Here is a 72,089-nt window from a genome sequence, read left to right on the forward strand (position 1 = left end):
CTTAATGATGAAGAGATGGCTCTCATCATCAAGAGATTCAAGACGGCGCTAAAAGGTCGCAAGGGGCAGCCAAGCAAGACCAAGACAAAGGGGAAGCGCTCATGCTTCAAATGTGGTAAGCTTGGTCATTTTATTGCTAACTGTCCCGACAATGATAGTGATCAGGATCAAGGGAACAAGAGGGAGAAGAAGAAGAACTATAAGAAGGCAAAAGGCGAGGAGTGGGATTCGGATTGCTCCTCTTCCGACTCCGACAATGAAGGACTCGCCGCCACCGCCTTCAACAAGTCATCCCTCTTCCCCAACGAGCGTCACACATGCCTTATGGCAAGGGAGAAGAAGGTATGTACTCGAAACTCTACTTATGCTTCTTCAAGTGAGGACGAATCTAGTGATGAGGATGAAATAGATTATTCATGTTTATTTAAGGGCCTAGATAGAACCAAGGTAGATAAAATTAATGAATTGATTGATGCCTTGAATGATAAGAATAGGCTTTTAGAAAAGCAAGAGGATTTGTTGTATGAAGAACAGACAAATTTGTAGAAGCACAAAAATCTCATGCTCTAGAAGTTAAAAGAAATGAAATGCTTTCTTGTGAATTATCTTCTTGCCATGAGACAATTTCTAACTTAAGGAGCATTAATGATGATTTGAATGCTAAGTTAGAAGTAGCTAGTAAATCAACATCTTGTGTAGAAATTGTTGCATCTTGTAATAGGTGTAAAGATATTGACATTGATGCTTGTAGTGAACACCTAGTTTCAATTTCCAAACTTAATGATGAACTGGCTAGTCTTAATGCTCAACTTAAGACTAGCAAGAGCGAATTTGATAAGCTAAAATTTGCGAGGGATGCCTACACGATTGGTAGACACCCCTCAATTAAGGATGGACTTGGCTTCAAGAGGGAAGCCAAGAACTTAACAAGCCATAAGGTTCCCATCTCCGCCAAGGAGAAAGGGAAGGCTCCTATGGCAGGTAGTACTAAAAAGAACCATGCTTTTATGTATCATAATAGGAGACATGCTAGAAATGACTATAGAAGTTATGATTCACATGCTTATGATTTACATGCTATGTTTGCTTCTAGTTCTTCTTATATGCATGATAGAGATATGTCTAGGAGATATGTTCATCATGTGCCTAGAAAGAATATTGTTCATGTTTCTAGGAAAGTTATGGATGGTCCTTCTACAATATATCATGCTTTAAATGCTTCCTTTACTATTTGTAGAAAGGATAGGAAGATAGTTGCTAGGAAATTAGGGGCAAAATGCAAGGATGATAAAACTTGCATTTGGGTCCCTAAGACAATTGTGACTAACCTTGTAGGACCCAACAAGAGTTGGGTACCTAAGTCCCAAGCCTAAATTTGTCTTGCAGGTTTATGCATCCGGGGGTTCAAGCTGGATTATTGACAGCGGATGCACAAACCATATGACGGAGGAGAAGAAGATGTTCACCTCCTACGTCAAAAACAAGGATTCCCAAGATTCAATCATATTTGGTGATGGGAACCAAGGCAAGGTGAAAGGCTTAGGCAAGATTGCAATTTCAAATGAGCACTCTATCTCTAATGTGTTTTTAGTTGAGTCCCTTGGATATAATTTGCTATCTGTTAGTCAATTATGTAATATGGGATATAATTATCTATTTACAAATGTAGATGTGTCTGTCATTAGAAGAAGTGATGGTTCATTAGCTTTTAAGGGTGTATTAGACGGCAAACTTTATTGAGTTGATTTTGCAAAGGAGGAGGCCGGTCTAGATGCATGCTTAATAGCTAAGACTAGCATGGGCTGGCTGTGGCATCGCCGCTTAGCACATGTAGGGATGAAGAACCTGCACAAGCTTCTAAAGGGAGAACACGTGATAGGTTTGACTAACGTACAATTCGAAAAAGATAGACCTTGTGCAGCTTGTCAAGCAGGTAAACAAGTGGGAGGAGCGCATCACAGCAAGAATGTGATGACCACATCAAGACCCCTGGAGCTGGTACATATGGACCTCTTCGGACCCGTCGCCTATCTAAGCATAGGAGGAAGTAAGTATGGTCTAGTTATTGTTGATGACTTTTCCCACTTCACTTGGGTATTCTTTTTGCAGGATAAGTCTGAAACCCAAGGGACCCTCAAGCGCTTCCTAAGGAGAGCTCAAAATGAGTTTGAGCTCAAAGTGAAAAAGATAAGAAGCGACAACGGGTCCGAGTTCAAGAACCTTCAAGTGGAGGAGTTTCTTGAGGAGGAAGGGATCAAGCACGAGTTCTCCGCTCCCTACACACCACAACAAAATGGTGTGGTAGAGAGGAAGAACAGGACGCTCATCGATATGGCAAGGACGATGCTTGGAGAGTTCAAGACCCCCGAGTGCTTTTGGTCGGAAGCCGTGAACACGGCTTGCCACGCCATCAACCGGGTATACCTTCATCGTCTCCTCAAGAAGACGTCATATGAGCTTCTAACTGGTAACAAACCCAATGTATCTTACTTTCGTGTATTTGGGAGCAAATGCTACATTCTAGTGAAGAAAGGTAGAAATTCTAAGTTTGCTCCCAAAGCTTAGAAGGATTTTTGTTAGGTTATGACTCAAATACAAAGGCATATAGAGTCTTCAACAAATCATCGGGTTTGGTTGAAGTCTCTAGCGATGTTGTATTTGATGAAACTAATGGCTCTCCAAGAGAGCAAGTTGTTGATCTTGATGATGTAGATGAAGAAGACGTTCCAACGGCTGCAATACACACCATGGCGGTTGGAGATGTGCGGCCACAGGAACAACATGAGCAAGATCAACCTTCCTCCTCAACTATGGTGCATCCCCCAACTCAAGACGATGAACAGGTTCATCAAAAGGAGGCATGTGATCAAGGGGGAGCACAAGATGATCATGTGATGGAGGAAGAAGCGCAACCGGCACCTCCAACCCAAGTTCGAGCGATGATTCAAAGGGATCATCCCGTCGACCAAATTCTGGGTGATATTAGCAAGGGAGTAACTACTCGATCTCGATTGGTTAATTTTTGTGAGCATTACTCCTTTGTCTCTTCTATTGAGCCTTTCAGGGTAGAAGAGGCCTTGCTAGATTCGGACTGGGTGTTGGACATGCAAGAGGAGCTCAACAACTTCAAGCGCAATGAAGTTTGGACACTGGTGCCTCATCCCAAGCAAAACGTTGTGGGAACCAAGTGGGTGTTCCGCAACAAATAGGACGAGCACGGGGTGGTGACAAGGAACAAGGCTCGACTTGTGGCAAAAGGTTATGCCCATGTCGCAGGTTTGGACTTTGAGGAGACTTTTGCTCCTGTGGCTAGGCTAGAATCTATTCGTATATTGCTAGCATATGCCGCTCACCATTCTTTTAAGTTGTTCCAAATGGATGTGAAGAGCGCTTTCCTCAACGGGCCGATCAAGGAGGAGGTGTACGTGGAGCAACCCCCTGGCTTCGAGGATGAACGGTACCCCGACCACGTGTGTAAGCTCTCTAAGGCGCTCTATGGACTTAAGCAAGCCCCAAGAGCATGGTATGAATGCCTTAGAGACTTTCTAATTGCTAATGCTTTCAAGGTTGGGAAAGTCGATCCAACTCTTTTCACTAAGACTTGCGATGGCGATCTTTTTGTGTGTCAAATTTATGTCGATGACATAATATTTGGTTCTACTAACCAAAAGTCTTGTGAAGAGTTTAGCAGGGTGATGACGCAGAAATTCGAGATGTCGATGATGGGCGAGTTAAGCTACTTCCTTGGGTTCCAAGTGAGGCAACTCAAGGATGGAACCTTCATCTCTCAAACCAAGTACACGCAAGACTTGATCAAGCGGTTTGGGATGAAGGACGCCAAGCCCGCAAAGACTCCGATGGGAACCGACGGACACACCGACCTCAACAAAGGAGGTAAGTCCGTTGATCAAAAAGCATACCGGTCTATGATAGGGTCTTTACTTTATTTATGTGCTAGTAGATCGGATATCATGCTTAGTGTATGCATGTGTGCTAGATTTCAATCTGATCCAAGGGAGTGTCACTTAGTGGCTGTGAAGCGAATTCTTAGATATTTAGTCGCTACGCCTTGCTTCAGGCTCTGGTATCCAAAGGGGTCTACCTTTGACTTGATTGGATACTCAGACTCCGACTATGCTGGATGTAAGGTCGATAGGAAGAGTACATCGGGGACGTGCCAATTCGTAGGAAGGTCCCTGGTGTTATGGAATTCTAAGAAACAAACTTCTGTTGCCCTATCCACCGCTGAGGCCGAGTACGTTGCCGCAGGACAGTGTTGCGCGCAACTACTTTGGATGAGGCAAACCCTCCGGGACTTTGGCTACAATCTGAGCAAAGTCCCACTCCTATGTGATAATGAGAGTGCTATCCGAATAGCGGAAAATCCTGTTGAGCACAGCCGCACAAAGCACATTGACATCCGGCATCACTTTTTGAGAGACCACCAGCAAAAGGGAGATATCGAAGTGTTTCATGTTAGCACCGAGAACCAGCTAGCTGATATCTTTACCAAGCCTTTAGATGAGAAGACCTTTTGCAGGCTGCGTAGTGAGCTAAATGTCCTAGATTCGCGGAACTTGGATTGATTTATAGCATACATGTATTTATGCCTTTGATCATGTTCCTTATGCATTTTGTTGCTTACTTGTGGTGCTCAAGTTGTACAAACACTCCCCGGACCTCACAAGTCCTTTTTGCAAGTGATGCACACATTTAGGGGGAGCTGTGCTACAACTTGACCCTTTGAGACTAACCGGGTGCTTGAGTTTGCTTGTTTTAGTCTCAAAGGAGGTTTGAAAGGAAAAAGGTGGACTTGGACCATGAAAGACTTCCACTGCACTCCGATGAGAGGGTAACTTATTCCAAGTTCATCTCACGTACTCTTATTGCCTTTGTATTCTTATTTGAAGATTTTGGTGAGGCAATGGGATTCTAGGGCCAAGATTGATCCCGTTTTGGTGCTTGATGCCAAAGGGGGAGAAAATAAAGGCCAAAGCAATAAATGGATCAGCTACCACTTGAGAGTTTTTGAAAATAGTAGAATAGAGCTAGAATAGAGCTTTTGGTTTGTCAAAACTCTTTTATTGTCTCTCTTGTCAAAAGTTGGCTTCTGGTGGGGAGAAGTGTTGATTATGAGAAAAAGGGGGGAGTTGTTGAAATCTTGAATCAATTTCTCTTGGAATGACTCTCTTTATGTCTTAACAAGTGTGGTTGACTTAGAGATAGGAAATTGAGTTTGATTTGCAAAAAACAAACCAAGTGGTGGCAAAGAATGATCCATATATGCCAAATTTGATTCAAAACAAATTTGAGTTCTTATTTGAATTGATTTTGTAGTTGTTCTACTTGCTTTATGTTATGTTGGCATTAATCACCAAAAAGGGGGAGATTGAAAGGGAAATGTGCCCTTGGGCCATTTCTAAGTGTTTTGGTGATTTAGTGTCCAACACAAGTGCCTAAGTGTCAAATGGTGGACAAAGTACAAATCAAGTAAAAAGGTATGTTTCTCAGACTTAGTACATTGTTTAAGAGACTAATGTATTGTGTCTAAGTGCTGGAAACAGGAAAAGAACAATTGGAAATGTCTTGGCTCGAGCAGCCAAGACTCTGCTCAGTCTGGGAGCACCGGACTGTCCGGTGGTGCACCGGACAGTGTCCGGTGCGCCAGGCTGTCTCAAGCGAACTGGCCGCTCTCGGGAAGAATTTAACGGCGTACGACTATAATTCACCGGACTGTCCGGTGTGCACCGGACTGTCCAGTGAGCCAACGGTCGGCCGGGCCAACGGTCGGCTGCGCGATCTGCGCGAGAAACGTGGCCGAGCCACTACAAAATGACCCCCCTTTAGCAATGCATATATGTGTTGGTACAAGCCTATATAAGCGTTGCTAGGGTCTATACCAACGCATAATTATGTGTTGCCTATACTGCCGTTGCTAGGGGCTACTGCAACGCTTGTACATACGTTGGTAAGTCATATAAATAAGCGTTGGTAAACTGCAACAGATTTTTATAAGATACAACAACACTTACATGTGTTGGTGCCGCCCAAGACCAGCTCGTTATCATAGGATGCCACAACGTTTAGTTTCGAGTTGTAGCAACATTTTTATCCGTTGCAAGCAATAAACCAATAAAAATATTAGAATATTTTATTTTGAGGTTAAGATTTCAACAAGCTGAACAATGCATATTTGATATTTCTGGAATCATCCACACACACATGGCAAATAAGCAAAATATATATATTTAAAATCAATAGTTGCATTACAAAAAGTTGATCCATAGTTACATATATAATTGCACACAACATGGAGACTGAGACTAAGTTGCTAATTAGAGGGTGCAGACGAGAAAAAAAGGTTGTTCAACTGTGGACATTTTTTCTAGAAATCTGACCAGAGGCAATTATCCCTAGCGCTGGCGATGACAATCCTTTGAATGGAGGGGATAGCTAGGGGCATAGCAAAGCTCCACCTCCACAGTAAGTGCCGCAACATGGGAGCGCCAGGTTTATTACAAAGAAAGTTCGAAGTACATATTCATGCATCCATAAATCTTTCGTTGCCACTGTGTTTTGCGCTGAGGATGGGCACAAGCACGTCTAAAGTTCATCAGCTCTGCAAAAGCAAAAGCAAGCAAGGAAAAAGGTAAAACAACTGTTCAATTAAAAAGAAAATATCCAACCTTCTTTCTGAGACCGTTACATGTCTAGCCCTATCTGGAGTTGACTGTCCAGTGGAGTGTCACCTGGTGCATCATAGTCATCAATTTAGACTTTAAAATACATATTCTATCAATTATGTTGTCACGAAACAAATCATATTCCTTACAAAGCATGCATCTCATAGAATGCAAGAAAACAAAGACTAGTAAAAAATACAGATGAGTACACCACCTAACTTTTTAAATTATATTTCCTATTAAGTGTCAAAATTTCTATCAAATCACTTGGTGAACCCTTAGAAGATACTCGTGTTGTCAATAAGTTTCTAAGAGTTGTGCCACCCTAGTTCAATCAAGTTGCTGTCTCAATCGAGATGTTCTGTGATGTCAAGACACTTTCAGTTGAAGACCTAGTTGGAAGGCTTCGGGCAGCTGAAGATCGGTTTGAAGACAAACTGGAGCAAGTCACAGACAAAGCAGGAAGACTGCTACTAGCTGAAGAGGAATGGTTGGAGAGACACAAGCAAAGGTTTTAGTCCAATTCACACAAGAACAGTAATATATAGTGGAGGGACAAACCAGTGACAGGCAAAGGTTTCTAACAAATCTGAAGGTGCTAGCTCCAGTACTCCTCACAAGGTCAAATTGACATCACAAGGAACACCTAGAAGAAAAGGGAGATGCAGAAACTGTGGCATCTATGGTCATTGGGCAGAAGACAGTAAAAGACCAAAAAGAGATAAGCAGGATCACAAACAGCAGGAGGCAAATGTTGCAGTTGGAGATGTGGAGAATGCAGCACTACTCTTCGCTGAGGTGCAAGACTCATTAGGTGGAACTTCTCAGGAAATACTCCTGTCTGAAGAAAAAGTAGTGACTGCAGTCTGTTCAGATGAAGTCTGGGTATTAGACACTGGAGCTAGTAACCACATGACACTTCTCAACTTGATGACACTGTCAGTGGGTCAGTGAAGTTTGGTGATGGGTCTACTGTCAAAATCTGTGGACTAGGTTCGGTGGTGATGAAAACCAGACAAGGTGACCACAAGGTACTCACTAGTGTGTACTACATTCCACAATTGAAAAGCAACATAATTAGTCTTGGACAACTAGAGGAAGCAGGCTGTGACATCAGACTATTTGCTGGTAGACTGAAAGTATTTGATCCAGAGTATAACCTGTTGGTCAGTGCACCTCGCACTGGGAACAGACTGTACACAGTACAGTTGAGTGTGATACCTCCAGTTTGTTTGCTGTCAAAGCTAGATGATGCTGCTTGGCTATGGAATTCAAGATTTGGTCACACAAACCCCCCTACTATGGTTTTATTAGTGTCATATATCAGTGAGGGCTTCCCAAATGAATGGCCCTGCCAAAATTTATATATGTACATCTAACACACTGATGTCTCCTAACCTATTAGCTCAAACTTGATGTCTCTATTCATGGGAGATATAGAGTATTTATGGGACCAATTAAATACCTTAGCAATCCCGGCGCTATTATTCATCCCATGTTATCAGTTAACCTTTTCAATCTACAAAAGGAATGAATTAGAATACTTTAACCAAATGCAATAATGAGGAGAATAATGTCTTGTTAAGTGAAGTGATGAACTTACACAACTTGAAGGCCATGCAATTGGATTATTGCCTACTTGTCCAAGAACCTTGAAGTTGTTATATGGCCTTATTAGTGGTTCATCGCGCACAGATACCAGACTAACACGCACCATCCAAAATTCTTTGCCTAAAGCAACATCTCCAACTTTGGTTTTGGGGTCCTGGCTAAGTACTCTGCCTAAGGCAACCTTCCTGTTTGGATATCTTGTGCTCTTTAAGAAAATATCTGTGGAAACCTACAAGTGAATTTTGGATGTTAGTGGTTAGCAAGTAGCTATAAATATGCAGGATGCATAAGAATTTTTACTAATAAATAGTTACTTGTTAGTGGTTAGCAAGTAGCTATAAATATGCAAGTAGCTATAAATTAGCAAGTGACTGTGGTGGCTTGCTCTACATTTAAAGAACACACATCAGTGAACTACTATGGAACGTTGTATAGGAAATCTGATGCTTGCTGCTACTTTCAGCATGTATACACTATCATATAAACTAGATTTCTAACATGGACAAAAATATGATTGCTTCAGTATGGCCTTAGGGTGGAGTAAATCTATGATTGCAGTTCCTCGTACTCATAATGTACTAACCTTATCCTGAATTTTAGAACATTTGTAGTGTGAGTGCAGTTCCTCGTACTCATCATCTTCGTTTTCATCCTCCTGTAGAGTTATTGGATAAATGACAGCTTGAAAATTTTAAAACTAGGATGGAATTCATGGTAATGCATTCATACCATTGTGTTATTCCGTTCACCAAACATACTAGAATCTTCACTACGCAGTTGATAATAAATTGGCTGTTATAGGGAAATATATATATATATATATATATATATATATATATATATATATATAAGATTCGGATATATGTGCAAAAAATCAGTAAACTTATATATTTTCATAGAGATACATATTTGTCGTTTCATAGCAGGACGAACATCTGTTGGTGGCGATAAAGGAGCATCTAGATAGCCCTGTAATAGCATAAAAACATTAGGACATAAAAAAATCTTATGTCCTAAACCCTAAATATTGAAGATTTCAATAGAAGTGACACTCTGCAAAAGAGTAAATATGTTTATCTGTGCCTATGCAGTTAGATGGTATGAACTGTATTTGCTAGAGGTCTAATGCTGTTAATATGTTTATCTGTGCTGGTAAATGTGACTAGGACCCATCATCTATTATGTGCAGCACTAAGTTCATGAGTAGACCTATACCATCGTAGTGTGTGTTGCTGGCATTGGAATTGTTTTAGACAATTCAGACTAGTTCTTGTCACAACAGACACATATACTGGATCCTTTAGAGCTAGTGTGATTAACCCTGCCAAGGTGACCAGGTGTGCGCTCCAGAATGCGGCCTCTGTAGCTGGAATGGTCCTAACCACACAAGCCATTGTTGTTGAGAAGCCAAAGCCGAAGCCTCAAGTGGCAGAGCCACCGGAGGGAGCCCTTACCATTTAAAACTTAACGTTATTGAGGCTGCTGTCCAGACGGTGCAGATCAGTTGAGAGGGTAGAACTTTGGTTTGAGAATTTTGGTTCAGATCCACTAGGAGTTGTAGAGTAGGATTGCTATTTTGCAGACGAAGAGTAATTTTACTATGGTATGAACTTATCCGAATCAAAGACATTTGCATCACCATTTTTTTTTAAAATAAGCTCATGGCGATGCTGGATTGTACGAGCAAGTACAATAGTAAACTTATATATTTTCATAGAGATAGAGATACATACTTGTCGTTTCATAGCAGGACGAACATCTGTTGGTGGCGATAAAGGAGCATCTAGATAGCCCTGTAATAGCATAAAAACATTAGGACATAAAAATGCTAAGTCCATGCAATCTTTAGTGAGTTAGAAATAAGGTTATTTGGATTTACATGTTGCCTTTTCTGTCGCTCCACGGTATGTTGCAAATCTAGTATAGTATCATCTTGCTTCTGGACATGCTTTTGAAGTTTTTCCAATTCAAGTCTAAGTGATACTACATCTTCACTGGATGTTTCATCCAAACTGGTTACATTTAGATGCTTCATACGGCTTGATGTCGAGGCATGAAAAACTTGTTTTGGATTTGGAACAAGGCCCAGACCATGGATATGGCCAGGCTTTTCCTTTCCTAATATTCTGTTTAGTGCATCTCCTTCCCATGCATCCTTTCCATTACTAGAGTCCGCTAAATCAGGTTGTTGTGCTAAAAGTTCCTTCAATTCACCCTTGCAAGAGAACAACAATACTCAATAAACACCATGGAAGAACAATTGGATTTGAAAAAAAGTAAATGAAACATTTTTTTGCAATTATTGTACCACATGTGCATTTCTGTTATTGCCGATGTTAGACTTGTGTGTATGGATATACAAAACAGCCCTATGAGGGTATTTCTTTTCAGGATCTTGTTCCCTCTGTAAACATGTTAATAAAAATATAACTAAGGTAATGTAATTAACATGGATTTTTGACATTTGTAAAGAACATGCTGTGAATTATAATTGCAAAAATAATACCAATTCTTCTCTATTCCGAGCAAAGCTTTTTGTTCCAGATGTATGCATTGACTTTCTTCTTGTACAATTTATCCTATTGGCCTCACTTAAATCCTACGAAACAAAGAGTATATAGGAACAAAAGTAAATTAGATGGTTCATTAGATAAATAACAAAATGATTATCATGACTATAGTAATGTACCTGTGCTTTAGGGGTCATCCAATTATTGACAAGCGCAACCCACTGATCAGCTAATACACCATCAGGAGCATTACTATTATTAGCATCCTGACTCTTATGTGGGTCAAAATAAATGGATTTCAAATTGGACTTGTGTTGCCTCCATCTCTCTCCAATTGTTCGCAGCACCCATGTTTCCATGCGGGCAGGGTAAAGAAATCTCTTCTGCATAACAATTGGAAAAGAATTGTGAAAGTGTACTGTTACTACATGGCAACTGAAAAAATGTGAAAGTTTACCTTTACTTGATTAAGAATGGCCTCCTTATTGATTTGTTTATGGTTCCTATCTTTCTTTCCTATAAGTAGTCTCCAATCCTTGAAGCTTAAGCTACACAAGGAGCCATTCCTAGCAACCATGCCAAGGAATTTTGCAAGGACTCCTGCCTCTTCTCCGATAGGCTGATTCAGCTCATTACAGTTAACTACAACCCTATGGCCTCTTGGAATGTTCCAAACATTAATAAGTTTTGTCTTCCCACGCCTTTTAACCTCTTTAACCTCATCAGCGCCATCAAGTTGGTCCTCTCCATTTATGTTATTTGACATAGTTATGTCTCCAAAAAACAATTTTCAGTAGTGAGAATGACATATGCAAGTATCCATAAAGACAAGGTGCGGTATTACAAGTAATGTGTGCATACCTTGGGACTCATTATCGCTTCTGCTATCTAAATGGTCTTCTTTATTACTTATGTTTTGTTCAGATGATGTAGCATTTGTTTGGGGACTTTTCTCTCCAATATGGTCCTCAGACAAGTACTCATCATGGCTACGAGTAATGCGTTGTTTCCCACCCCGTGCCATTACCAGTTACCACTGCACAATGACCTAAATTAAAAACAAGTAGGGAAGGAAAATACTAACAGTCCATATGTATTTGCAGACCAATCAATGACAATAATTTGGTCGTCTAAGAATCATATGATGCAAGTACATTTGGATGAACCGAGGTAAGATTCTGACGTCGACTCTTGCTGAATAAAAAAGGCAGATTAGCACCTGTTGGCTGATGATGATGATTTGTAGGCAGAGGCTGACCTCCGTCTCTAGCTCGACTTGGCAGATATCCAACCTCCGGCTCAGCGTGCGCCAACAGCGGAGGACGACGACCACGAAAGTAGGCCGTGTACGTGTCGGTGGTGGCCAAGGGCAGGGCCGTGGCGCCGGTGGACGAGGCAGTGGTGATGGCCGTGGAGGCGGCGATGGCGGTGGGAGGCAAGGGCGCGGTTGGAGGCAAGGTCGGGGTGGCAAAGCAGAGAGGGTTAACGACCTAGACGAGCGACTACGGCGCGGATGGAGCCCCCTGGACGATGGATGGAGAGCCCTCTGTTGTGCCCCTCGCGGATGAAGGAAAAGTGGTGGGGAGGTCTGCAGAAGATGAAAGAAGTTTGCTATGTCTATGGAGAGTGGGCCCACTACGAAAATAACTGGAGGGATCCAAAACAACGGAGGGAAATATGGTATGTCAGTAAAATAAATTGGAGGGAAATAAAATAATGGGAGGGAAACAGAAAATAATACCTTAATTATTTAATTCAATATGGTTTTCAAATATTTTGCTAAAAACTGATTGTGTAATTCAAAATACTTGTATTGTTAAATTTTAACCATAATACAGGGAAGATTTGTTACACAATTATAATATTAATGTACATTTCAATTGATACCGTCGCGCAATAAATTGATGAAACACTTGAAGCAGATCAAGCAGGGTCGTTCCTGGCTTTTCAGGGGCCCAGTGCGAAATTCGATATAGAAGCCTCATCCAACAACTTTTTTCGATATATAGAATCACCAAGCCATTTAACCTCTCTTGAGTTATTGTTGACCATAAATAGTTCATAAAAAATTTAATTTTAATAAGCTTCTCTCTACCGAAGCAACCATCACATGTATAATTTATAATAGTCTCTCTATATCAAAATAAAATTTGTTTTGCTTCTTTAGTGGATTTATCATCGCTGTCACAACCCAACCAAGTCATCGCTGTCACAATAACCAATCCGGAACATAAACTTTTAAAAAACAGGAGTTGAGCGGAAGTGACTGGGCCGAAACCGACCCGCTCGCCCCACGAACACATGAGAAAACTGACATCAGCTAACCGAATAAAGGTCCTATGTAATATTTGATTGTTTCACTGACATTAGCACTGAGATCCCTGTCTTTTTGCTTATTCAGAAACTCAAGTCCACGATAGTGACTCCGGCGACCCTAAGCCGGGCACGAGGTTGCGCGCTCACGACAAGCCCACGCAGGTAATCTCCGGCAAGGATTTGCATTCTTAAACGTCACCCGAGCCCGACCCGACCTAACCCGTAAGTGAATCGGATTCAAATAGTCTAGACTTCCCAGATCACGGCGACGACGGACATTGGGATCCTGGTAGAGTAACCGGAAGAGTTTGAATACGGTAGCGTGCAAATCAGAAATACAGAAAGCCTCATCGGCGTACAAAAGTCATGGTGCTCACCTAAACTTGTCTAGAGAAACCGTGAGCAACTCGGTCGATGATGGGGTGGTCCACAATGGTGTTTTGTGACGACGGACAAGTGTTCTAAACAAACCTTACTGGTAAGGACCAAACAACCGGTTCAGTGAGCTTCACATGTATGTATAGATACTAGAACAAACTTTACTGGTAAGGACCAAACAACCGGTAAGGACCAAACAACTAGGACGGCGTAAGGTGGCAGGGTGCTCGGCGACATCTAGATTCAGTGGTCGTGTGTGCTAGTGCCATCGGCTGCTGGGTGCGGCTCTGGCACGTGCCTGTGTGACACATATGGTATGGAGGACGGCGACGACGGTAGCTCTTGGCTTGACGTTGGTGCTGGGGGCTTCTTGGGCGAGAGCCTCGGCGACTGCGACGCCCTTGGGCGCCGCTTCCCCTATTGGGGGCGTCGTATTCCCCAACATTTTCTTCCTTGGGCGAAAGCCTGGTCCATCTCGGACTCGCGACGGTGTCGGCCCCGACGTCACTCCCTTCCTGAAGGCGTCGCATTGAAGTTTGTCTCGGCCTCAGCTTCGCCTTTGATGGTTGCTTTTGATTCTCGGCGTCTGGTATGCGGGTGAAGATGGGGCTTTGCAAGGTGAAGTCGAAGCTATTGCATCAGGGGTTGTGGCTCGGCAACGATGACAGCTGACGAGCCCCCTTCTTCGTGGACTGGATTGTTTCGAAGGGTATGGCCAAGTGCCACGACGTCAGGCATCAAGGAAAGTTCTCTGGTATGGCCCATGCTGACCCGATCCAACTATGCAGAGTGGGCAATGTTGATGGAGATCAACTACGAGGCGATGGAGATATGGGAAGTGATTGATCCTGGAACCAACGTCAGGCGTTCACAGGACAGGCAAGCAATGGGTGCTCTGATGAGATCTGTTCCCAAAGAGATGTGGGGGACACTTGGTGCAAAGAAGACAGTCAAAGAGGCTTGGGAGGCTGTGAAGATCATGAGGATTGGTGCTGATTGGGTTAAGGAGGTAAATGTGCAGAAACTTATTAGAGAATTTGAGAATATAGAGTTCAAGGAGGGGGAGAGTGTTGAGGATTTTGGGATGAGAATTACTAACCTTGTCACAAATATCAAATCCCTTGGTGAATCTATAGATGATACCTGTGTGGTCAAAAAGTTCCTGCGTGTTGTACCACCCCGGTTTAATCAAGTAGCAGTATCCATTGAAATGTTTTGTGAGATGAAGGATCTTACAATTGAAGATCTTGTTGGCAGACTTCGTGCTGCTGAAGATCGACTAGAAGACAAGGTTGAGCACATCACTGAAAATAGGTCGTTTACTGTTAGCTGAAGAAGATTGGCTTGAAAAGCATAAGCATCATTTTCAGTCGTCTTCAAATACAGACAGTAGCAGTAGTGATTCATGTCAGTGGAAGCCTAAGGCTCCCCGTCGATCTGATGGAGGGTTCAGGAAGTTTCAGTAAGCAGAAACTCACTTCACAAGGCACACCTAGGAGAAAAGGGAGATGCAGAAATTGTGGGATATATGGTCATTGGCCTCAAGACTGTAAGCGTCCTAAGAGGGAGAAAGGCAAGGAACAAAAACAACCAGAGGCAAATCTTGCAGTTGCTGGTGGTGGTGTTCAAACTGGGGCACTTCTGTTTGCTGAAGTACAAGGCACAATGCATGGAGCACCACAGTTTGTTCATTTGTCTGAAGAAAATGTGATCTCGATGATATGTCCTGAAGGCGTGTGGGTACTTGATACTGTTGCCAGTAATCACATTATAGGTACAAAGTCTGCACTCTCACACCTTGATGAATCTGTGAGTGGATCAGTCAGATTTGGGGATGGCTCAACTGTTAAAATATGTGGTTTGGGAGCTGTAGTTGTTCAGGGAAAGCAAAATCAGCACAAAGTCTTCACAAGTGTTTATTACATCCCACAACTGAAGAGTAATATAATAAGTCTTGGTCAGCTTGAAGAGGGTGGATGTGATATTAGACTGTTTAATGGGAGGTTGAGTGTACTAGATCCTGAAAATAACCTGCTAATCAGTGCACCTCGCACTGGTAATAGGCTGTACACTCTGAAACCAGATGCTGATTCACCTGTTTGTTTCCTGGCAAAGCACACTGATCCTGCCTGGAAATGGCATGCCAGATTTGGGCACTTGAATTTCAGGTCACTTAGAGAACTAGGTAGATTGAAGATGGTGGAAGGGATGCCCTTAGTAGACAGGGTGGAACAGGTCTGTGATGGATGCACTTTGGGAAAACAACATAGAACACCATTTCTAAGGAAGTCTGAATTCAGAGCTCAAAAGGGACTATAATTGTTTCATGCAGATTTGTGTGGGCAGATCAGACCAAAGACAGTTGGTGGAAAATCCTATTTCCTGCTTGTAGTAGATGATTACAACAGGTATATGTGGGTAGATCTGTTGAACACAAAGGATCAGGCATTGGCATCACTACAGAAGATAAAACAAAGAGCTGAAATTGGGAGGTATTCTGGGGAGAAGCAGTAACAACTGAAGTGGGGTGGAATTGGGACAGTGATGAAAATGTTCAGCAAGCTGACAGAATCTGGTCCTTGTGAATTCCAGTTTCAGTACACTGTGCCTGGTCAGGTGTTGCAGCAGCCAGGTGTTTCAGGTGGAAGTGTTGAAGATTCAGGGGGTGCACAAAATTGTCCACCCTCACCTCACACACCAGTGACACCACAAATAACAGTAACACCACAAGTGTCATAGGGGGGATTACAGGGGTCAAGTTCCAGTGCAGCTACTAACAACAGTCCTCAGACCCCGAGCACTCAAAGTTCACAACATCCACCATTGAAATACATAGCTGGGACACTTGATTTTGGTGTAAAATTCAGAAAAGGAGGAACAACAGATTACTCATTAGTTGGCAGTCTACCTTAAGGATTGATAATTCATGTCTTAGCTGAAACATATGTATGCTGAATCTGCACAAGTTCATCTTGTGCTAGTACAAGTAGCTGAAACATCTATCTGTACAACCATTTTGCTCATCAAAGTTGCAGACTTGCAGATCCAAATAATATTGTGGAGTCTAATTACAAAACATATATATGTCAAAACCAGACAAAATGTAATGGCACACATCTAATTAACCCTAGAAGAAAAGGTTTAGCCCAAAAGTGGAATTTAAAATCTAGCCATATTTTTCCAAAAATCAAAATACCAAAGTTGTAGAGTGTTTCAAATTTAACAACTTTCATGTGTGAAGATTTTCAAGTTTTTGATAGACATTTGGAGTAATTTGCAGATTTCAGATTTGGTACAGTTTTGGTGCAGCTGAAAATAGTTTGGTTTGCTTGTTTTTGGGCCCCTGTAACTTTTGATCTGTGGGCTTTTGGCAAAAGGTTATTATATAAAACTTGAAGAGTAACTATAGGAGAAGAAATTTTATTAAGTATGGTAGAACTAAAACCATATGCAACTGAGTGAAAAAGTGGTCCAAAGTGGGGTTGGTCGGTTTCAAAAATTTCAGACTTGGTGCAGTTTACTAAAACTGAATTTGGTTCAGATAGCTGAATCTGAATTTTTGTATTTTTACCCCACTTTGAAGCACTATAACTCTTGGGCCCCTGTAACTTATACCCTGCTCACTTGTGTTAAAAGGCTTGGAGTAGTGAGGTGTGTCCTGGCCATTTTCAGTTGTGTAATATGCTAAAGAAGATCTGAGTTAAAGGGGGGTTCATTAGCCACAGTTTCATGACAGACAAAATAAGTCTAAAAGAAAACGGGGGCTGAGCAAAGAAGGTTCAGCCAAGTGACACTCGAAACTGGATGAGATATCCTCAACCCTTTCAATCTTGCCAAAACAAATAGAAACAGATTTGAAGCAACAGCAGAGTGACACCTTCCGAACTGTGGGATGCACATAATCAACATCTCATATATGTACAAGGTGTTCAGCATAGAGTTCACATTAATCAGCATCGATACAAATGATAGCTAGCAAACTGGTAGCCCAACTATAACAGTCAGCAAACACATCATTGAAAAGGAAGCACCCCAAAACTAACAGTCAACACTGAAGGGAATAAAGATGAATCTTGTCCAGCCATCTTCGATTGGGTATGGTCCAAACTATCATCGTTCCTTGATGGTTTATTATGCTTGGTAGCGAAACCTTCTATGTACCTAGAACAAAACACCATACACTCATCTGCCAAGAATGAATTTGCTATTGAAGCTTCTGGATATGCTTTGTTCCGAACATATGATTTCAATTTTCCTAGGTACCTACAACCAATGCAAGACAAGTGAATTATTCAACCCCACAAGAAATTCTTATAACATGAATCATGTAATAGTTAGAAGATGTACCTCTCAATAAAATACATCCATCTATAGTTAACTGGTCCACCAAGCTTACATTCAGTTGCTAGATGGACTACTAAATGAACCATAACCGTGAAAAACCCTGGTGGAAAGATCATCTCCATTTTGCATAGAGTAATGCCAATTGATTTTTCCATATGGTCCAACTCGTTAACATGAAGCACTTTAGAACATATCCCTCGAAAATAAGCAGACAACTCAAATATTACAGCTGTGATATCATCTGGAAGAAGACCCCTCAAACCAATAGGCATGAGCTGCTGCATCAGGACATGACAGTCATGTGTTTTGAGGCCAACAATCTTTCCTTCAGTAACATTAACACATTTTGATATGTTTCTATAATAACCATCAGGAACTTTAACCTTTCTAAGAAAATCACAAAATGCTCGTCTCTCACTTTTAGACATAGCAAATAAAGCTCGTGGCAAGTAAAACTTTCCTGAAGGTTTTTCTTGTGGATGGAGGTCCGGTCTAATGTTCATCTCGACAAGATCTAGACGAGCTTGTAGGTTATCTTTTGTCCTTCCATCCAAATTGGATATTGTACCATAACAATTGTCAAATACATTCTTCTCTATATGCATCACATCAAGATTGTATCGAAGAATATTATCATCCCAATATGGCAATTTGAATAGACTACTAACTGACTTGTAAGTTTTTGAGTTCTTGAAATCACCAAGTGTGATGATTTCATCCAAAATTGGACGATCATAATAGGTTTTAGGTTTTGTTCGAAGCTCTATCGTTCCATCAAATGAGTCTGCATCCAAGCGATAAGAATGATCAATATCAATATATTGGCGATTTCCCATAAAACAAGATTTACGACCATTCTTCAGCTGTTTTGTCCAGACATTTTCACCACAAGGAGGGCATGCGAATTTCCCATGAACCATATGAGAAGCAAGCATTCCTAAACTAGGAAGATCACTTATGGTCATAAGCACGGCCCCTCGCATAGTAAAACTCTCATCTCTTGATGCATCATATGTGTACAAGCCGGTTAGAAATAATTCTTTTAGGTCATCCAAGAGTGGCTCAAGGAACACATGAATTCTATCTCCAGGACTTTTAGGACCAGGAATCAATAAAGAGAGCATAAGGTGGTGATCTTTCATGCAAAGCCATGGAGGAAGGTTATATACCACCAATATAACAGGCCAACAACTATGTGTAGAGCTCATCATCCCAAATGGATTAAATCCATCAGTAGCCAAACCAAAACGAATATTACGTGATTCTGCTGCAAATCCTAGGAACTTTTCATCAAACCTCTTCCACACCGGTGCATCAGCAGGATGTCTTAATGCACCATCCTTAATGCGCTCCTCGTCATGCCATCTTAGAAGAGAAGCTGTTTCTCTACACATAAACATTCTTTTCAGCCTCTCTTTAATTGGAAAGTATCGTAAAACTTTGCAGGGTGTTGCTTTCTTTCTTTCCTTCTTTGTTAATACAGACGTTGGATCCTTATCCTTCCACCTCGAAACCTTACAGATTGCACAAAAATCATCATTCTTCTTTTCCTTCCAATACAACTGGCAGTTGTTTGGGCAGGCATCAATATTTTCGTATCCAAGTCCAAATTTAGATATTATTTTCTTAGCCTCATAAAAGTTCTTGGGCAGTTCATTTCCATTAGGAATAGCCATATGCAGAACCTCAAGTAGATCCCCAAAAGATTCATTTGACCATTTGTTCATGGACTTGATATTAAACAAAAGCACAAATAAAGTTAGTTGTGTGAGTTCACAACCTATCCATAATGGCCTTTTTGAATCTTCAAGCTGTTTATAAAACTGTTGTGCTTCTATATTGGGTCCCTGGACCGATTCTTGACCATCAGTCATAGGTGTGTCATCATACAAATGACCAACGACGTCTTGTAACAGCTGGTCAACATTAACATACCTTTCGTCAATATTCGAATTTGGTTCTGGACTACTTGTGTGTTGCACTGAAACATTACCTTGAAAATTCCATTCATCATAATTCTCAAGTATCCCATTGCACACCAAATGCCCATACATGTCATCCCTTGTTTGAACAGTAGTGTGCACACATGTCTGACATGGACAATAAATCTTGATACCTTCAGGTTTATCTTTAAATGCAAATTCAAGGAATTTCTCTACACCAGCTAGATATGGATCAGAACCTTTAGAGTAACGCAGAAGACGCTTGACCAGGCCAATATCCATTCCGACACTGGAACAAAATACAACCATTCATCTACATATGTTTATTTCTCCAAACGTAAATACAATACATTGATCCAAAATTGAGACATTGGTAACTCCATTGAGTAAATGAGTAGTCAGTTTCAGCACATAATGATGTCTACACAGCACACCAATATCTCCATGGGGAATGAGAGGGATACCTTGCCTGAGCGCTTGTGGCGGGGAGTAGGCCTTAATGAAGTCGTGGGGATCACGTCCTTCACTGTGGGAGACCGGCTCGATCCTGTTCCTCGTCTCCTCTCGCTGTCCTACAGAAGGCGCGCGCTGACTTTTGAGGAGGCGGTGGTGCGCAGCGGCCAGCAGGGCGTTGGTGTGGCTGGAGGCCAGAAAATGGACACAGCGAGCTTGGCAGGCGCAGCCGGACGCGGCCAGAAAATGGAGGCGCGGATTTCTGGGATCCAGGGAGGTCGCGTCCAGCGCGGATTTGTTGGTCTTGAAGGGATCTAGGGAGGCCGAGCGGATTTCAAGAATTGTTATAAAAAACTGAAGTGCCATCATACATGAAAATATTCTAGGGTCGGTTGGTTAGCTGGTGTTAAAGTTGAACAGTTGGTCTTGAGTTCGAGGCTGCTGAAGGCCTTTTTTTTGCCGAATAAACAAATATAAAACTTTAAGCTCTTTTTTGCCGAATAAACAAAATTACAACAAATATATAACTTTAAGTGCCTTGACAAATCGCAACTACTATTTTCACATGGCTAGAGGGTGTTTGATAAGTAAAATCACAAAAAGGATGCAACAAATATTTTAATAAAATAAAACATCAATACAAAAGTGGACCAAAAGGACTTCATACTGGAGTTGGTTGCCTTTTGTTACATTCTACATGTTTGTTGTTCAATTTCTCATTCTATATTTTTGCACAATTAAGTATCATACCACTATGCTTCATTAAAAAAATAAACAACACAGTTTCATTATTGCCTCATCAGTACCAAAATTACTCAACAGATGTAAATGTTGCCCCCATTCAAATTACTCTACGCATACGGTTGCAACGCATGGTAAACGTTGTCGTGATCGTAGTTACTCTACGGATGCAGTTTGCAACGCATGTTAAACGTTGCTAGTACCATTATTATTAACGAATGTGGCTTGCAACATGTAACAAGCGTTGCAACCTAATCACTTCCAACACATATAACTATATGTTGCTAGGTATACGTTGCTATAGAGGGGTTTGTTTTGTAGTGAGCCAACGGTCGGGAGGGGGCACCAGACTGTCCGGTGTGCACCAGACAGTGTCCGGTGCGCCAACGGCTCCAAGGCTGCCAACGATCGGCTTCGCCAAATAAGGAAGGAAATCCGCACCGGACAGTGTCCGGTGGTGCACCGGACTGTCCGGTGCGCTAGGCGACAGAAGGCAAGAATTGCCTTCTCAGATTGCTCTCAACGGCTCCTAGCTGCCTTGGGGCTATAAAAGGGACCCCTAGGCCCATGGAGGAGAACACCAAGCATTCCTTGAGCACTCTTGATCACTCACACTCCGTTCTTGCGCACTTGTTCGACATTCTAGTGATTTAAGCTCCGTTCTAGTGTGCTAGTATTTTGAGCTTAAGTCTGGGTCTTGTGTGTGCGTATTTGCTATGATCTTTGTGTCTTGTGTGAGTTGCTAATCCCTCCCTTACTCCGTTCTTCTCTGTGAACTTCAAGTGTAAGGGCGAGAGACTCCAAGTTGTGGAGATTCCTTGCAAACGGGATTAAGAAAAGCAAAGCAAAACACCGTGGTATTCAAGTGGGTCTTTGGACCGCTTGAGAGGGGTTGATTGCAACCCTCGTCCGTTGGGACGCCACAACATCGCCGATGATGTCAGGGTAAGGCCGCCACCCGCTTCCAGTGGGGTCGGCCAGAACCTGGCTGCGGCGGCAATGCTTCTTCGCGCGATGCCGGAGCCATCGACCACCGAGGGGCGGCGAATCCAGGGAGAACTCAAGAATCTCCTGGAGGGCGCCGCGGTCCGGTGGGCCGAAAGCTCCGCCTCCCGAAGGCAGGGGTACCCCTCAGAACATCATGCCGCGACTTCCCGATTCATGCGGGAAGCCTCGGTCTACACCGGGTGCACGCGCAGCACAGCGCCTGCGGCCCCGGGACGCCTCGGCAACGAGCACCATCACCGCGACCGTCGGGCCCGCCTCGACGAGAGGGTGCGCCGAGGCTACCACTCCAGGCGCGGAGGACGCTACGACAGCGGGGAGGATCGGAGTCCCTCGCCCGAACCACCCGGTCCGCAGGCCTTCAGCCGGGCCATACGACGGGCGCCATTCCCGACCCGGTTCCGACCCCCGACTACTATCACAAAGTACTCGGGGGAGACGAGACCGGAGCTGTGGCTCACGGACTACCGGCTGGCCTGCCAACTGGGTGGAACGGACGATGACAACCTCATCATCCGCAACCTCACCCTGTTCCTCTCTGACACCGCTCGCGCCTGGTTGGAGCACCTGCCTCCGGGGCAGATCTCCAACTGGGACGACCTGGTCCAAGCCTTCGCCGGCAATTTCCAGGTTACGTACGTGCGCCCTGGGAATTCCTGGGACCTCCGAAGCTGCCGACAGCAGCCGGGAGAGTCTCTCCGGGACTACATCCAGCGATTCTCGAAGCAGCGCACCGAGCTGCCCAACATCACCGACTCGGATGTCATCGGCGCGTTCCTCGCCGGCATCACCTGTCGCGACATGGTGAGCAAGCTGGGTTGCAAGACCCCCACCAGGGCGAGCGAGCTGATGGACATCGCCACCAAGTTCGCCTCTGGCCAGGAGGCGGTCGAGGCTATCTTCCGGAAGGACAAGCAGCCCTAGGGCCGCCCACCGGAAGATGCCCCCGAGGCGTCAACTCAGCGCGGCAGCAAGAAGAAGGGCAAGAAGAAGTCGCAAGCGAAACGCGACGCCGCCGACGTGGACCTTGTCGCCGCCGCCGAGTACAAGAACCCTCGGAAACCCCCGGAGGTGCCAACCTCTTCGACAAGATGCTCATGGAGCCATGCCCCTATCATCAGGGGCCCGTCAAGCACACCATTGAGGAGTGCGCTATGCTTCGGCGCCACTTCCACAGGGCCGGGCCACCCGCGGAGGGTGGCAGGGCTCGCGACGACGACAAGAAGGAAGATCACCAGGCAGGAGAGTTCCCCGAGGTCTGCGACTGCTTCATGATATACGGTGGGCAAGCAGCGAACGCCTCGGCTCGGCACTGCAAGCAAGAGCGTCGGGAGGTCTGTTCGGTGAAGGTGGTGGCGCCAGTCTACCTTGACTGGTCCGACAAGCCCATCACCTTCGACCAAGCCGACCACCCCGACCATGTGCCGAGCCTGGGGAAATACCCGCTCGTTGTCGACCCCGTCATCGGCGGCGTCAGGCTCACCAAGGTCCTCATGGACGGAGGCAACAGCCTCAACATCATCTACGCCGAGACCCTCGGGCTCCTGCGTGTCGATCTGTCCTCGGTCCGGGCAGGCGCTGCGCCTTTCCATGGGATCATCCCCGGGAAGCGCGTCCAGCCCCTCGGACAACTCGACCTTCCCATCTGCTTCGGAACGCCCTCCAACTTCTGAAGGGAGACCCTGACGTTCGAGGTGGTCGGGTTCCGAGGAACCTACCACGCGGTACTGGGAAGGCCATGCTACGCGAAGTTCATGGCCGTCCCCAACTAAACCTACCTCAAGCTCAAGATGTCGGGCCCCAACGGGGTCATCACCGTCGGCCCCACGTACAAACACGCGTTCGAATGCGACGTGGAGTCCGTGGAGTACGCCGAGGCCCTCGCCGAGTCCGAGGCCCTCATCGCCGACCTGGAGAGCCTCTCTAAGGAGGTGCCAGACGTGAAGCGTCACGCCGGCAACTTCGAGCCAGCGGAGACGGTTAAGTCCGTCCCCCTTGACCCCAGCAGCGACGCCTCCAAGCAGATCCGGATCGGCTCCGAGCTCGATCCCAAATAGGAAGCAGTGCTCGTCGACTTTCTCCGCGCGAATGTCGACGTCTTCGCGTGGAGTCCCTCGAACATGCCCGGCATACCGAGGGATGTCGCCGAGCACTCGCTGGACATCCGAGCCGGAGCCCGACCCGTCAAGCAGCCTCTGCGCCGATTCGACGAAGAAAAGCGCAGAGCCATAGGCGAGGAGATCCACAAGCTAATGGCGACAGGGTTCATCAAAGAGGTATTCCATCCCGAATGGCTTGCCAACCCTGTGCTTGTGAGAAAGAAAGGAGGGAAATGGCGGATGTGTGTAGACTACACTGGTCTAAACAAAGCATGTCTGAAGGTTCCCTACCCTCTGCCTCGCATCAATCAAATCGTGGATTCCACTGCTGGGTGCGAAACCCTGTCTTTCCTCGATGCCTACTCCGGGTATCACCAAATCAGGATGAAGGAGTCCGACCAGCTCGTGACTTCTTTCATCACGCCCTTCGGCATGTACTGCTATGTCACCATGTCGTTCGGCTTGAGGAATGCGGGCGCGACGTACCAGCGGTGCATGAACCATGTGTTCGGCCAACACATTGGCCGGACGGTCGAGGCCTACGTCGATGACATCGTAGTCAAGACGAGGAAAGCCTCCGACCTCCTTTCCGACCTTGAAGTGACATTCTGATGTCTCAAGGCGAAAGGCGTGAAGCTCAATCCCGAAAAGTGTGTCTTCGGGGTGCCCCGAGGCATGCTCTTGGGGTTCATTGTCTCCGAGCGGGGCATCGAAGCCAACCCGGAGAAGATCGCAGCCATCACCAGCATGGGGCCCATCAAAGACTTGAAAGGCGTACAGAGAGTCATGGGATGTCTCGCGGCTCTGAGCCGCTTCATCTCACGCCTCGGCGAAAGAGGTCTGTCTCTGTACCGCCTCTTAAGGAAGGCTGAGTGCTTCACTTGGACCCCTGAGGCCGAGGAAGCCCTCGGGAACCTGAAGGCGCTCCTCACAAATGCGCCTATCTTGGTGCCACCAGCTGCCGGAGAAGCCCTCCTAATCTACGTCGCCGCGACCACTCAGGTGGTTAGCGCCGCGATTGTGGTCGAGAGGCAAGAAGAGGGGCATGCATTGCCCGTTCAGAGGCCAGTCTACTTCGTCAGCGAGGTACTCTCCGAGACCAAGATCCGCTACCCACAAGTTTAGAAGCTGCTGTACGCGCTGATCCTGACGCGGCGGAAGCTGCGACACTACTTCGAGTCTCATCCGGTAACTGTGGTGTCATCCTTCCCCCTGGCGGAGATCATCCAGTGCCGAGAGGCCTCGGGTAGAATCGCAAAGTGGGCGGTGGAAATCATGGGCGAAGCAATCTCGTTCGCCCCTCGGAAGGCCATCAAGTCCCACGTCCTGGCGGACTTCGTGGCTGAATGGGTCGACACCCAGCTCCCAACAGCTCCGATCCAACCGGAGCTTTGGACCATGTTCTTCGACGGGTCGTTGATGAAGACAGGAGCCGGCGCAGGCCTACTCTTCATCTCGCCCCTCGGGAAGCACCTGCGCTACGTGCTACGCCTCCATTTCCCGGCGTCCAACAATGTGGCTGAGTACGAGGCTCTGGTCAACGGGTTGCGGATCGCCACCGAGCTAGGGGTCCGACGCCTCGACGCTCGCGGTGACTCGCAGCTCGTCATCGACCAAGTCATGAAGAACTCCCACTGCCGCGACCCGAAGATGGAGGCCTACTGCGATGAGGTTCGGCGCCTAGAAGACAAGTTCTACAGGCTCGAGCTCAACCACATCGCCCGGCGCTACAACGAGACTGCGGATGAGCTGGCCAAAATAGCCTCGGGGCGAACAACGGTTCCCCCGGACGTCTTCTCCCAAGACTTGCATCAACCCTCCATCAAGATCGACGACACGCCCGAGCCCGAGGCACCCTCGGCCCAGCCCGAGGTACCCTCGGCTCAGTCCAAGGCATCCTCGGCACGGCCCGAGGCACCCTCAGCTCGGCCCGAGGCACCCTCGGTTCAGCCCGAGGCACCCACGGCCCCCGAGGGTGAGGCACTGCGCGTCGAGGAGGAGCGAAGCGGGGTCATGCCTAATCGAAACTGGCAGACCCCATACCTGCAATATCTCCACCGAGGAGAGCTACCCCTCGATCGAGCCGAGGCTCGGCGGTTGGCGCGACGCGCCAAGTCGTTCGTCTTGCTGGGAGATGGGAAGGAGCTCTACCACCGCAGCCCCTCGGGCATCCTCCAGCGATGCATTTCCATCGCCGAAGGTCAGGAACTCCTACAAGAGATACACTCAGGGGCTTGCGGCCATCACGCAGCGCCTCGAGCCCTTGTCGGAAACGCTTTCCGGCAAGGTTTCTACTGGCCGACGGCGGTGGCCGACGCCACTAGAATTGTCCGCACCTGCGAAGGGTGTCAGTTCTACGCAAGGCAGACCCACCTGCCTACCCAGGCTCTGCAGACGATACCCATCACTTGGCCTTTTGCCGTGTGGGGTCTAGACCTCGTCGGCCCCTTGCAGAAGGCACCCGGGGGCTACACGCACCTGTTGGTCGCCATCGACAAATTCTCCAAGTGGATCGAGGTCCGACCCCTAAACAGCATCAGGTCCGAGCAGGCGGTGGCGTTCTTCACCAACATCATCCACCGTTTCGGGGTCCCGAACTCCATCATCACCGACAACGGCACCCAGTTCACCGGCAGAAAGTTCCTGGACTTCTGCGAGGATCACCACATCCGGGTGGACTGGGCCGCCGTGGCTCACCCCATGACGAATGGGCAAGTAGAGCGTGCCAATGGCATGATTCTACAAGGACTCAAGCCTCGGATCTACAACGACCTCAACAAGTTCGGCAAGCGATGGATGAAGGAACTCCCCTCGGTGGTCTAGAGCCTGAGGACAACGCCGAGCCGAGCCACGGGCTTCACGCCGTTCTTTCTAGTATATGGGGCCGAGGCCATCTTGCCCACAGACTTAGAATACGGTTCCCCGAGGACGAGGGCCTATGCTGACCAAAGCAACCAAGCTAATCGAGAAGACTCGCTGGACCAGCTGGAAGAGGCTCGGGATAAGGCCTTACTACACTCGGCGCGGTACCAGCAGTCCCTGCGACGCTACCACGCCCGAGGGGTCCGGTCCCGAGACCTCCAGACGGGCAACCTGGTGCTCCGGCTGCGGCAAGACGCCCGAGGGCGGCACAAGCTCACGCCTCCCTGGGAAGGGCAGTTCGTCATCGCCAAAGTTCTGAAGCCCGGAACGTACAAGCTGGCCAACAGTCAAGGCGAGGTCTACAGCAACGCTTGGAACATCCAACAGCTATGTCACTTCTATCCTTAAGATGTTTTCAAGTTGTTCATATACCTCGCTCCCACGCAAAGTTTAGTCATCAAGGAAGGGTCGGCTTGCCTTGGCAAAGCCCGACCCTCCCTCGGGGGCTAAAAGGGGGGAACCCCCTCTGCGTCGAATTTTTTCCTCGAAAAAAGATCCTTTCTGCCAGAATGTATTTCGTGCTTTTTGACTACTTCGAAAGAGGATCCTGAAAACGACAGAGTACACGTAAGCAGCCAAGGCTGACCGAGCCGAGGGACTCCTACGCCTCCGGGATACGGATACCTCACTCATCACCTTCTGCGATAAGTAACTCACGTTCGGATAAGTGATTCCGCGGACCGAACAAGTCTTCACGTTCGAAATCTCCTCTGCCGAAGCAATTCTTCGAGCCTTCTCGACTACGTCGGTGACAGAACCCTATGGACGGGTAAGAGTGCGCGTAAGCGGCAAGGCCGACCGAGCCGAGGGACTCCTACGCCTCCGGGATACGGATACCTCACTCATCACCTTCCGTGAGAAGCAACTCTCGCTCGCACAGACAATTCTGTTACCGACGAAAAAGTCCAGATACTCGAAACAAGAGGAAAAGAAACGCAGCTTTATAACACGGTGAGGGTGTGTTTGGGCCTCGGCGGCCGCAGAAAACACACGCTACAAGATGATCCGATCCCGTAGGCTCAGATCTTGACGGTTAAAGGGAGCAGCAGCACCCTCGGCGTCAACTACACCTTCGGCGAGGTCCGACCTGGCCTCAGACGGCGACGCGGTCCGAGGGTCTCCACTCTGAAGGACGACTTCGTCATCACACCCAGGCCATCGCCACCCGGGTCGTCTCCGAGAATCCGGCCCGAGCAGGTGGCTCGGCTGGTCACCCCGAGGCCTCGGCCAGCTGTCCCCCGAAGACATCAGCCCGGCCCGAGGCCTCGGAAGATCAACTCCGGCGTCGGTCCCGCTAACGGACGACCCGGCCAGGCTCCGGCCGACCAAGTCTTCTTTTCGAGCCAACTCTGCCTCTGCCCGTGCTGACGCTGCTACCCCTGGTCTCGGCTCATCGAAGAGCGGCCGAGGGGTTCCTTTAACTAAGCAAGAGAAGCCTCGGACAACAAGGCTGACCGAGCCGAGGGACTCCTACGCCTCCGGGATACGGATACCTCACTCGTCACCTTTACACGGGGCGACTCACGCTTGGTGAAGCGGTTCAGACAACCAACAGGCGAGTCTTAGTGCTCGAGAATGAGGAAAAAACACGGCCCCGTGCCAAAAAATACATACATGTTCAGGCCTCGACAGCCACAATGAACAAAAACACTGGCATTCAAGGTGCCATTACAAACGGAACTCTGGTTCCGTCCCCACGGGTATGAACAACCCCCACACCGGGGAGCCTGCGGGGCGACGAATTCCGGGCGGCTCGCCAGCGACCTCTGCAGCAGCAGCCATGGTCCCAGGACGGACACGGCCACCGGAAGGCCCTCGTTCGCATTCCCGCTCAAGGGACGCGAACCAGCCATCAAAGCCAAAGAGCGGGCCGCTCCAAAGCGCACCGGCAGGTCCTCGCTCCCGCCCTCGCCACGAAAGCGAGGAAGAGGGCGGAATGTTGCATCCTAGCTGGGCAGCAACAGTTCGCCTTCCCCGGCATGGCTGGAGGACGCCTCCTCCGCAGAGCTGGAGGATGGTTTCCACCACCAGAAGCTGGAAGAGGAGGTGGCCAACCGACCCGCGCGGGAGGTAGAGCCCCGACTCGCCTCGCTCTCCGCCCCAGCAAGGATGATGAACATCCTTGAAGCTGAGGGCGGGACCAAGATCACAACCCAGCTTGCCTCTCCCCATCCGGGGGCTGGAGGTCACCGTCTTGGGTGACCGCCGGTGGAGGGGTGCAGCCGGGCTGCGTGATGAAAATCCTTGAAGCTGAACGATGGCTGAAAGGTACCAACTCCCACGGAGTTGCGTCCCCCCAACGACAAGGCGGAAGGACTGCGGGCATCCCCCATCCGGGGGCTCGGAAGGTGGAAAGACACGATGCATAAGGGAGCGCGAAGACATGGTCGCCTTTCAAGGGGGTCACCCTCCTTTTAAAGGCGACTCTCCCTACTTGCGTCCCCAGCCGTCGTGGGCTGAGTCTTCTCCAACACGCTCCAAGGTCCTCCCCCTACGGCGCGGGGGCTAGGTCCCACACGTCATGCAAGCCGGCCTAGAGCAGAAGAAGCCGAACCGCCGCGCGCGGTGCATGCAACCGCCCAGCGGTTACAAGCAATTCTCCACTTTCGCCCAGACCAGCGGGCGAAAGGGCGAGCAGCCATGCAGGCGGCATGCAACCGCGCCAAGTGGGCGCACCTCTCCGACTTCCAACGCGCCCAGCATGGAGGCCTAGGCCCACGCGTCATGCAACCGGCGCACCGGATGCTGCGTGCGAGCAACTACACCGCCACCCACGCCACTGCCACGCCTCCTCGACTGCGGAACCAGTACTGCGACTCGAGGCAACCCTACGCACGACCCAGCAGCGCCAGCCTGGCGCGACGGTCAATGCGGCCAAAAATGGGCCGGCAGTAATGGCGGTGGCAGGCGGGCAGGAGCAGCGGTCACGTCGTCAGTCAAGCTTACATCCCATCCTGGGCCAGTGAGAGAGCCCTCTCTCACGGCGTGAAGACGACGCACCCGTGTTCCGTTCCTCGAACGGCTCGCGCACGCGCAACGGCCGCCCCGCGAACCGCACGCCCCGTCGCATTAACTCCGCGGCGGGAAAGGCGGCGCCTCTGGCAGGGGAAGCGAGCGACGCTTCGCCTTCGCCATAATGACCGCGTCAAAAAAAGGTACGCCACGTCGTTCAATTTCGTATCCTTTTCCTCTTTCTCTCTCTTACGACAGGGACCGGGAAAGGGGGATACCCCGAAAAGGATCCTTCTCCGTGAAGGAACCAGGCTCCGAGCCTCCCTACTAATGAGAGGTTCGAAGGCTGGCCCCTCGGAGGGGTTCAACAGCTGCCTCAGAGCGCGTGGGCTCCACACCCACTACTAGTCAGAGGTTCGAAGGCCGGCCCCTCGGAAGGGTTCAACGACCGCCTCAGGCTACTCGGGCTCCGCGCCCACTACTGATCAGGGGTTTGAAGGCTGGCCCTCGAAGGGTTCATAGCCGCCTTAGACGCAGAGCGAGGGATGACCATGGGTACGTTCGATACATAACCAAGGCTCGGGCTGCGCTCCCGAGGTACCCTAGGACATTTCCGAGACCAACGAGAACGATCTTGTAACGGAATCCCATCAGAGGGAGGCATCGAGCCCTCGGACCTCATCGACAGGGGACCGGGTCCGGCAGATCACCCGCAGGTACTTTTGGGCGCGCCTCTGGGCCTCTAGCCGACCCCTAGCAAATGGGGCACGGACGTCCGCTCGGATTACCCGCCAGCAGCTCACCGGAGACACCATGTTCGGCGCCCGCCGAGGGCAACATGGCGCTTTCCCCCTCCTCCTTGCGGAAAGGCGACGCAGGGGCGTATGTAAAAAAGTCGAGTCTGTCCCTGATCGTCCTCTCACCCTGTGCAGAGGCTCGGGGGCTGCTCTCACAAACCCGGCTCCGGCCAAACTGTTGCAGCGTCAACATACCAGCCCGAGAATTTGGGACCCGACCGTGCACTCGGGCTACGGCCAGCTCGCATGAGGGAACGACAAGACTAGCCAAAGCATTGCGCGAGGCATTAAGACCTCGGAGGAGTCAAACCACTCCTCCGAGGCCTCGGGGGCTACACCCGGCGGGTGCGCTCGCGCGCACCCACCGGAACAAAACGCAACCGAGAAAGGCTGGTCCCCTTGCAAAAAAGTGCGACAAAAGCCTCCAAGCGAGTGTTAACACTCCCTTCGAGGCTCGGGGGCTACTGTCGGGGACCATAATTAGGGGTACCCTCAAGGCTCCTAATTCTCAGCTGGTAACCCCCATCAGCACAAAGCTGCAAAGGCCTGATGGGTGCGATTAAGTCAGGGATCGGTCCATTCGAGGGACTCGATCACGCCTCGCCCGAGCCTAGCCTCGGGCAAGGGCAACCGACCCCGAAGGATCTCCGTCTCGCCCGAGGCCCCCCAATAGCGACAAACATACTTCCGGCTTGCCCGAGGCCCTGTCTTCGCCAAGAAGCAACCCTGACCAAATCGCCGCGCCGACCGACCAAATCGCAGGAGCATTTAATGCAAAGGTGGCCTGACACCTTTATCCTGACGCGCGCCCTTCAGTCGACAGAGCCGAAGTGACCGCAGTCACTTCGCCGCTCCACTGACCGACCTGACAGAAGGACAGCGCCGCCTGCGCCGCACCGACTGCAGTGCCACTTGACAGAGTGAGGCTGACAGGCAGTCAGGCCCGACCTCAGGCACCATAGGAAGCTCCGCTCCGCCCGACCCAGGGCTCGGACTCGGGCTAAGTCCCTGAAGACGGCGAACTCCGCTCCGCCCGACCCAGGGCTCGGACTTGGGCTAAGCGCCGGAAGATGGCGAACTCCGCTCCGCCCAACCCAGGGCTCGGACTCGGGCTAAGCCCCGGAAGGCGGCGAACTCTGCACCGCCCGACCCAGGGCTCGGACTTGAGCTCAGCCCCAGAAGACGACGAACTCCGCTTCGCCCGACCCCAGGGCTCGGACTCAGCCCTGGCCTCAGCCGACGATCTCCGCCTCGCCCGACCCAGGGGCTCAGACTCGACCACGGCCACGGAAGACAAACTCGACCTCGACCTCGGAGGAGCCTCCACATCGCCCAACCTAGGGCGCGGACCGACCACGTCGACAGGAAGTGCCATCATTACCCTACCCCAAGCTGACTCAGGCTACGGGGAACAAGACCGGCGTCCCATCTGGCTCGCTCCGCCAGATAGGCAATGATGGCGCCCCGCACGCTCTGTGACGACGGCGGCTCTCAGCCCCCTTACGGAAGCAAGAGGACGTCAGCAAGGACTCGACAGCCCCGACAGCTGTCCTTCCGCCAGGCTCCAGCGCTCCTCCGACGACCACGACACCACACGAACCGGGTGCCAAAACCTCTCCGGCTGCCACGACGGCATGTACTTAGGGCGCTAGCTCTCCTCCGCTAGACACGTAGCACTTTGCTACACCCCCCATTGTACACCTGGATCCTCTCCTTACGCCTATAAAAGGAAGGACCAGGGCCCTCTTACAGAGGGCTGGCCGCGCGGTGACGAGGACGGGACAGGCGCTCGCGTGAGGCCGCTCGCTCCCTCTCCCGCGTGGACGCTTGTAACCCCCTACTGCAAGCGCACCCGACCTGGGCGCGGGACGAACACGAAGGCCGCGGGATTTCCACCTCTCTCACGCCCATCTCCGGCCACCTCTCTTCCCCCCTTCGCGCTCGGCCTCGCGCCGACCCATCTGGGCTGGGGCACGCGGCGACACTTCACTCGTCGGCCCAGGGACCCCCCGGTCTCGAAACGCCGACAACATGTGTCCTGCAGATTTACATATTAGGCTAGTAGTAAGGCCTCAGGCAGCACATGCTAGGCTCCTACTAGTCTAGAGAGATGGATGGAGGGAGAGACTAGAGACCAAACCATCGAGCTAGGATAAGCAAAAAAATTTCCAAGCTAGCAAATGATTCTAAACCGAAGAGACAAAAAAATTAGAAGCCACAGGGCTTAGAAACTACTACCTCCATTTTCTTTTATTTGACGCATGGTAGTTCAATTTTACACTAGCAAACGTCAAATAAAAAATATCGGAGAGAGTACGAAACAAGATATTCCATACAACCATCTAATACCATAATCACCAAATAAAAGATCAAAAAGTTGCGACCAAATAAACAAGATCACATGGCTAGAAATTAAGTTTGAGATTGAGCCTCTGTGGAGAGAGCTTTCTCATCTATGAATATCATTAAAACTGAGTTGCGGAATAAGACAGGAGACGAATGGCTTAACCATCATATGATTTCCTTCAAGTCGCGTTCTTAATATGATTTCCTCCAAGGTTCTAGAGCAAGAAACATTGATGTTGATGTTGACATGATACATTTGGAAAGAGCTACATCATAACTTGTATATCATCTTTAACATCTATGATAAAATTGTTTCGCCGTACAATTTTTTTTTATATGCTACTATTAGAGTTTATGGTCGCTTCGGCCCGGGTCTTGGTCAATTTCTAGGTCCGCCACTGCTCGATCATATGCTTACGTGACGTGACCATGCACACATTGTGACTTTAACACAACGTTATCTTCATTTGCACCGTCTCAAGATGAAACATCTTGTGTGATATCCTTAGTTCCTCAACCTACCTTAAATTTATTCCAACTAGTAATTTGCTCGCGCCTCGCGTGAGTCGTTAACGGATGAGTTTATACAATTAAAAGAGTGTTGCTTTAGCCATATAAATATAGAAGTAGCAATATATGTGGATACATAAACATATTAGTGACAAATTTATGTAAACATACAACTGTTTGCGTCGGTAGATAAGTTCAGTAGCATCGTGAGCAGCCTAGATGTCAAAATTTTGAAGACAACAAAATAATGGCCTTGAAGACCACAAAATGCAGAGCAACATTACAATGCGCGGATCCTTTTCATGGTCGTGCTCAATTTTTATGAAATTCATTGCTTGTTGTATTGAATGTATATGTATACATTAAGGTACACCTATTAGAACCCTGCCTTTATTGTCTCTATATGTAACGAAGTAACATGAATAGATAGCTTTGCTTAGCACACAATATCCATGTGAATGTAGCAAAAAAATAAGTCAGTTTTATAATTATTATCAATTTTTATTGTGGTATCGTTTGTCATGTAATATACTTTAAGTATGATTTAGATTTTTTGATTTTTTCGACCGAATTTAATGGTAACAGTTTTTTTTCGAAAATGGTTTTAGTTATCGGAATTTTATATTAGAATCGGTATCGGAATCGGAACAACCTTTTATTGATCGTTTTCTTCGTTACCGAATTTAATCGGAATTTATCAAATTTAGTTTTTGGAATTTTCTAAAAATTAAAAATAAAGTATTCCGAAAATAAAAATGTAGGCAACCAAGGCCCACGCTTCTCTCTAGGTCATGTTCTCATAGTCCGACTCAGGCACATAGCAGTTGTCATTCACCACCTTGGCTGGGTGTCGTTATATAGAGAAGTTTTTGAGCCATTTTGGGCGTGTTTGCGAGGCGTATCTGGCCGGCTCAGCCTGCTCGTGTGGTCTAGGCTGAAGTTAGCCGGTCTTAACTGCTACAACATATTTTGTTTGTGCACTTGTACCAAATAAGCCTGGCTCAAGTGAGCCGATGTTTGCCACACGTAGGCAGCCAGGTTAAGAGCCACTTTTGTTTCTTGGGAGCAACCACGAGCAGTTGGTTTGCGCCACGAGCAGCCGAGCTCTAAAAAAACGGAGCCTGCCTTCGTTTCCTGGGAGCCAGGCTGAATAGCCACTTTTGCACGCGCAGAACCGAGCTCTAAAGCAAGTCAGGCCACACAAACACATGTGTTGCATCCCGCGAGCACAGCCAGGCCGTCAGGCCAAGGTCGCAAACGTGCCCTTTGTGGTAGGGCGATGTGGGGATTACTCATCTACACTCGCTGCTACGTTGGCTCCATGGGCGCTCGGCCACTTGCTCCTCGCTACTGCTAAGTAGGGATGTCAATTTTACTCGCAGGTACGGATATCTGTCGAATATCCGACCCATTGGGTTCGGATTCGGGTACGGTATTTGACCCATGAGTCTTGTCTGTACCCGACCTGAGAGTCTTGTCCGTATCCGACCCGTGATAAAATCGGGTCGGGTACGAATTTTATCTCTTGCCTGCGGGTACTGGCAGATGTTTACTGATCGAAATTTAGATTTCGATCGTTACCTGCGTATTTTTTCTATCGAACTTTTGTTTTCGATATTTTCGAAATACCGATATCGTTTCCGAAGTTACCGTTTTCAATTTTGTTTTCGATAAAAAAAATATGAAAAAAGTAACAGTTTTAGTGTTTACCGTCTGTTTCCGATCGTTTTCATTACTATAAAGCGGCGACTGCAGAAGCGCAACAGGGATGTGGGGAAAGTGAGAGAGGGGGCCGGGAGAAGGTTTTCATTTTTTTATATCATTAGCCTAACAGTTTTATATACGGGTCCGATAGTTTTCTATAATTCTAACGTGCTAAATGGGGTTAAATTTGAACATGTGATATATCATATTACTTAAGAGACAATGTAGTTTTTATCATTTTTTCCAAATCCTATATTTTATAATTTTTTTTGAATTTTGGACGAAATTTTAAAAATTACACGTTGAGAAACCGAATCCGGTGGCCGGCGGTTTGGGTAAACCGCCCGATAACATCTAAAACGGATCGGTTTTTTTAAACCTTGCTTCCATCGGAATGTTGAGTGAAATCTCCGTCCAATTGGACTCCCTCGAGCCCCCAACAAATAGATAGACATGATCCTGAACAAAAGCTGGCAGCATTAACGACACCTAATCATGATCAGAGCCTTGGAGTATCTCTAGCTATCATGCGCTGGCTGCGCGCGCAAGTACGAACTAACCGGCATATTCATATGATTGTTTCCGCCCACCTTCTTCCCGTCCGTCAGATGGTCGAGCTACTATTCTCATATATACACGCGCATCTCACACTGGCTTGACATAGGTTTATTTTAACTTGTTGCCATTATCCCAACACTGTGATATATATGCATGGTCAGATCTCGATCGGATGCTTTCTTTACTGTACGAAAGCTCATATCCATAGATTAAGACACTCTCCGTTTGACCTAGGTAGACTGCAAGTCAGCGTCGATGCGCTAGACAGACAGCCACGTTTTTTTCTGCAATTCAGTGTAGTAGCATTTGATGCCATTAAACGCTGGTATTTATGCGTCGCCGCCCTGATTGGCTCGCTGTTAGCCGTCGCTAGCTCGCGACTGTGATGATGGGGATATATTCCTGTCGTGCTATCAAAACTCCGTACGACGACGACGACCTCGGCAAACTAATAACTGGTTTCCTGCAGGCTTGCATCAATGGATCGATTTGTCCTGATAGAAATGGGCGCCCCGATGGTAATGGTCACCCGATTGTGATGATTCCGTTATTTTCACTTGTAATTTTTGGATATCAGTTTGTATCTACTATGCTTAAACCACCAGTTTCAACGGTTGTCCTATCTCTCGTGTCATCTATTTACAAAAAAAAGTCCTTACATTTCTTTCAAAACAACTCAGCGTAAAATATTAAAAAAACTGTGTAGCAGGTGGGGTATGCTAAAAAGCGGTGAAGGAGGCGGGGTTTGAACCCACACTCTGATGAAAGAAGTATGGAAGACACTGGGCGAAGCTATCTAATCAGTAGAACATTATGCTTAAGATAGATTATACATATGTATATATGATTTTTTTTAAATAAAAAATAATCGTATCGGGTCGGGCCAGCACTACGGGCCGAGGCTATGGCCTAAGCACTGCACGACGCTCATGCCGGGTTGGGTCACACACTATTAAATGAGTCGTGCCTCGGGCCGGCTCGCCAGAAATAGCCCATTTGACCATCTATACCTCCGCACGATAATGATGGTCCTCGCCTCAGTTGCCACCACCTCGTTTGCCATTTTACTTCTTTTCTCTCTCCCCTCATGCCTCCACCTCCGTGCCACCCATTCTCGACAAAGGGTGTAAGAGCAGGTGCCTACTCCCCCGTATTCGTCCGACACCGGCCCGACACCGATTCGCGTAGTGGCTATTGCACATCCACGAAGACGTTTCACATCATGTGCACACCATCGTTTTCGTCATCGTCGAACGTCTCATTCGTCTTCCCGGCCTTCGCCCTGTTCTTCCTTCCCAACCTGCTGCCCCCGCCCCCGGTCGCAGCCGCGAGCCGACCGACGCTCGTCGACGCGAGTACATGACATTTCTCCGTGCGTGCCATCGAGGAGGACATGGTGGCGCCTGTCACGTTTAGGTTATCTTAACCATGAGGACACAACAACAATCCAGGATATTCCCGTCGGCCGGGTACCGACGGGATTTACTCTAAAACCGACGGGATTTATCTATTTCCGTCGGTTTTAGTGTAAATCCCGTCGGTACCCGGCCGACAGGAGCTACCCGACGGGGATTGCATTAACTCCCGTCGGCCCCGACGGGAGTTAATTAACTCCCGTCGGCCCTAGGTAGCCGACGGCGGTTGTCGCTCCCCGGGCCAGGGCTGACGTGGCGGGCAATTAACTCCCGTCGGCCTAGGTAGCCGACGGGAGTTATGTGTCCGCCACGTCAGCCCTGGGTGCCGGGACGGAGGAGCGACAACTGCCGTCGGCTTGGCTAAGCCGACGGGAGTTATCCTGGACAGTACCAGTTTAACTCCCGTCGGCTTTGCAAAGCCGACGGGAGTTAAACTGTCCCCCCCCCCCCAAAAACCCCATATTTATGATCAATGGCACAGAAAATATACACAATATCATCATGCACATTCACACATCAATCACATCCATCAACACACATATATATAAGAACATTCATCCACATTCATACACATAAGAAGTGTTCATCCACATAAGAAGTGTTCATCCACAAAAGAAGTGTCCATTACTGAAAAGGTAGAGATCGAAGTGTTCATTACTGAAAAGGTAGAGATCGAAGCACATTCACGAACCGCGGCGGCTAGGGTTGTTGGAGCTTTGGCCGCTGCCTCCGTCCGGAGTTGGGTACACGAATAGGGAGTTGACGAAGCCATCCATCGTTCCACTTCCTTCCTGATTGTCCTATGGAGCGAGAATGCAATTTGTCAGAAATCGTACATATTAACTGCTGAACTGTCGGCGATAGCTATAGAGTTAGAATACAAACCTGTGCGCCAGGGGCAGGTAGCTGTGCCGGCGGTGTGCTAAACTGAGGCTGCTGCGGCACAAGTCCCTGTTGAATACAAGAATAATACATATTCATGTGAGTGCAGTGCGGCACAAGTCGTCGTTTTTACTATGTAACTAGAGAATGGACATAGAATTTCTTACCGGAGGTGGAGGAGGGCCCATAGGGACGAACGTCCATTGCGGCGGAGGCGGAGGGGCCACATACGGAATGCCCTGCTGCTGAGCTAGTAACTATTGACCAAGCATATTAGTAGTACGCATTGGATGTGTAAAGCAATGAATAAACAGTAATAATGCAATGGGCTTACTTGAATCATCTGTTGTTGCTGCGCGTGGACTGAGGCATAGTACTCAATTTGAGCCCTCAACTGCTCAGTTTGAGCCCTCAACTGCTCATCGCGCTCACGGTTCTCCTCACGCAGCCTCACGATCTCAAGCTCTTGCTCAGTGAGCCGACGAGAGCTACGACCGGAGCTTCCGGACCCGGATGCCGACCGCCGAGACGCTCTAAAATCCGTCGTGTTGATCATTCCATCAAAGAGAGAGAATCTACAATTGTTGTCAAAGAAAGATTAATTAAGGCATATGCTCATGTCACTATATAAATGGCATGTAATGTAACATCTCACCGTCCATGTGCCTTTCCTCCACCGGATTTATGCACGGCTTGAGCATCGATCGGCATGGTCCTCCAATCGCAGTCTTCTCCGTGACGGTCCTTCATCTCTTCCGCATATGCCGCCTGTATCGATTATATAACCTTAGTTAGTACGTTGCGAGCATTAACCGAATATTGAGGACAACAGCTCACCAGACGCTCCCTTTGTGTCTGGCTGCACAAAGGGTTGGAAGGGTCGCTTCCCCTATGGCCAGCTTCCCACACCTCGATGGGAGTCGGCTCGCGACCTAATTGAGCTTCCTACAACACAGAGTTAGTACAATAAAAGAATATATGACATCTCAACATATTTGTTAGTTTTCTTACCAGGCGTTTCGCCTTTCGCGTGAAGTTGTCGCCACCGAAGGTGTGGTTCGGCATGGTGCCTCGATTGTCCCTGTGACTTTTTGACTTCTGTTGGAAGGCTTCAGAAGCCCATACCCCACACCAAGCTGCGTAGGCCTCTGGCCGGTTAGACATCCACGGAACCACCACCTTCATAAAAACAAACATATATCAGTACCTATTCAAATGAAACAAACACAAAGGAAAGGATTGAAATATAACCTTACGATACTCTTCCTCGCGAAGGTATATACTCGAGGCCCCTGTCTTCTTGTTCATCTTTTGCCCTAAAATTTGTTGATAATACATGCACGTGGCCTGAATCCTTGCCTCGTACAGGGCCTCCTTCACCAACCGATAGGCATTTACTTGAAACACCTTCTCGGCGTGGTTCGCGTCATCCCCGTCGGCCAACCGAAAACGTGCCTACAAAAAGAATGCAATGTTATCTAACTTTTTAATGATTGCTTCCATATAACACACACAAGATTACGTACCCAGAAGTCAGCGCGAACAAGCCCCTGGGCATCGCCATAAGTGACATCGACCTTCAGCTTGTAATCGTCCCAACATGAGACGAGGACCGGCGCAGCGTCTGCATCGTCGGACGTCTTCACCAGTCCAGGGTAGTGAAACTTCAGGAGCGAACTCAACACAGAGTTCACCTGCTTTTGACGACCCTGGCCGGTGAAAGAGTAGTCCAACCACTCCCTACAAAAAGACGGGCAAGCATCAAACATGCTTACATTTGATGAATACAGCTGATTCAAATCAAAAGATACAGCACTTACCTATCTCCGACGGGGGAGATCACCGTCTTCCCCGTCTCGGAGCTCGGAACAGGTGGAGGTTGTACGGCATGAGGCCTTCTAAACTTACGTGGACGCCTTGCTGGAGCTGCCTCAGCCTCATCTCCACCCTCAGCCGCACCTCCTGCCTCAGCCTCAGTCTCATCTCCACCTCCACCCTCTCCCTGCTCACCTCCTGCCTCAGCCTCCTCACCTCCACCCTCAACCTCATCCTCATCCTCATCCTCATCCTCATCCTCATCCTCATCCTCATCCTCATCCTGATCCTCATCCTCATCCTCATCCTGCAAATAAGTAACTCAAGTGTCACATTCACGCGTTAAAGTCTTACACAAATTAAAAGCAACAATACAATGATTCTTACATCGCCTCTCTGAAACCCCAAGGGCTGGCCCTGTAACTCTGGGTGTAGGCTTCTGTAGAGCTGCTCCTTCTTACTAGCGCTCAAGGAACTCCCTCGGAAAAGGGAGTCCCTGAACCCCTTCACCACCTGCTTAAACTTTTTAGGCATCCTGCAGCAATTGAAAGTTTTTATTAGTACTGAGTATTGTAAATAAATAAACAAACGGTGCAAAATAAACCAACATTAAACAAATAAACATTCATATGGAAATAAACTTAACTTGTTACTTATCGTTTCGTTTCCTTTTTTGTGGCAATGATATATCATTGAGGTCTCCAACTAAACAATCCAATGTAGGAGCAGGGTCTATATCAAATGAGGATGGCAACTCATCTTCTTGGAATACCCCGTCAGCTTGTTGAGCCTCACGATTGTAATCATCGGGAACAGGAGTGGACAACCGATCACGGGGGTAGGTTTTGTATACGACCCACCAAGCGCTCAACTTAGGGCATGGATATGACGAGTAATATACCTGCTCCACCTGATGAGCAAGGACATATCTATCGGTCCCTTGAAGTATTTGCTTGCGTTTAACCTGCGTCATTCCAAATTCGGTTCTATAATGCTTCGGGTCAAACCATGTACAGTCAAAAAACACCACCCTCAGATCCTTGTTCCCTACAAATTGGCACTCGAGTATATTGTTTATGATTCCGTAATACTCGGATTCGTGCCTTTCCATATCTTCAGCCCGGATTACGACTCCGTTATTTTTCGTAGCTGCTAAAGGACGGGAAGCTTCAAATTTGGTTGTACGGAAGCGAAACCCGTTTACGTCGTAACGGCCATAACTCTTCACTATCACACTACCAATAGAAAGCTGACGCAGGTCCTTATGGACACTACGCCGACGTGCGGGAGAATCAATGCCCTCATGTGAAGGAGATCCCACAGGACACATTTGTGAGTCATCCGGTACATTCCCGAACTGACAGTCAATAAATGAAAAAGTGTTACAATTGTCATACCTATACACGATGTATGAGGACAAAGAATACAAGGCTTACATGGTCTCGGATCCAGGAGATAAAATTAGGTCCCCCGTGCAATCCATTTAGACGCAAGTTGTCTAGCTGTTTCGCCGTTGGTTGACGGTTACGAGAAGACCTCCAGTTTTCTTTATCGAACTCGCTAAAAAAGAACGAGAGTAAGAAAACATTGTGTTTCCTAAACATTGAATATACAATTCCTTTAAGCCTAGTAAACTATTACCTGAAGAATTTCTCAGCCTCTTCTATATTTGACCACATGTAGAGCAAAGCAGATTTCCGTTCGTTCTCACTGAATTCATATGCCACTGGTGGACCAACAGCCTTGCCGTTCCATTGAAATATGCTAATGTGACTGCACGGATGCACCGTTTCATCTTCATGGTACCTCTTCGTATGGGCAAATACATTGTGGTCTTCAGTCAAGTAACCACTTGTGAGGAAAGCTATCTCCTTAAATTTGAACTCCTCTGCTATACAACCTTCAACCTTTGCCTTGTTACCCACCATTGATTTCAGTTTTTTCAACATTCTTTCTATGGGATACATCCACCTATAACACACTAGCCCACCTACCTTTGCTTCATATGGGAGATGGATAAGAAGATGCTGCATAGGATTGAAGAACGCAGGCGGGAATATTTTCTCCAGCTTGCAAAGAAGCACCGGTGCCGATTCCTCTAGTTTCTGCATCATCTCCTTTAAAATTTCTTTAGCACAAAGCTGCCTGTAGAAATAGCTAAGTTCAGCTATCGCTTTCCACACTTCCTCGTTAATGTAACCACGCAACATTACTGGGATCAGCCTTTCCATCATTATATGGTAATCATGACTCTTCAACCCATTGATCTTCATTGTTTTCAAGTTCACAGATCTTCTGAACCCCGCACCATAACCATCGGGAAATTTTAAATCTTTCATCCACTTCATCACTTCTTTTCGTTCATTGGGTCTCAAGGCAAATTCAGCACGAGGCTTGCCTCCATTTTCTCTGAGCATGAGAGTTGGGCGGTTACATATGTTACCTAAGTCCACTCGGGCCTTGAAATTGTCTTTTGTTTTATCTGGGAAATCCATGACGGTGTTAAATAGTGCTTCACACATGTTACGCTCTTGGTGCATTACATCGATGTTGTGCGGGAGCTGCAATGCCCTCATGTAAGGGAGCTCCCAAAGGCCACATTTGTGAGTCCAGTTATGGGTCTTCCCGAAACCTGCAAACCCATCCCCATCCTCATTTCTCACTAGATTACTCAGCTCCTCAGCGATTTCCCACCCGGTGCGACGCTTCGGGGGTTCCTTCGTGACAATGGTGTCCTTCCTGAACTCGTGTGCCTGGAGCCTGAAGGGGTGGTTCAAAGGAAGAAAAGACCTATGACAATCGAAGTAACAGAACTTCCCACCCTTATCGAGCCAGAAACAATCTGTTTCTTTTCCACAAATAGGACAACCTAGCCTTCCACTGACTCTCCACCCAGCAAAGATCCCATACGCTAGATAATCATGTATGGACCACAAATATGCTGCCCGAAGTTTGAATTTTTGCTTCATGAAGCTGTCATACGCCTCCACTCCTTCCCAAAGCTCTTTCAACTCCTCAATCAATGGCTCAAGCATAACATTGAGGTTTACGCCGGGATGATCCTTCCCAGGTATGATGAGAGTTAAGAACATAAACTCATCTTTCATGCAATCTTCAGGTGGAAGGTTGTACGGTATGGCAAAGACAGGCCAACATGAGTAAGACGCTGCGGTCATACTGAAAGGCGTGAAACCATCTGTCGCCAACCCAATACGAACATTCCTCTCTTCACTAGCAAATTCTATATCGAAGCTGTCCAGGGCCTTCCATGCGTCGCTATCACACGGATGCTGCATTACCCCATCCTTCGGGGGCTTACGATTCTTGCGCCACCTCATGCGGCTCGCAATTCTACTAGCCAAGAACAGACGTTTCAGTCTTGGAGTGAGACGCATCCAGCGAAGCTGCTTATGTGCCCTCTTTGTTGTCACCTTCTCCCCTTCTTCGTTTACCACCTCTATGTACCTCGACAGGCCACATTTCAAGCATTTCTCTAGTTTCGCACGATCGCGCCAATATATCATGCAGTTGGACGGGCATATATCGATCTTCTCATATGGCATTCCCAAAGCCTTTAGCAGCTTCTTTGACCGGTAAATGTCTTTAGGCACCTTATGATCGGCAGGAAGGACATCACTAAACAAGTCCAAAATCGCCTTATAACATTTGGCTGAGAAACCAAACTTTGACTTTATGCTCATTAGACGGGTCACGAACTGGAGGATGGTAACCGTTGTGTGTCCATGCAGAGGCATTTCTAAGTCTTGGAGGAGTTTGAACAACTCTTCAACCTCTTTTGTAGGCGGATCTTCAGGATTGTTGACAAACTCTGCCTGCATATCTTCTAACATATGGTCCAATCGATCAACGTTTTCACCGTCATCCACCTCCATCTGTGCTGATACTATACACCGTGACTCGCCGTGGTTATCCCAAACCTTATAACCTTGAACATACCCATGACTGCAAAGGTGTAGTGCCACAGTTCTCTTGTCATGTGACTGGATGTTCCCACATTTGGTGCATGGGCACCTAATCACAGCGTGGGTTGACTCTCCACGAGCGTTCTCTAAAAACTTTTCTGTCTTCTGAAACCATTCCTTTGTGTGACATCCGCCCTTCTTCCAACCAGCATACATCCACTCACGGTCATCTTCCATGTTTGTGGACTAGGATGGCTCAGTTTTGCTGTTGTGTAAACCACCAACCAAAAATTCAGCATATAAGAGCGATGCACGTGGCTTAGGTGATAACCCTACTATAGGAAAGGACATAAACCCACCCGAGAATGGAGGCGGCCGCATGCGACTCGTGACGTGCCCGATGGTCCGAACGAAATTTCGGCAACATAACCCCGCTGTTCTCCGAACACACGCCTATCATGGTGCGACGGAGAACAACTGGGTTATGCTGCTGAAATCTCGTTCGGACCAACGGACACGTGCACGAATCACATGCGGCCACACCCATTCTCCGGCTGTCCAAATACGTGGACAATCCCGGAACCACGCACATCACAAGTAATCTTGTGTTTGGACCGAATGAAACTATACAATCTATGCATTCATAGATTGTCTAGGTGCATTAGGCCCAAACATATGAATAAATGTGATGCATGTGCATGCTTCCGGAACGGGTGACGCCTAGGGTTAACTACTGGTCTGCGCACTTAACCCTAAAACTCTAGGAAAATAAACAGTGTATCATACTAATTAAACGACCACAACGTAGTTAACTCCCGTCGGCTTAATCAATACAATCAACCAACCGACGGGAATAAACATATTTTCGATATAAATATAAATATATATCGCAATGATATAATTTTAAATAATTTCAATCTTACTGTCTCAGTGGAGGTTGCAGCGGCGTCGGGGGAGGGGACGGGCGGGGGCAGCGGCGTCGGCAAGCCGCGGCGGAGGACGGGACGGGCGCGGCGGGGTCGGCGGCGCTCGGGCGGGGCGGCGCACGGCGGCGGCGGCGGCGCAGGCTCGGGCGGCGCTCGGGCGGCGCTCGGGCGCACGGCGGCGGCGGCGCAGGCTCGGGCGGCGCTCGGGCGCTGGACGGCGATCGGCGGCGGCGCGGGATGAGTGGCCGGCGATGGATGAGTGGCCGGCGGCGCGGATGAGCGACCGCGCGATGAATAGAGCCTGGGCGAGTGGCCGGCGCGCGCGTTTTAGCCGGGCCCGCCCTAAACCCCGTCGGCCTCCGGACTAACCGACGGGAGTTATTTTATCTCCCGTCGGCTTCGTTATGGCCGACGGTAGTTAATTAACTCCCGTCGGCTACCCTAAAAACCGACGGGAGTTAGTTTATCTCCCGTCGGCTTCGTTATGGCCGACGGTAGTTAATTAACTCCCGTCGGCAACCCTAAAAACCGACGGGAATTATTATGGCCGACGGGAGTATTCAGTTTTGCTGTTGTGGGAGTCCATATCGAAGATATTAGACGGGCAACACAGCCTGCACGCGAATGCACATACGTATGTACAACTAGATGGAGCTCCTAATAAAGCAACACGTACGCCGTCGTTTGCTATTACATATACCATGGCTTGGCATTGGCAACGACGACCCAGCTATAGCGACAAGCGAGCGTGGAACCATCGCCTACATGTCTCAATATGCATATCTAATGAAGTGGTACAAACAGTGATCGAGTAGGTGGCAAGCGCAGGAATAAGCTCGATCAATTGGATCGGGGCGACACCCGTTTTAGTGCTGATGGCGTCCCGCCGTCTTTTGCGATGAAAGCAGTCCGCGCTGCGATGGAACGGCACACCCGCATCTAATTTCCAAGTTAACATGCACACACCATCTAGCTTGTACTCGAATCAAGATGTTATTTTTACCCTTAGAAGTCGTTTGGTTTACATGTTGCTAACGTAATGGGTAATTGATAACGTTAAATCATGTTTGTTTAAATCTAACCGTAATCGATACCACACTACAAATGAATACCGTCTTATTCAAATTTGTTACCGCCGATATACGAGTGTTAATTGTTACCAATACAATTTACGTTACGTTTCGCGAACCAAACGATACCTTAATTCTTTACACACGAATTTAATAAATCTCCCACGCATGTTACCTGACAGAACATCCATGCCTCTTGTATTTCTAGTTTGACGAATGCGGTGTTACTGAATTTTTGAAACAAACCAATCGCCCGCGCGGATTCAGGCCGGAGAATTCTACACCCGTAGCACTGAGCTGGCTGGATTCAATGCCAACCGTACCAACTACTAGTCTACTATACAAAGCCGTGCCAAGGTCCCACCGGTCATCAACGGTGGAATGGAACCGCTCAATGGCAGGTGCCGGTGCATGGCGCGCGCCAGCACCTCTATATAAACCTAGCGGGTTCAGTGTTCCAGTGCACACTCGCTTGAGCATATAGTGTGCTCTTCTCTTCCTCTTCCAGTTGGTATTCTTTATCTGAAACATAGTACAGAGGAGGAGAGGAGAACGAGAGCTAAGAAGATGACCGGCAAGGTTCTCCTTGTGGCCGTCCTTATCTTGGTGGGCGTGGCCTCTCGATGCTCGGGCAGTAGGGGCCTGCAGGGCGATCACGTTGCTGAACAGAAGTGTACGTGTTGTGTCTCGTAATCCGATGTGCTTGGCTTTTCTTAGTGTAACAGAGTAACAAACGCCTGCATGTGTCAATGTGTGCCTGGTGTCGTCTGTTGTTCTCAGTCGGTGGCGGTGGCTATGGAGGTGGCGGTGGGTACGGAGGCTACGGCGGCGGTGGAGGAGGAGGTGGTGGTGGGTATGGCGGTGGCGGCGGCGGCGGCGGCGGTGGGTACGGAGGCGGTGGCGGCTACACACCCGGCTACTCTGGCACCGGCACCTGCGAGTAAGAAGCAAAACAAAAGATAGCTAGATCTATGCATTCAAAAATCAAGATACATCTATATATATATGACATTTGTTGAGTACGAACGTACGTACGTGCAGCTACTGGAAGAGCCACCCGGACGCCATCATCTCGTGCATCGGGTCGCTGGGCAGCATCCTCGGCTCCTTCGGCGACGTGTGCAGCGCCTTCTTCGGGAGCAAGCTGCAGACGCTGCAGGACGCGCTGTGCAACACCCGCACCGACTGCTACGGCGACCTCCTCCGCGAGGGCGCCGCGGCCTACCTCAACTCCATCGCCGCCGAGAAGTACGCCTACAGCACGCAGCAGGTTCAGGACTGCATCGCCGTCGCGCTCACTTCCAAGGCCGCCGCCGTCGCGCAGGCCGCCATGTTCAAGAAGGCCAACTACGCCTGCAGCTACTAGCTAGGCCTCGCGCATCATCAGCGTATAACGTACGCACGCAATGTTCGTTATATAATTCCATACGTATATGGGTGTGCAAGGTCCAGACCGACCAGCTGTATGTCTTCATCGTTGCCTTCGTTTCTGCGTCGTCCTCCCATGCATGTTTATGCATGATGCCGTGCCGTCTCGTTGTCAGCTGGTTCAGTAGTGATGCTTACTTTCTTGTCGTTGTTGCTAATGTAAGAAATAAGACGATGCGTTGACTGCTTAATTTGCTTGTGAAATTCTATAGTCCGTGGCCTTACGAAACGCACGGGCACTCGGGCGCAATACCGCAACAGAGTCCTTTTGAGGAGTGCCGCAGGCTCGATAATACTCGGCAAATGCTTTGTCATCGAGTGTAGCACTCAACAAAGAGGTTTTGATGAACTAGTTATCGGCAAGGGTCTCTTTGCCGAGTATTTTATGTCGAGCATTCCACAAAGAAAAGTCGTCGTAAAGATGATTAAGCCTTTGCCGAGTGTCCGTCTTACCGATACTCGGCAAAGGGAGCTCTCGTGGGCCCCACATCGTTTTTATGCGGAGTGTGCAAGACGGCACTCGGCAAGAAAGAGCCTTTTGTCGAGTGCCCGGCCCACAGGCACTTGGCAAAGCCCCACGTTGTTTTCAGTGCCTAGTGTGCAAGACGCCACTCGACAAAGAAAGAGCCTTTGCCAGTGTCCGGCCCACGCCGTTTTCTGTGCCAAGTGTAAAAGCTAGCACACGGCAAAGCTTTCTTCTTTATCGAGCGCCACGACCATGACACTCACTAGAGAAGCTTTACCGGTTCTCAGATGTCCCTTCTTTGCCGAGTGATTTAGTCATTGCACTCGACAAAGTAGCTCTTTGCCGAGTGTCACACTCGACAAAGTAACCAGATACCCACCTTTTTATTTATTTTGTTATTCCATCCAAACAAACAAAAGATATATATCGTTGATATCACATAATCATCACATGTATCACCATCAGTACCACATATTTTACAAAGAGCACAAAGCTCACAAGTTTTTCATAAACATCACTAAGTTCAGACCAAGTATTATGAACATCAACAAGTTTCACAAACATCAGTATCACCAATACTCACAAACATAAGTATCACAAGTTTCACAAACATAAGTTTCGAATCACCACTAAGTTCAGAAGAACATTAGCGAAGTGGCCAGCTGGACTAGTTCGGTGAAGGGTTGGGCGAACCACAAGGGTTGTTTGATGTCGTCGATTGATTCTGCACAAAGAAGAGATTGCATGCGTGAGATCAGATGAATATATATCGTACACGACTAAAATTTTCATACTCACGGGAGTAGAAAACTAGGGAGGTTGAGCTCCAGGGAACAACATAGGTGGTGGACCAAAACCTGATGTAGCGCGAAGACTCTACATGTAATGAAACATCTTCTTCATCCTTTGCTGATCGACCAAGCGAGCCGTTTGGTCGTCTATCAACCTTGCCTCCAACTCCATACGTTGTCTTCTCTCTTCTTCTAGCTGAGTTTGTAATATTTCGCCCTAATGTTATGATAACACAAAGAAAAGATATATAATAATCAATGAACGACGAATAGGTAGGGGATAACTTAGCGTTCTTGTATGTGATGTTGTGAGCTGTCTTGTCGAGGTTGTATGGCTGGGCTCACGCTCGTGCTCCTTGCTCGCACCTGAGATAGAGTGGGAGTGGAGGACAAGTCGATTGCCTAATAGGTAATCTAGTACCGCACATGCCTCTTGCCTCCTCCGAACCTCATGAGGAATCTCTGTCGATGTCCTCTCAGTCCTTGAATTGTATTCTGGCCCATGGATCTCCTTTGCCATGACAGTATACTCACTGAGATGGCTATGGATGGTGGGGTTACTGTACACCTCGAGCTTGTCCTCCAAGTTGTACGTGATGGCGGACATCGTCTTGCCTTTGTGGGCCATATCATATGCTAAGAAGATGGAGCAAGGGTGGCCACCATGTGATGCCGACTACGTGATAACCAATGAGATGGTTAGAAATCATGCATAATCGAATGTTCAACTAAATAAAAGAAACCATGTACCCATGCTTCTGTGTATTTGGTAAGGCTATGGTTGCCTTAGTGGTGGGAGGCACCTTGCATCATCAAACATCGGTCCCAGCAAGCATTGTGCGTCTTGTGCCACTCGTTGGAGCACCACCTTTGCACCATCTGATCCCAGCACTCAGGATGCCCGACACACCAATAAGGAGTCATCTACAACAAATTAAGTACACGACATATTAGAAGATAAATTTAAGCATATTTAATATCAATATTAATGTTTTGTATTAACCTGCAAGTACTGGTCCGAAGTCAACAACATGGTTCTAGCAACCTTTTTGCTCCCATTCTCTCCAAGGATGGAGGCATGGAAAGTTGTGATGGCCTAGATGCACACCTTAGAGTTCTTGCTTAAACCGTTATGCCTTGTTGTTGAATTCCGTACCATCCTGATCTACTGCATTGGGGCGACAGTGTTGAAAGTCGCCTAGAGGGGGGGTGAATAGGGCGAAACTAAAATTTACAAAGTTAATCACAACTACAAGCCGGGTTAGCGTTAGAAATAATAATGAGTCCAAGAGAGGGCGTGAAAACAAATCGCAAGCGAATAAAGAGTGAGACACAAGGATTTGTTTTACCGAGGTTTGGTTTTCGCAAACCTACTCCCCGTTGAGGTGGTCACAAAGACCGGGTCTCTTTCAACCCTTTCCCTCTCTCAAACGGTCCCTCGGACTGAGTGAGCTTCTCTTCTCAATCAATTGGGAACCAAACTTCCTGCAAGGACCACCACACAATTGGTGTCTCTTGCCTTGATTACAATTGAGATGATCGCAAGAAAGAATGAGAAAAAGAAGCAATCCAAGCGCAAGAGCTCAAATGAACACAACAAGTCTCTCTCACTAATCACTAAAGCTTTGTGTGGAGTTGGGAGAGGATTTGATCTCTTTGGTGTGTCTTGTATTGAATGCTAGCTCTTGTAATGTAGTTGAAAGGTGGAAAACTTGGATGACTTGAATGTGGTGGTGGTTGGGGTATTTATAGCCCCAACCACCAAACTTGACCGTTGGTGGAGGTCGCTGTCGACGGGCGCACCGGACAGTGTCCGGTGCGCCAGCCACGTCACCCGGCTGTTAGGGTTCGACCGTTGGAGCTCTGACTGGTGGGGTCGCCTGGCTGTCCGGTGGTGCACCAGACAGGTACTGTAGACTGTCCGGTGCGCCTCCCGCGCGTGCTATGACTCTGGCGCGCACTGTAGCGCATTAAATGCCTCTGCAGGTGACCGTTGGCGCCGTAGTAGCCGTTGCTTCCGCTGGCACACCGGACATTGTCCGGTGGCTCACCGGACAGTCTAGTGAATTATAGCGGAGCGCCCTTGGAAATTCCCGAAGGTAGCGAGTTTGGCTTCGACCGCCCTGGTGCACCGGACACTGTCCGGTGCGCCAGATCAGGGTGCCTTCCGGGTTGTCTTTTGCTCTATTGTTTGAACCCTTCTCTTGGTCTTTTTGTTGGCTTATTGTGAACCTTTGGCACCTGTAGAACTTATAGACTAGAGCAAACTAGTTAGTCCAATTATTTGTGTTGGGTAATTCAACCACCAAAATCAATTAGGAAATAGGTGTAAGCCTAATTCCCTTTCAATCTCCCCCTTTTTGGTGATTGATGCCAACACAAGCCAAAGCAAGTATAGAAGTGCATAATTGAACTAGTTTGTATAAAGTAAGTGCAAAGGTTACTTAGAATTGAGCCAATATAAATACTCATAAGATACGCATGGATTGTTTCTTTATTTTTAACATTTTTTGGACCACGCTTGCACCACATGTTTTGTTTTTGCAAATTCTTTTGTAAATTCTTTTCAAAGTCCTTTTGCAAATAGTCAAAGGTAAATGAATAAGATTTTGCGAAGCATTTTCAAGATTTGAAATTTTCTCCCTTTGTTTCAAATGCTTTTCCTTTGACTAGACAAAACTCCCCCTCAATGAAATCCTCCTCTTAGTGTTCAAGAGGGTTTTGATGTTTAATTTTGAAGAGGGTATACCAATTTGAAATTATATCACAAATAAGATACCAATTTGAAAATACTTCTTTAAAATCAAATTGAAAGACAAATTTTTGAAATTGGTGGTGGTGCGGTCCTTTTGCTTTGGGCTCATGCTCTCTCCCCCTTTAGCATAAATCGCCAAAAACGGAATTATTAGAGCCCTTGCTAACTACTTACTCCCCATTTGGTAAAAGACATATGAGTGAAGATTATACCAATGTTGGAGAGTTGCTCGGAGTGACGGCGAAGGATGAGTTATGGAGTGGAAGCCTTTTGTATTCGCCGAAGACTCCAATTCCCTTTCAATACACCTATGACTTGGTTTGAAATTTACTTAAAAACACATTAGTCATAGCATATATAAAAGAGACATGATCAAAGGTATACTTATGAGATATGTGTGCAAGACATCAAAAGAAATTCCTAGAATCAAGAATATTTAGCTCATGCCTAAGTTTGTTAAAAGTTTGTTCATCTAGTGGCTTGGTAAAGATATCGGCTAATTGATCTTTAGTGTTAATATATGCAATCTCGATATCTCCCTTTTGTTGGTGATCCCTTAGAAAATGATACCGAATGGCTATGTGTTTAGTGCGGCTGTGCTCAACGGGATTATCCGCCATACGGATTGCACTCTCATTATCACAGAGGAACTTTGGTTAATTTGTAACCATAGTCCCTAAGGGTTTGCCTCATCCAAAGTAGTTGCGCGCAACAATGACCTGCGTCAATATACTCGGCTTCGGCGGTAGAAAGAGCGACGGAATTTTGCTTCTTTGAAGCCCAAGACACCAAGGATCTTCCCAAGAACTGGCAAGTCCCCGATGTGCTCTTTCTATTAATCTTACACCCCGCCCAATCGGTATCCGAATAACCAATTAAATCAAAAGTGGATCCCCTAGAATACCAAAGCCCAAACTTAGGAGTATGAACTAAATATCTCAAGATTCGTTTTATGGCCGTAAGGTGAGCTTCCTTAGGGTCGGCTTGGAATCTTGCACACATGCATACGGAAAGCATAATATCCGGTCGGGATGCACATAAATAGAGTAAAGAGCCTATCATCGACCGGTATACCTTTTGATCGACGGATTTACCTTCCGTGTCGAGGTCGAGATGCCCATTGGTTCCCATGGGTGTCGTGATGGGTTTGGCATCCTTCATCCCAAACTTGCTTAGAATATCTTGAATATACTTTGTTTGGCTAATGAAGGTGCCCTCTTGGAGTTGCTTCACTTGAAATCCCAAGAAGTACTTCAACTCCCCCATCATCGACATCTCGAATTTCTGTGTCATGATCCTACTAAATTCCTCACATGTAGATTCGTTAGTAGACCCAAATGTAATATCATCAACATATATTTGGCATACAAACAAATCATTGTCAAGAGTTTTAGTAAATAAAGTAGGATCGGCTTTTCCGACTTTGAAGCCATTAGCAATAAGTAAATCTCTTAGGCATTCATACCATGCTCTTGGGGCTTGCTTGAGCCCATAAAGCGCCTTAGAGAGCCTATAGACATGGTTAGGATACTCACTATCTTCAAAGCCGGGAGGTTGCTCAACATAGACCTCTTCTTTGATTGGTCCATTGAGGAAAGCACTCTTCACGTCCATTTGATAAAGCTTAAAGCCATGGTAAGTAGCATAGGCAAGTAATATGTGAATTGACTCAAGCCTAGCTACGGGTGCATAGGTTTCACCGAAATCCAAACCTTCGACTTGTGAGTATCCCTTGGCCACAAGTCGGGCTTTGTTCCTTGTCACCACACCATGCTCATCTTGCTTGTTGCGGAAGACCCATTTGGTTCCTACAACATTTTGATTAGGACGTAGAACTAAGTGCCATACCTCGTTCCTAGTGAAGTTGTTGAGCTCCTCTTGCATCGCCACCACCCAATCCGAATCTTGTAGTGCTTCCTCTACCTTGTGTGGCTCAATAGAGGAAACAAAAGAGTAATGCTCACAAAAATGTGCAACACGAGATCTAGTGGTTACCCCCTTATGGATATCGCCGAGGATGGTGTCGACAGGGTGATCTCGTTGGATTGCTTGGTGGACTCTTGGGTGTGGCGATCTTGGTTCTTCATTCTCCTTGTCTTGATCATTTGCATCTCCCCCTTGATCATTGCCATCATCTTGAGGTGGTTCATCTCTTTGATCTTCTCCTTCATCAACTTGAGCCTCATCCTCATTTTGAGTTGGTGGAGATGCTTGCGTGGAGGAGAATGGTTGATCTTGTGCATTTGGAGGCTCTTCGGATTCTTTAGGACACACATCCCCAATGGACATGTTCCTTAATGCGATGCACGGAGCCTCTTCATCACCTATCTCATCAAGATCAACTTGCTCTACTTGAGAGCCATTAGTTTCATCAAACACAACGTCACAAGAAACTTCAACTTGTCCAGTGGACTTGTTAAAGACTCTATATGCCCTTGTGTTTGAATCATATCCTAGTAAAAAGCCTTCTACAGTCTTAGGAGCAAATTTAGATTTTCTACCTCTTTTAACAAGAATAAAGAATTTGCTACCAAAGACTCTAAAATATGAAATATTGGGCTTTTTACCGGTTAGGAGTTCATATGATGTATTCTTGAGGATTCGGTGCAGATACAATCGGTTGATGGCGTAGCAGGCGGTGTTGACCGCCTCGGCCCAAAACTGATCCGAAGTCTTGTACTCATCAAGCATGGTTCTTGCCATGTCCAATAGAGTTCTATTCTTCCTCTCCACTACACCATTTTGTTGTGGGGTGTAGGGAGAAGAGAACTCATGCTTGATGCCCTCCTCCTCAAGGAAGCCTTCGATTTGTGAGTTCTTGAACTCCGTCCCATTGTCGCTTCTAATTTTCTTGATCCTTAAGCCGAACTCGTTTTGAGCCCGTCTCAAGAATCCCTTTAAGGTTTCTTGGGTATGATATTTTTCCTGCAAAAAGAATACCCAAGTGAAGCGAGAATAATCATCCACAATAACTAGACAGTACTTACTCCCGCCGATGCTTATGTAAGCTATCGGGCCAAATAGGTCCATGTGTAGGAGCTCCAGTGGCGTGTCAGTCATCATGATGTTCTTGTGTGGATGATGAACACCAACTTGCTTCCCTGCTTGGCATGCGCTACAAATCCTGTCTTTCTCAAAATGAACATTTGTTAATCCTAAAATATGCTCTCCCTTTAGAAGCTTATGAAGATTCTTCATCCCAACATGGGCTAGTCGGCAGTGCCAGAGCCAACCCATGTTAGTCTTAGCAATTAAGCAAGTGTCGAGTTCAGCTCTATCAAAATCTACCAAGTATAGCTGACCCTCTAACACTCCCTTAAATGCTATTGAATCATCACTTCTTCTAAAGACAGTGACACCTACATCAGTAAAAAGACAGTTGTAGCCTATTTGACATAATTGAGATACGGAAAGCAAATTGTAATCTAAAGAGTCTACAAGAAAAACATTGGAAATGGAATGGTCAGGTGATATAGCAATTTTACCCAATCCTTTGACCAAACCTTGGTTTCCATCCCCGAATGTGATAGCTCTGTGGGGAAATTGGTTTTTCTCATAGGAGGAGAACATCTTCTTCTCCCCTGTCATGTGGTTTGTGCACCCGCTATTGATGATCCAACTTGAGCCCCCGGATGCATAAACCTACAAAACAATTTTAGTTCTTGACTTTAGGTACCCAAACGGTTTTGGGTCCTTTAGCATTAGAAACAAGAACTTTAGGTACCCAAACACAAGTCTTTGATCCCTTGTGTTTGCCCCCAACAAACTTGGCAACTACCTTGCCGGATTTGTTAGTTAAAACATATGATACATCAAAAGTTTTGAATGAAATGCTATGGTCATTTGATGCATTAGGAGTTTTCTTCTTAGGCAACTTAGCACGGGTTGGTTGCCTAGAGCTAGATGTCTCACCCTTATACATAAAAGCATGATTAGGGCCAGAGTGAGACTTCCTAGAGTGAATTCTCCTAATCTTGCTCTCGGGATAACCGGCAGGGTATAAAATGTAACCCTCGTTATCCTGAGGCATGGGAGCCTTGCCCTTAACAAAGTTAGATAATTTTTTAGGAGGGGCATTAAGTTTGACATTGTCCCCCTTTTGAAAGCCAATGCCATCCTTGATTCCAGGGCGTCTCCCATTATAAAGCATACTATGAGCAAATTTAAATTTTTCATTTTCAAGTTCATGCTTGGCAATTTTAGCATCTAATTTTGCTATATGATCATTTTGTTGTTTAATTAAAGTCATATGATCATGAATAGCATCAATGTCAATATCTCTACATCTAGTGCAAATAGAAGTATGCTCAACAGTAGATGTAGAGGGTTTGCAAGATTTTAATTCCACAACCTTAGCATATAATATATCGTTTTCACTTCTAAGGTTAGAAATAGTAACCTTGCAATCATCAAAATCTTTAGCCTTAGCAGTCAATTTTTCATTTTCATTTCTAAGACTAGCAAGAGAATCATTCAATTCTTCAATCTTAGCAAGTAAATCAACATTATCATCACTAAGATTGGGAATTGAAACATTACAAACATTAGAATCAACCTTAGCAATTAAATTTGCATTCTCATTTCTAAGGTTGGTAATAACATCATGGCATGTGCTTAGCTCACTAGTTAATTTCTCACATTTTTCAACTTCTAGAGCATAAGCATTTTTCACCTTAACAGGCTTCTTGTTTTCCTTAATTAGGAAGTCCTCTTGAGAGTCCAAGAGATCATCCTTCTCATGAATAGCACTAATTAATTCATTCAATTTTTCTTTTTGTTGCATGTTGAGGTTGGCAAAAGGGTGCGCAAATTATCCTCCTCATCACTAGCATTATCCTCATCACTAGAGGTTTCATATTTAGTGGAGGATCTAGATTTTACCTTCTTCTTTTTGTCGTCCTTTGCCATGAGGCACTTGTGGCCGACGTTGGGGAAGAGAAGTCCCTTGATGACGGCGATATTTGCGGCGTCCTCGTCGGAGGAGGAGTCGATGGAGCTCTCGTCGGAGTCCCACTCCCGGCAAACATGAGCATCGCCGCCCTTCTTCTTGTAGTATCTCTTCTTCTCCTTTCTTCTCCCATTCTTGTCGTCGCCCCTGTCACTATCACTAGATAATGGACATTTAGCAATGAAATGACCGGGCTTACCACATTTGTAGCACACTTTCTTGGAGCGGGGCTTGTAATCTCTCCCCCTCCTTTGCTTAAGGATTTGGCGGAAGCTCTTGATGATGAGCGACATTTCCTCATTGTCGAGCTTTGAGGCGCCGATTGGTTGTCTACTTGACGTAGACTCCTCCTTCTTTTCCTCTGTTGCCTTGAATGCGACCGGTTGTGCTTCGGGCATGGAAGGGCCATCAAGCTCGTTGATCTTCTTTGAGCCTTTGATCATCAACTCAAAGCTCACAAAATTCCCGATTACTTCCTCGGGAGTCATTAGTGTATATCTAGGATTGCCACGAATCAATTGAACTTGAGTAGGGTTAAGGAAAACAAGTGATCTAAGAATAACCTTAACCACTTCGTGGTCATCCCATTTTTTGCTCCCGAGGTTGCGCACTTGGTTCACCAAGGTTTTGAGCCGGTTGTACATGTCTTGTGGCTCCTCCCCTTGGCGTAGACGGAAGCGACCGAGCTCCCCCTCGATCGTTTACCGCTTGGTGGTCTTGGTCACCTCGTCTCCTTCATGCGCGGTCTTTAGCACGTCCCAAATCTCTTTAGCACTCTTCAACCCTTGCACCTTATTATACTCCTCTTGACTTAGAGAGGCGAGGAGTATAGTTGTGGCTTGGGAGTTGAAGTATTGGATTTGGGCCACTTCGTCCTCATCATAATCTTCATCCCCTACGGATGGTACCTGTACACCAAACTCAACAACATCCCCATATACTTTTGTGGAGTGAGGTTAGGTGATATCGCATCATATCACTCCACCTAGCATAATCTTCACCATCAAAAGTTGGTGGTTTGCCTAATGGGACGGAAAGTAAAGGCGTATGTTTAGAAATGCGAGGATAGCGTAGAGGGATCTTACTAAACTTCTTGCGCTCATGGCACTTAGAAGTAACGGACGGCGCGTCGGAGCCAGAGGTGGAAGGCGATGAAGTATCGGTCTCGTAGTAGACCACCTTCCTCATCTTCTTTTTCTTATCGCCACTCCGACGCGACTTGTGGGAAGAGGATTTCTTTTCCTTCCCCTTCCCTTTGTTGTGGGACTCTTTCGATGAAGTCTTCCCGTGGCTTGTAGTGGGCTTGTCGCCGGTCTCCATCTCCTTCTTGGCGTGATCTCCCGACATCACTTCGAGCGGTTAGGCTCTAATGAAGCACCGGGCTCTGATACCAATTGAAAGTCGCCTAGAGGGGGGTGAATAGGGCGAAACTAAAATTTACAAAGTTAATCACAACTACAAGCCGGGTTAGCGTTAGAAATAATAATGAGTCCAAGAGAGGGCGTGAAAACAAATCGCAAGCGAATAAAGAGTGAGACACAAGGATTTGTTTTACCGAGGTTCGGTTTTCGCAAACCTACTCCCCGTTGAGGTGGTCACAAAGACCGGGTCTCTTTCAACCCTTTCCCTCTCTCAAACGGTCCCTCGGACCGAGTGAGCTTCTCTTCTCAATCAATTGGGAACCAAACTTCCCGCAAGGACCACCACACAATTGGTGTCTCTTGCCTTGATTACAATTGAGATGATCGCAAGAAAGAATGAGAAAAAGAAGCAATCCAAGCGCAAGAGCTCAAATGAACACAACAAGTCTCTCTCACTAATCACTAAAGCTTTGTGTGGAGTTGGGAGAGGATTTGATCTCTTTGGTGTGTCTTGTATTGAATGCTAGCTCTTGTAATGTAGTTGGAAGGTGGAAAACTTGGATGACTTGAATGTGGGGGTGGTTGGGGTATTTATAGCCCCAACCACCAAACTTGACCGTTGGTGGAGGCTGCTGTCGACGGGCGCACCGGACAGTCCGGTGCGCCACCGGACAGTGTCCGGTGCGCCAGCCACGTCACCCGGCCGTTAGGGTTCGACCGTTGGAGCTCTGACTGGTGGGGTCGCCTGGCTGTCCGGTGGTGCACCGGACAGGTACTGTAGACTGTCCGGTGCGCCTCTCGCGCGTGCTATGACTCTGGCGCGCACTGTAGCGCATTAAATGCCTCTGCAGGTGACCGTTGGCGCCATAGTAGCCGTTGCTTCCGCTGGCACACCGAACAGTCCGGTGTGCACCGGACATTGTCCGGTGGCTCACCGGACAGTCCGGTGAATTATAGCGGAGCGCCCTTGGAAATTCCCGAAGGTAGCGAGTTTGGCTTCGACCGCCCTGGTGCACCAGACACTGTCCGGTGGCACACCGGACAGTCCGGTGCGCCAGACCAGGGTGCCTTCCGGGTTGTATTTTTCTCTATTGTTTGAACCCTTCTCTTGGTCTTTTTATTGGCTTATTGTGAACCTTTGGCACCTGTAGAACTTATAGACTAGAGCAAACTAGTTAGTCCAATTATTTGTGTTGGGTAATTCAACCACCAAAATCAATTAGGAAATAGGTGTAAGCCTAATTCCCTTTCAAGTGTAGTGGTCGAAGGAATAGGCCGGACCCATCACTCCGCCGAAGTCAATAATCCCAGGGAAGTGTTCCCTGTACAAAAGGGCAAGGATGACATTGGGGTTGCGTTTGTGACCACCTGCATTCTCCACAACTATCCAAGACATGTCCAAGTCATAAGAAAAAGTATTAGTTTCTATTTTGAATTTGAAAAAATAATAGGAAGAAGCAGCGACAACATCTAAAGTTATATAGCTTTCCCCCTCGGGTCGAATCAACGGGCGCCTATCACGCAGTATCGGTCGTAGAGGGAGACTCGTGGGACCTTGCAAGTGGACTCGCGTCAAACCAGAGGTATCCTGCTACGCCTCCTAATCATCCACTTGCACATTGTCATCGTCGTCGTTCTGCTGCGCTGCAACGTCCACTTGCTGATGCACGTCCTCGTCTTGCTAGGGCACCTGCGCCTACTCCTCTATCCTACGGGTGCTCCTCCCCCCTCCCCCTCCTCCTCCTCGGCCTCATCCCACTACCCACCATCTTTGTTAAATCACCTGCAATTAAGAGTAAGCAAATAAGCATAGACAAAAAATACATATTTAGAAATATATGTGGAATAAATAAAATATAATATTATACTAATTAAAATAATATTTATGATCGGGATTAGCTGGATCATAAGTTGCATCATTACTATCAACCATTTCATAGTCAACACCATTTGAAGGCGTAAGTTCGTCATTATCATTTCCTAAATGTAATCCATCAAGTCTTTCTAAGTCATTCTTATTTTGCACCTCATCCTCCTCCTCATCAACCATTTCATTATCTACTTCCATTCTGATCACTTCGGTTAAGTCTATCTCAAATCGCCCTTCTAGCCCATATTCATGAAAGAACTCTCCATCATATGTGTTTGGGTCTAAGTTATAATCTTCATCGTGCGGTGACACCTTATACACAACTTCCCAACCCTTAAGATGATATTTCGTTTGGCACGCATATGGGAGGTAATACACTTGTGTGGCCTATTGTGCCATAATATAGACATCGTCTCCTGGTAAGATGGAATCCTGTCGAATTTTGACAAGCTCAAGATTAGAATTTGTCCGTCTCGTCACTTCAGGGTCAAACCAATGAAATCTGAATATCACTAGAGTAAGAGGTTTGGAACCATGAAAATTGAAATCATATCTTTCTTCAATTCTTCCATAATACTCGACCTTGTCAAGGCCAGCCATAAAAACTCTAGAACACATGGTTTTTCGATTGGGCCGACTTTGGTCGTAGCTTGTTGTGCGAAAATGATATCCATTAACGTCATACCCAGAAAATGTCCTAACCCCATAGGCAAAGTCATTGGCTACTTGTCTCAACTTGGCACACACAGATATATCTCTTTAGCCCTATAAGTTCAAACATGCTACATTGTTATATTATTCGCATGTAAGATCAACTTCAAATGAAAAACTAAGTATGAGCTAGATAGGACGGTACCTTCTGTTTCATTAAGGAAATGAAATCGGGAAATCCATTTCCCGCACCCTGCCTAACAAGGGTATCATATTCCTGTCGAGCTGGATCCGTTGATCGACGCCATAATTCATCAAGAAATTGTTGTATGTATGGTATTACCTCATCAAGGTTGGTCAACAGATATAGCATGATATGGTGCCACTCTTCATGTCCTTTCGAAGTGAGGGAGTACCTTCTAAATTAAATTGCACTTGCAGGTTATGTTGACCACTTTGTTATAGGTGTATTCTGAGGGTGGTCTCTTTGAGAAGGCTAAGGGATTGCTAACTGAATTGTAAGCCTCATGCTTTGTTTAGAAATGAGGTAAAACATGTGTTCTCACACACAGAAGTACTTATTGTGCATACTTGCGTGGAGAACAAATCGATAGGTAGAGGTAGGACTGCTAGCGCCTCTGATATTTCTTTGTTCTTTATCTCTACACCTATTAAGTCAATTGCTTTATCCTCTTATGTTGAAAAATATTCTTGAACCTATAAAATTTCAACAACTAACCTTTATCATTTATTCATCGATTTATTTACGATATTGATGTTACAACTTACAATAATAAATGTTCATCCCTAGGCTTTTCGTGCCTGAAACATTGAAAGTGCAAATTCAAGGCTCACTATGTGTGCAGATGACATCAAGGATTTAAAATGTTTAGAAGATAACTTAGACCTATGTTCACAACTTGGAGCTGTGTTAGAAATTCTTAGGACTGCTGGTATGTTGTTTTCACTTCATCAGTAAACTAAGAAAACACTATGATGACTAGGGTGCAAATGGTTGGATACCTATGGATATGAACACATATAGCTACATTCACCTTTCCTTTGGTTGCTGTAATACGGAAGTTATATGTCACACCCAGACTTAAGGGATAAAGCCGGGTGCGTCTCATATGTACGCCAAAGAAGAACATCACATATAATGACAAAGTGTATAGAGATAAATGTCACAAGTATCACTATTACATAGCGGAAGTCTTACACAAAAATAAATTATAACAATAAAATGAACTAAATGTTATTCCTTGGCGCCATCAAGCTGAGTCGGAGACGCCACCTAGATTAACTCGTACTCCTCATTATAGGGCTCCTCTTGGACCACCTGCTCTTCACATGTGGGAGTGTTTATATATCGCAAGAGTGAGCTCAAAAAAGATCATAGCTCAACAAGTTGTGGGTAATAATGTGCATGAACACACCAAAGGTGGGAGCTCATGTGAAGTATAAGGCTGATCAACAAATAATGGTTAAAGCTGAGCATTGCTTAGCAGTTACTAAATGTAAGTAAATACCAAACCAAAGTAATAATAGATCAAATTAATAATAAACCACAATACAATGCAAATGACAAATTGAATTGAATTCCATAAATTACTCATGTGAGGGTCCGAGCCGCTCATGACTGTGAGCACGGCTGATATACCAGTTTTATACTCTGTAGAGGTTGCGCATCTTTACCCATAAGTCATGTTACCCATTTGCCAAGGGATCGTGACTTCCCATACACCTCTACCAAGGAAGCGAGTTAGGGTAACACTACAAGACCTTTACAAAGTTCCACTAGCGTCAGAAAACCCGCTACAGTTTCTAGGAAGCCTAAATGCAGGGATCCCTCGCCTGACCGCCATTGCAGCAAAATCAACCCGAGAACCTCCCTACACAACACTCCCCTACTGCCCTTGCCTCTTTCGGGTAAGGTAGTCATCCACTAGCTTTCCTAATTAGTCAGCCAAGGGCGTCCCATACCACCCTTGTGGTAGCACTGTTTTCTCGGGTGGTCGCTCCATGTTCTAATTAACATAATGATCTTATCATGAACAGTAAATAACAAACTGATAATAAAAGCATGATCATGAATAATGTGTATCTCAATACCCAAAACCACATAAAGCAATAACAGGTACTACCCAAAAAATTCAGTGGTAAACAAAGTACTAAGATAGCCAAACTAGGGTAACCTATTGGGTCCCATCAAAATTAACCTATGCAGATCATAATGATTAAAATGAACATTATTGGGTAAATAGAAGTGATCAAGAGCACAACTTGCCTTCAACGAGCTCCTGCTCAGCAGTCTCCACCTGCTGAACACCTGGGTCCTCGGTCACTTGCTCGTCTACTCGCAACAATACAACAAACATAGTGCAAGAGAAATTAACATCACACCAAACTGTAGAACAGAATGCATGATAATATTCTACGCGTCGTAACGAGATCATATGAACAAGAATCGCTAAATTCGGAGTTACGGTTATCGAGCTACGATTTTTTGAAGTTATTAGGTGATTGGTATCAAATTTACTCTTTGTTTCATGACTAAACGGAGTTACCAGGTGATAGACAATATTAAAACAAAATTAATGCAAATAGAATGGATTAAAAAGGAGCTAAGATGAATTTTCTATGAATTATACAAGTTCTGGAATTATTTTGGCACTAGAAATCCATTTTCCTATTTTCTCATACTTCAGGACTGTGCGCACCATTATCAGGAAGTTCAGGGGCAAAGTTATAAAGTTCAGGGCCCAGCTGTAATCATTCTAACACTACTTTGGACTGCGGGTTATTTTCGATAAAACACAGGGTCTATACGTTAAAACGCCTAGGTGAAGGGATTTCATTCTATGAGAGCCATCGGATCTGACTTGGGCGGCTCGGATTGGATCGGCCACCACGATGAACTGGTACGCTACGTAAGCCCTTAGATCAAGATCCATCGGCCAGGGTTCTAAACAACATTGATGGCATAGCAGCCCTCCGATCGCCGATCGACGGGGCAGGGCATGCCCCACCAAAGAGGTATGTCTGATCTGATCTGATCTGAGCCGTCACTTGCAGGATCGACGCCCCAAGCTCCTTTCCCCAATCCGACAGCATCTAGGAGGCGGAGCTCGGCTCCCCACGACGGCCAGTTCGCCGGCGAGCGCGCAATCCGACCTCCCACTACCCCAATGTCACAACCGGAGGTAGGAAGTCCGGCGGTCACCGGAGTTGAGCGCGAAGAACTGGGAGCGAAGAACAGGACAGAAATTCAGAAGAGAAGAAAGGTACGAGCAGTATTGTTTTTTCTTTCTTGTCCTCCAGAACTATTACAAGCCTAGCTTATATATCAGCCGGCCACCACAATCACAATACGGCCCAATACGGCCCACCAGCTACATTTCAAAATTGTGATTCCAGAATTAACTCCCGTGCTCAGTCGCCACCATCTCCATTCGTGACAATACCTCCCCCTGAAGAACCAGCTGGTCCCCAGATGGTTGCTTGTGGAAAACGAGATTTGAGCACAGTATAATCCTCCCAAGAAGCCATGTCGGCTGGAAAACCCATCCATTTGATCAACACTTGAGTTACAGCTGCAGACCCTTTCCTGACCAAACGCCGGTCTAAAATGGCTTCTGGCATAGGAACAACATCTTCAGAGAATGCTGGGGCAGGTAAATCCCTGAATACTGGAACGCTGTTAGGAACATGAGGCTTGAGTTGTGAAACATGGAATATTGGATGAATGACTGCCGATGCAGGAAGCTGGAGCTTGTAGGCAGCAGTACCCAACTTCTCCAAGATGGGAAAAGGACCAAAATATTTGAAAGACAATTTAGCACATGGTCGATGAAACACTGAAGATTGGGCAAACGGTTGGAGTTTCAAATATACCATGTCCCCCACTTGAAATTGTCTTGGAGATCTCTTAGCATCAGCATACTATTTCATCCGATTTTGTGTCGTAGCCAGATTAGCTTTGATCAATTGCAAGAAATCTTGTCGCTGCTGTAATGTGAGCTGAGCATCTGAGGGATCTGAAGACATAGGAACAGGTAGCACCCCCCAGTTTGGATCCACTCCATATAGAGCTTTGAAGGGAGAACATTTCAACGAAGAGTGGTAACTTGAATTATACCATAGCTCTGCAGAGTCCAACCACTGAACCCATTGTGAAGGGGTTTGATGCACAGCACACCTTAAGAACATTTCAAGGCATTGGTTAATTCTTTCAGTTTGTCCATCCGATTGTGGGTGGTAAGCTGAACTTAACTGTAACGTAGTGCCAGTCAGTCTGAAGAGTTCCTGCCAAAAATGGCTAGTGAATACTCTATCTCTGTCAGAAACAATAGACCTTGGGATCCCATGTAATTTTACAATCTGAGAAAAGAATACTTGAGCCACTTGAGCAGCTGTGTAAGGATGTTTGAGTGGAACAAAATGTGCATACTTGGTAAGTCTGTCCACCACTACTAATATCACTGTGTACCCTTTTGATTTAGGCAATCCTTCCACAAAGTCCATTGACAAATCTTGCCAACTTTGGTGAGGAATGGGTAAGGGTTGTAGTAGACCAGGATATTTACAGTTCTCATGCTTAGCCTGTTGACAGATTTGACACTGCTTGACAAATAGCTCAACATCTGTTTTCTGTCCAGGCCAGTAAAAGAGTTTCTTTAGTCTCTGATAAGTTGGTAAAATGCCAGAGTGACCTCCCACAGCTGAGGCATGAAAAGCTGAAATAAGTTTGGTGTGCAATCCAACATTCTGTCCTACCACCAGTTGATGTTGTTTGTAGATCAGACCATTATATAAAGAATAACCTTGAGGATTGGGGCTTTGTATAGCAAGTTCTTGTAACAATTCTTGTGCTTGTGGATCCAGCTCATAAGACTTGAGTACTTCTTGAATCCAGACTGGTGTAGCAATTGATATAGCAGCTAGCTGAACACCTGCTGGCACTCTGGACAAGGCATCTGCAGCCTTATTTTCACTCCCCTTCTTGTATTGCACAGTAAACTGTAATCCTGCCAACTTTGCCATGGCCTTTTTTTGTAGGTCGGTGGCCAATGATTGGTCCTGTAAATGACTCAAGCTTTTATGGTCTGATCTGATAACAAATGACCCCCTTTGTAAGTAGCATCTCCACTTGTCGACTGCCATCAAAATTGCCAAGAACTCCTTTTCATAGGTGGACAATTTGCTATTGTTGACCCCAAGTGCCTTGCTGTAGAAAGCAATAGGGTGCCCATTTTGTGATAACACTGCCCCTATGCCTCTATCAGACGCATCTGTCTCAATTACAAACTCCTCATTAAAGTTTGGTAAGGCCAGCACTGGAGTTGATATCATTGCAGACTTTAATTCTTCAAATGCTGTCTGAGCTGCAGAAGACCAATTGAATTGCTTCTGTTGAAGAATGGAGGTTAAGGGTTTGGCCATCATACCATACCCCTTCACAAACTTCCTGTAGTAGCCAGTTAACCCTAGAAACCCCCTGAGCTCAGTATGGGAAGTAGGAACTGGCCATCTGGTGATTGAAACTGTTTTGGAAGGATCAGTTGCAACTCCTCTATGAGATATGACATGCCCCAAATAATCGATCTGCTGAACTGCAAATGAGCACTTGCTTCTTTTAGCGTACAGCTGGTGGTCTTGAAGGATTTGAAAGACCTTATTCAAGTGAATGGCATGAGCCTCCAACGTTGGACTATATACCGGTATGTCATCCATGAAAATGAGCACACATTTCCTCATCAATTCTTGAAACACCACATTCATTAAGCATTGGAATGTGGCAGGAGCATTAGTCAATCCGAATGGCATAACTCTAAATTGGAAATGACCATGGTGAGTTTTGAGGGCTGTCTTCAGTTCATCTGCCTCTGCCATCCTGATTTGATGAAAGCCTGATGCCATGTCCAACTTGGAAAAATATGTGGCTCCAGATAACTCATCCAAGAATTCATCAATAATTGGCATAGGAAACTTATTTTTCACAGTGATATCATTTAGTTTCCTATAGTCGACACAAAATCTCCAGCTGCCATCTTTTTTCTTCAGAAGTAATACTGGAGAAGCAAAAGGACTCACACTTCTAGTAATAATCCCAGACTTTAGCATGTCTTGCACCTGTCTTTCAATCTCATCCTTTTGCAAAGGAGAGTATCTATAGGGTCTCAGATTAACAGGTGTAGTACCAGTCAACAAGGTAATGGTGTGGTCATATTCTCTAGAGGGAGGCAACGAGTCAGGTGTTTTGAATACCTTTTCAAACTTGTCAAGGATTTGTTGTATGTTTGGAGGAATCATTTGTGTTTCCACCTTCTCCTAGTTAGATATTATTTGCAGCATGGCCACAGCCCAAATTTCATTGCCTCTATGCCACTTATTCACTTGTTCACAAGAGATCTCTTGCAGCCTTTGCACTTTACCAGAGTTTAGTCCTTGTAATCTGACCATTTCTCCTTCATAAGTGAATTCAACCCACTTTCTATCCCAAGCACACAGCATAGGACTAAACTTCTCTAGCCAGTCCATACCTATTACCATGTCATAGGCTGCTTCGGGCAGCACAAAAGCGTCAGCCACGAATGTTTTACCACAACACCACCATTCCAGTTGTACCACCTTCTTATTGCAAATTATCGTCTGTCCATTTGCTACCTTGACAGATACTGGAACAATGTCTTGAGTTGTACACTGGATTCGGCTGTAAGCTAACTCACTAATGAAAGTGTTAGAGCTGCCTGAGTCAAACAACTGTAGTATCAACTGATTTTGAATCTGAGCCCTCAATCTGATGCATTTGGTCTATTCAGTCCCACTCAAGGCATTCAAGGATACTACCATTCCTTCCTCATTATTTTCCCAACTGGACTCCAGAAAATTTAAGACCTCATCTGACAACATAGGACCCCCATCTCCACCTTCTTCAATAGTAATACCATTGAGCTGTGGTGCAGCTGCCACCTTGCATTTGTGTCCAGGTATATATTTCTCCCCACAACGATAACAAAGGCCATTCACCCTGTGGTATTCCTTCAATTGTTTGGCCTTCCAAAGTTCCCCTTGGAATTCGTTTGTATCCTTGGTGTTGAGTGTAGGATTCCCCTTTGCTGCATTAAATCTTCTGTTGCCCATCGGTTGTCTGGCCTGCCAACCTTCATACTTCATAGCCAGCTGAGCAGCCATCAACACCGTTTGAGGAAACTGAACCTCCACATTTACCCTTAACTCATGTTTGAGACCCAACACAAATTGGGTTACCAGGAATGTTTCACTGATGGCCTTCTCAAACAGTCTAATGTGGTAAACCAGCATATCAAAATGATTTTTATATTCTAAGACAGATCCATTCTGTCGAAGGGTCAGCAATTCCAGCATCTTATCAGAATGAGTATTTGCCTCAAACTCCTCTAGAACAGCCCCCTTAAATTGGTTCCACTGTAGTACACCCAACGTATCGCGCGAGGCTTGAAACCATAAGGCTGCCTTCCCTTTTAGGGCTTGTTCGGTTATTTTCAATCCATATGGATTGGAGGGGATTGATACGGATTGGAGGGGATTTTGACTTACTAGGGATTGAAACCCCCTCAATCCCCCTCAATCCATATGAATTGGGGTAGAACCGAACAAGCCCTTAGGTGCATAGATGCTGTGCAAACCTTCAACCCTGCAGGGATCTGGTACATCTCAAAATATGATTCACAATTATCCATCCATACTCTTGCTTCCTCTCCATCAAAGAATGGGAACTCCAATTTGGGCAACCAGTTCTTCCTCCCTTGCATGTCCATCGCTGAATCATTTCTAGCATCCATACCCAAACTGCTACTCCCATCCTCCACGGCTGTAGGAATTCTAGGAGGTACCCGAGTATTTCTTAGCTGGATCGGAGGAGGCCCAATCAATCCATCACCAGTTGCCTTCATCCCTCCAATTGCGCTTGATACTGTGGTCGCCAATCGATTTTGGTCCTGAGAAACTTGAGCCAGCGACTTCATAGACAGGTCCATCTTCGTCTGCAGGTATTGAATCAACTTCTCTCCCTCCATTTGTCTCTTCTCCATCTCTGTCAGTTTTGTTGACAGCGCGTTGAATCCATCCATCTTCTTAGATAGTTCCATCAGTGTCGCGGATGAGGCATCCCAAGCTTGCTGGAACTTCTCGGCCAGACGCTTCTCAACGTCGTCCATCGCCGAGACGAGTTGTCGCGCCTGCGAGGTTTGACGACTGGGCGCCGTGGCTTCGAATCAACTTGACGACCCACAGAATCCTTCGTCCCCGAGCCGGAACGAGGACCCCTCCGCGGCAGTCAGTGCCGCGGATTGGCTTTGATACCAATTTGTCACAACCGGAGGTAGGAAGTCCGGCGGTCACCGGAGTTGAGCGCGAAGAACTGGGAGCGAAGAACATGACAGAAATTCAGAAGAGAAGAAAGGTACGAGCAGTATTGTTTTTTCTTTGTTGTCCTCCAGAACTATTACAAGCCTAGCTTATATATCAGCCGGCCACCACAATCACAATACGGCCCAATACAGCCCACCAGCTACATTTCAAAATTGTGATTCCAGAATTAACTCCCGTGCTCAGTCGCCACCGTCTCCATTCGTGACACCCAAGCCCAAAATTAACCAGCGCTAACATTGAGAAGGGCATGGCGAGGAGGATGAAGGGTGGTATTACCGTGGTTGAGTGCTGGAAAGGTGTTGGCCACGGCGCAAAGCAGGCTGACGGCGGTGATGTCGCACCGGCAAGCAATCCCGACGGGGCTCGTGGCAATCCTCGAGTGGCTTGGACACGACTACTTTCCTCCGGTCCTTAAGGAGCTACCGAGAACAATTCCGAGGCGCGGTTGACGGTTAGGTCGGAGTTCCCTGACGGCAGCACCCTCTTTCCCCTCCTGGCGCCGCAATTTGTGGTACGGTGGTGGTCGCAAGAACGGGGAAAGAGGAGGAAGAGACGGACCCGAGGACGTGGCTTCCCTTATAAGCGCGAATTTGACCAGGACGCTTCAACGGACTGCGCGACGACGGCGCGCCCCGCCATGCGCCGAGGTTCAGTTGAGGGACGGAGCTGACCACTAGGGCCCACAAAGCAGCAACGGAGAACAGCGAGCACACGTATGGAGGCTGGCACGCGGGCCCGCATGTCGGCAGTAGAGCGTTGGTCGCATGGGAGTGCTGGCGTGCGGTCGTGTGGCTGCCCGATGGGTTCCACATGTCGACGGTACACGAGACGAGCGCGAGTGTGTGAGAATGACGAGTGGGGACGGTGTCGGCGCCGCACCCGTGAGTTGGGCCGAGCGCATGGGGCAACGGTTCCGTGGGCCAAAAGCGAGGTTAGCCGGCCCAGCTAGGTTAGATCTCTTTTCTTTTCTTTGCCTTTTATTTTCTGGTTTTCTTTTCATTTTATTTTAAATCTAAAATTTGAATTCAAATTTTGTGGTGAAGTTCAGGCTTAGATAACATGCTCAAATTCATAAACCAGTATGAACAGGTGTATGTGTCTATTTATGTATATTTTCTTTTCATTTATATTGTATTTCCCTATATCCTTTGTTTCTTTTATTTTCTAAGAAGTAAGTTTGGTCTTAAATCCCAATTTGGGGCACTAACATATTTTCATTAATATTGCTAATACTAAATGCACAAACATAGAAATCCAGCATGATGCATTGATTATTTAGGTGTTATTAACTAATTGTTCACCTTTGATATGGTTATTCTCATTTTATAATGAGTAGAGGACAAAACACCTAATGGTATCGACTCTATTCTTATTATTTACAAATTGGACATTACATTGTAGTCGTTAGGGGTACTTGTGGGTGTTGTTCATAAGAGTAATGGGCACTTTATGGATGTGAAAGCATTTGTTTTTAGGGTCTAAATGCATTTATATTTCCCTTGATGATATGTGATGAATCATATGGCGTGAGATAAGGAACTGCATTATGGATATTTCTAATGTATAGATGACACATAAATCTATCAAACTCTATAATTGTACCAATGCAAATTTTGTTGCTATAGTATATCAAACTTTGTAATTGTACCATGCAAATTTTGTTGCTATAGTATAAACATAATCAACAAAATTGATAGTGTACAGTTCATTCTTAATCTTTAGGCCTTCCCTTGGCCAGTTGTTATTTTTGAGTTGCTCAACACCATGGATGAAAATGAGATGGGAAAATCCTATACTTCCTGTTTAGGTTATCATTTTCCTCATTCGGTTTTGAATGGTTCGGGAACAGATTAGGAATGATATGAAAATGATTTAGTTAGTTTTCCAATCGTTTTCGTGTTTTTCGTTTTTGAGTCATGACGATACCTTTTTTATCGTTTTTATATAATATGAGATACATCTACTGTATAATTTATGCAAGTTACATATTTTGTTGTGATCAAGTGAACGAATAAGAGAAAAACAAAAGTTCTATTTACTCTAAATAATATGAATGATGAAGAAGATTTGTTTGTTTATTTCAATATTGAAAAAATTAGGCAATATGTCACTTTATTATGTATTTGTGAAAACTACAAAATATTTGTCTTTCCGACTAGAGTTTATGGTTTTCGAATAATAGACAATTCTGATCCCGTGAAAATGGGCCATTTTCACTGGCAGTTGTGTTAAGAGAACCGCCAGTGGAAATTGGTTTCCACTAGCGGTTTCTTAAGCCCACCACCAGTGAACTTTGTATTATAAATACCCCTTCATCCTCCCCGACAAGAGCTGTAGCTTGCAGCCAACTTCCATTGGAGGTGATTTTGGAGGTCCAGATTTCGCAAAATACAAGGGGGAGGTTTTGGTCTTCATTTTTTAGAAGAAGGTTGATAAGAGAGGTTGATTTATTTTTCTCTTGTCAATTTTTGTTCATTCTTACTCAATTTTTTAGCCACATTTTGGATCTAGGGTTTCACGATGTGAGAGATAAGAGTATAGTTAGGTTATTTTCTCAAATGAGGTTGCTTAAGATGGTTAGATTTTGTCCGTACTCTCTCCTTTTTCATGTTTAGTTCTCAAATCATTTTATCCATGAGCCATATTTAGTTGGTTAATGAATGGTTTATGTGTTAATTTGTATGCATGGAGAGATAGGAAGATAGGTTTGGTAATTAAGATTTTTTATTAGTAGCTATGAAAGGTTGGTTTAATTATGTTTCAATTGCCAATTATTGTTCATTTTCACCCAATTTTAGCTACATTTTGGAACTAGGCCTTCACCATGTGTTAGAGAGAAGAGTATAGCTATGAAAGTTTGGTTTATGTTTCTCTTGCCTATTTTTTTCATTTTTGCTCAATTTTAGCCACATTTTGGATATAGGGTTTTACCCCTTCATCCTTCCCAACATGAACTTTAGCTCGTATCCCAACTTTCAGTGGACGGCCAGATTTCACAAAATACAAAGGGGAGGTTTTGATCTTTATTTTTTGGAAGAAGGTTGCTAAGAAAGGCTAGTGTATGTTTCTTTTGCCACATTTATTTTATCCATGGTATATTTAGATGTTTGGAAATGTTGGTTTATGTTTCTCTTGCCAATTTGTGTTCTTGTGTGTTTATGTTACATTTTTATAGGTGATGTTGGAGAGGACATCCTGGATGTATAACTTATCAAGGCTAGATCCATCATACATATATGAGGTCCATAGGTTTATTGATGTCGCTACGAACCATGCTTTGAGAACAAAGACAAAGCACATATATTGTTGATGCATGAACTGCAAAAATGATGTTGTATTTTACGACGGAGAACAAATCATATCCATCTGGTATGCCAAGGATTTATGAAGGATTACATAATTTGGACCAAGCATGGAGGGGTAGCTCTTCGCCTTATACAACTAGAAACTCTGCAAACATCGACGGTAGATTTCAGTTCGTTCATGAGACACAACAAACTCTTC

General features: G+C 46.4%; 2 protein-coding genes and 1 long non-coding RNA gene across 3 annotated transcripts; 1 reads left to right on the forward strand and 2 right to left on the reverse strand.

Annotated features, from left to right (window-relative positions):
- Positions 1-8,661: 8,661 nt before the first annotated feature.
- Positions 8,662-9,068, reverse strand: LOC118473360 (uncharacterized). The gene is made up of 3 exons (XR_004852683.1): positions 9,024-9,068; positions 8,878-8,949; positions 8,662-8,680 (listed from the first exon to the last, which is right to left on the reverse strand). It is a non-coding gene; the product is annotated as an uncharacterized lncRNA (long non-coding RNA).
- Positions 9,069-10,593: 1,525 nt separating this feature from the next.
- Positions 10,594-11,778, reverse strand: LOC118473455 (uncharacterized). Its single transcript, XM_035962835.1, has 5 exons — positions 11,666-11,778; positions 11,262-11,578; positions 10,984-11,187; positions 10,801-10,893; positions 10,594-10,698 (listed from the first exon to the last, which is right to left on the reverse strand). Exons 2-5 carry the CDS (start codon positions 11,568-11,570, stop codon positions 10,594-10,596), a joined length of 711 nt encoding a protein of 236 aa, XP_035818728.1. The 5' UTR covers positions 11,571-11,578; positions 11,666-11,778.
- A 34,590-nt stretch (positions 11,779-46,368) lies between these two features.
- LOC100281625 (meiosis 5) lies at positions 46,369-47,497 on the forward strand. The gene is made up of 3 exons (NM_001197019.2): positions 46,369-46,576; positions 46,684-46,843; positions 46,945-47,497. The coding sequence occupies exons 1-3, from the start codon at positions 46,471-46,473 to the stop codon at positions 47,267-47,269; spliced, it is 591 nt and encodes a 196-aa protein (NP_001183948.1). The 5' UTR covers positions 46,369-46,470; the 3' UTR covers positions 47,270-47,497.
- The last annotated feature ends 24,592 nt before the right edge of the window (positions 47,498-72,089 follow it).

Source organism: Zea mays, chromosome 9, assembly GCF_902167145.1.
Source record: "Zea mays cultivar B73 chromosome 9, Zm-B73-REFERENCE-NAM-5.0, whole genome shotgun sequence".
Classification (NCBI taxonomy): Eukaryota; Viridiplantae; Streptophyta; class Magnoliopsida; order Poales; family Poaceae; genus Zea; species Zea mays.

What these genes read in the sequence shown, in the direction of transcription:
- LOC118473455 (XM_035962835.1), bottom strand. Translation starts at nt 11,570, where the DNA reads ATGTCAAATAACATAAATGGAGAGGACCAACTTGATGGCGCTGATGAG. An exon ending in GGATGACCCCTAAAGCACAG is followed by an intron (nt 10,894 to 10,983) that starts GTACATTACTAT and finishes TTTGTTTCGTAG; the next exon opens with GATTTAAGTGAGGCCAATAG. An exon ending in CTCGGAATAGAGAAGAATTG is followed by an intron (nt 10,699 to 10,800) that starts GTATTATTTTTG and finishes ACATGTTTACAG; the next exon opens with AGGGAACAAGATCCTGAAAA.
- LOC100281625 (NM_001197019.2), top strand. Translation starts at nt 46,471, where the DNA reads ATGACCGGCAAGGTTCTCCTTGTGGCCGTCCTTATCTTGGTGGGCGTG. An exon ending in TCACGTTGCTGAACAGAAGT is followed by an intron (nt 46,577 to 46,683) that starts GTACGTGTTGTG and finishes TGTTGTTCTCAG; the next exon opens with TCGGTGGCGGTGGCTATGGA. An exon ending in TCTGGCACCGGCACCTGCGA is followed by an intron (nt 46,844 to 46,944) that starts GTAAGAAGCAAA and finishes ACGTACGTGCAG; the next exon opens with CTACTGGAAGAGCCACCCGG.